Source organism: Arachis ipaensis, chromosome B2 (genome assembly GCF_059453495.1).
Source record: "Arachis ipaensis isolate K30076 ecotype BB chromosome B2, ASM5945349v1, whole genome shotgun sequence".
Classification (NCBI taxonomy): Eukaryota; Viridiplantae; Streptophyta; class Magnoliopsida; order Fabales; family Fabaceae; genus Arachis; species Arachis ipaensis.
The window spans coordinates 101104061-101176149 of NC_142437.1; the positions used below are offsets into that span (position 1 = coordinate 101104061).

Consider the following 72089-nt stretch of genomic DNA (forward strand, 5'->3'; position numbering starts at 1 on the left):
TAGGAGGGATTTCAGTGATCCTTTTACTCAGCTGGCCCACTTGTGCCTCCAAATTTCTAATGGAGGACTTTGTTTCATTCATGAAACTTACAGTGGCCTTAGATAGATCAGAGACTAAGTTTGCTAAATTAGAGGTATTTTGTTCAGAGTTCTCTGTCTGTTGCTGAGTGGATGATGGAAAAGGCTTACTATTGTTAAACCTATTTCTTCCACCATTATTAAAGTCTTGTTGAGGCCTTTGATCCTTCCATGAGAGATTTGGATGATTTCTCCATGAGGGGTTATAGGTGTTTCCATAAGGTTCACCCATATAATTCACCTCTGCTATTGCAGGGTTTTCAGGATCATAAGCTTCTTCTTCAGAAGATGCCTCTTGAGTACTGTTGGATGCAGCTTGCATTCCATTCAGACTCTGAGAAATCATATTGACTTGCTGAGTCAATATTTTATTCTGAGCCAATATGGCATTCAGAGTATCAATTTCAAGAACTCCCTTCTTCATAGGCGTCCCATTACTCACAGGATTTCTCTCAGAAGTGTACATGAACTGGTTATTAGCAACCATATCAATGAGTTCTTGAGCTTCTGTAGGCATTTTCTTTAGGTGAATGGATCCACCTGCAGAAGTATCCAATGACATTTTAGCCAATTCAGATAGACCATCATAGAATATATCCAGGATGGTCCATTCTGAAAGCATGTCAGAAGGATACTTTTTGGTCAGTCCTTTGTATCTCTCCCAAGCTTCATAGAGGGATTCACCTTCTTTCTGTCTGAAGGTCCGAACATCCACTCTAAGCTTACTCAGCTTTTGAGGAGGAAAGAACTTGGCTAAGAAAGCCTTGACCAGCTTATCCCAAGAGTTCAGGCTATCTTTGGGTTGAGAGTCAAACCATATTCTAGCTCTGTCTCTCACAACAAAAGGGAAAAGCATGAGCCTGTAGATTTCAGGATCTACTCCATTAGTCTTAACAGTATCACATATCTGCAAGAATTCAGTTAAGAACTGAAAAGGATCTTCAGATGGAAGTCCATGAAACTTGCAGTTCTGCTGCATCAGAGAAACTAATTGAGGTTTAAGCTCAAAATTGTTTGCTCCAATGGCAGGAATGGAGATGCTTCTTCCATGTAAATTGGAATTAGGTGCAGTAAAGTCACCAAGCATCCTCCTTGCATTATTATTATTTTCGGCTGCCATCTCCTCTTCTTGTTCGAAAATTTCTGAAAGGTGCTTGCTGGATTGTTGTAATTTAGCTTCTCTTAGTTTCCTCTTCAGAGTCTTTTCAGGTTCTGGATCTGCTTCAACAAGAATATTCTTGTCCTTGCTCCTGCTCATATGAAAAAGAGGGACAGAAAAATAATAATAATAGGGGTCCTTTTTACCACAGTATAAAGGTCCCTGTGTAAGTAGAAGAAAAGAAAAAAAAATTCGAACACAGATGGAAGAGGGGGTTCGAATTTGGGTGAGATGAAGTGTTAGTAGATGAATAAATAAATAGAAGGAGATAAGAGAGAGAGAGAATTTTCGAAAATAATTTTTGAAAAAGAGTTAGTGATTGTCGAAAATAGTTTTTGAAAAAGGTTAGTAATTTTTCGAAAATTAAAATAAAAAATTAAAATAATTAGTTAATTAAAAAGAAATTTTGAAAAAGAGGGAAGATATTTTCGAAAATTAGAGAGAGAGAGTTAGTTAGGTAGTTTTGAAAAAGATAAGAAACAAACAAAAAGTTAGTTAGTTAGTTGAAACAAATTTGAAAATCAATTTTGAAAAGATAAGAAGATAAGAAGTTAGAAAAGATATTTTGAAATCAAATTTTGAAAAAGATAAGATAAAGAGATATTTTTGAAAAGATATGATTGAAATTAGTTTTGAAAAAGATTTGATTTTTAAAATCACAATTAATGACTTGACTCACAAGAAATCACAAAATATGATTCTAGAAATTAAAGTTTGAATCTTTCTTAACAAGTAAGTAACAAACTTGAAATTTTTGAATCAAAACATTAATTGATGATGTTATTTTTGAAAATTATGTGATAAAGATAAGAAAAATATTTTTGAAAAATAATTTTAAAATTTTCGAAAATAACTAAGAAAAATGAAAAAGATTTGGTTTTTGAAAAAGATTTTGAAAAAGATAAGATTTTTAAATTGAAAATTTGATTTGACTCATAAGAAACAATTGAATTTTAAAAATTTTTAAAAAAGTCAACTCAAATTTTCGAAATTTATGAGAGAAAAAAGGAAAGATATTTTTTTTGATTTTTGAATTTTTAAAGATGAGAGAGAAAAACATGAAAAATGATGCAATGCATGAAAAATTATGGATCAAAACAATGAATGCATGCAAGAATGCTATGAATGTCAAGATGAACACCAAGAACACTTTGAAGATCATGATGAACATCAAGAACATATTTTTGAAAAATTTTTAATGCAAAGAAAACATGCAAGACACCAAACTTAAAAATTTTTCATGTATAGCCACTATGAATGCAAGAATGCATATGAAAAATAAGAAAAGACACAAAACATGAAAACATCAAGATCAAACAAGAAGACTTACCAAGAACAACTTGAAGATCATGAAGAACACTATGAATGCATGAATTTTTCGAAAAATGCAAGATGAATATGCAATTGACACCAAACTTTCAACTTGACTCAAGACTCAAACAAGAAACACAAAATATTTTTGATTTTTATGATTTTATTAAATCTTTTTGGATTTTTCGAAAATTAATGTGAAAAAGAAAAATAAGGATTCCAAAATTTTTAATATGAATTCCAGGAATCTTGTGCTCTTTAGTCTAAAGCTCCAATCTGAGGGTTAGGCATGGCTTAATAGCCAGCCAAGCTTTAGTATGCTATTACATGCATTGAAGTGATTAGTTGAATCCTCAGTCCAAAGGAATTTGGACATGGCTTCACAGCCAGCCAGGATTCAACAAATCATCATGAAACACTAGAATTCATTCTTAAAAATTCTGAAGAAAAAAAAATATATTTTTTTGAAAACATTTTTTTTAAATTTTTTTTCGAAAACAAAGGAGAAAACTTTTGAAAGATTTTTGAAAATTTTTTGAAAAAAAAAAAAGAAAATTACCTAATCTGAGCAGCAAGATGAACCGTCAGTTGTCCAAACTCGAACAATCCCCGGCAACGGCGCCAAAAACTTGGTGCACAAAATTGTGATCTCAGGCAACGGTGCCAAAAACTTTGTACGCACGTCTTAATAAATTATTTTTCATCCACAACTTCGATACAACTAACCAGCAAGTGCACTGGGTCGTCCAAGTAATAAACCTTACGTGAGTAAGGGTCGATCCCACGGAGATTGTTGGTATGAAGCAAGCTATGGTCACCTTGTAGATCTCAGTCAGGCGGATATAAAATAGTTATGGAGTTTTCAAAAATATATAATAAAATAAGGATAGAAATACTTATGTAAATCATTGGTGAGAATTTCAGATAAGCGCATAGAGATGCTTTCGTTCCTTTGAACCTCTGCTTTCCTGCTGTCGTCATCCAATCAATCCTACTCCTTTCCATGGCTGGCTTTATGTAAGGACATCACCGTTGTCAATGGCTACTTTTAATCCTCTCTGGAAAATGGTCTGATGCGCTGTCACTGCATGGCTAATCGTCTGGAGGCATCACCTTTGCCAATGGCTGCATCCTATCCTCTTGTGAAAATGGTCCAAATGCTCTGTCACAGCACGGCTAATCATCTGAGGTTCTCGATCATACTGGAATAGGATTCACCCTCCTTTTGCGTCTGTCACTACGCCCAGCACTCGCGAGTTTGAAGTTCGTCACAGTCATTCAATCCCAGAGTCCTACTCGGAATACCACAGACAAGGTTTAGACTTTCCGGACTCTCATGAATGCCGCCATCAATCTAGCTTATACCACGAAGATTCTGATTAAGAGATCCAAGAGATACTCATTCAATCTAAGGTAGAACGGAAGTGGTTGTCAGGCACGCGTTCATAGGGAATGATGATGATTGTCACGTTCATCACATTCAGGTTGAAGTGCGAATGAATATCTTAGAAGCGGAATAAGTTGAATTGAATAGAAAAACAGTAGTACTTTGCATTAATCTTTGAGGAACAGCAGAGCTCCACACCTTAATCTATGGAGTGCAGAAACTCTACCGTTTGAAGATACATAAGTGAAAGGTTCAGGCATGGCCGAATGGCCAGCCCCCAAAACGTGATCACAGGATCAAAAATACAATCCAGGATGTCAAATACAATAGTAAAAAGTCCTATTTATACTAAACTAGTTACTAGGGTTTACAGAAGTAAGTAATTGATGCATAAATCCAATTCCGGGGCCCACTTGGTGTGTGCTTGGGATGAGTTTGAATGTTACACGTGTAGAGGTCAATCTTGGAGTTGAACGCTAGTTTGTAACGTATTTCTGGCGTTCAACTCTGGCTTGTGACGTGTTTCTGGCGTTTAACTCCAGATAGCAGCGTAGAACTGGCGTTCAACGCCCTTTTACGTCATCTAAACTCGGCCAAAGTATGGACTAATATATATTGCTGGAAAGCCCTGGATGTCTACTTTCCAACGCAATTGGAAGCGCACCATTTTGAGTTCTGTAGCTCCAGAAAATCTACTTTGAGTGCAGGGAGGTCAGAATCCAACAGCATCAGCAGTCCTTCTTCAACCTCTGAATCTGATTTTTGCTCAAGTCCCTCAATTTCAGCCAGAAAATACCTGAAATCATAGAAAAACACACAAACTCATAGTGAAGTCCAGAAATGTGAATTTAACACAAAAACTAATGAAAATATCCCTAAAAGTAACTAGATTCTACTAAAAATATACTAAAAACAATGCCAAAAAGCGTATAAATTATCCGCTCATTACAATTGCATTCCATTCAATTCGATTAAAAAAATAATCCAAACCTCGTCTGCTTGATTTGTTTCGGAAGAATAATCCAAATCGCTCTCATTCAACTGATTTGAAGTTGAATCATTCATTGTTTCGATTCAGAAGATAAATGCTATGTGTAGATCGAAGAAGAAAATGAAGAAGAATGGGAAGAAGATAAATGAAACGTAAGTAGATCGAAGAAGAAAGCGAAGAAGATGGACGCGAGTAGAGAAGAACGACGAAGTTTATTACGTTCAATGCAATGCAAATCGATAAAGAAGAACGTGAGCAGAGAAGAACTAGGAGAGCAGCAGAAAGTTTATGTTGAGCAGAAGGTTTAGGTTGCAGGAGAGAAGCTTTACGTTAATATGTAGCGCGTGTATCACAAACAAGTGGGGGGGGGGGTAGGGGAGGCGCATCTAGCAAAAAATGCTTGGATAACTTGAATGTATTTTTTGCATGGATGTGGAGCATCTTCCTCTATATAATAGGAAGACAGTTTATGATTCATTGGTTGACAAGTGGTGATGTTCTTTGATAGACATGTGTTTCTTTACAAAACAACCAAATAATTTTAAATTTGAAAAAAAATGAAAGTGCACATGATCCGGTTATCTTAATTTTTAATATATAAAGGCAAAATATACCAAACCTAATTATTTTCATTTGACATCCTACAAAAAAGAGTTGAGTTGCAAAGCCAAAAAAAAAAAAAAAGAAAAAGAAACACACACACTAGACATGTCTGAGAGCTTCGACAACTTGCATGATTTGAATCCAAGGAAGCTTGCCTAGAACTTCTAGGTATACACCATAAGGGTTTGGGAAGAGCCTAGTAGGTTTAACGAGAAAGAGCTTGCTAGCATTGACTTGATTATTCAAGATAGTCAGGTAAATATATTTACTTATTTTGAATCTCCTTATGGGTTATTGATAATTTGTTTTTGTCAATGAAGTTTATCTTTTATTACTATCATGTTGGATTATACAAAGGGTACCAGGATGCATGCCTCAATACCCAAACCCTTGGCTCAAAAGTGCAGCGGAAAAAATTGTTCAGTTTCAATTGTACAACATGTACAACTTCATTGTCCATGATAAAAAAAATGCATCGCGGGTAATACCCGGTAGATGGACTTTGATATTTTCTCAAAGGACAATTGTGAATCCATTTCAAAATCCTACCTTTCCACTGGAAGCTTTTTGTTTTAGAACCATACCGGACATTATCAACGCAGAGAGGTTGGACGGCACTGAGCTTTTTGGTAAGTTTATTGCATTTACCTGGTAGCCTTATCCTTTATGCTTTTACATTAAAAAAGTTGAACCAAAACTAAAGAGTGGTAGTATTCAACACCATTTTGTAAATATACAGACCTGATAGCTAAAAGTTGTTGGAAAAGAAGATCCTAGGGATTTGGTTACAAGCAAAGGAAAAGAGACAAAATGATTGGTTGTTGTCCTAGAGGATTTAGAGTGCGTGTTCTATCATATTTTGTGTAGTTTTACAAAAACTCCAGTGTTTCTTTCAACTAATAAGTTTCTATTATGGTTTGCTAACACAGCAACAACCGAATCGGGTGCGCAATGTTTGACCACATGGTTGATCAAATCCTACCACATCTTGAGGAGGATAGAGTCGAACCACTTATAGTCGTGTTACAATTAATAAAAGCAACAAGGTGGAACGGAAAGTCATCGGTGCAGAGTCGTTTCAATGTTTCCCAATTGCATGTCGACCCTGGATTGAAAGAGATAGTTGGGTTTAGAAACATGTTAGTTATTTTGATGTAATACACTCGAAACATAGAATAATAATTGGAAATTTGGGAAAAATAGTAAGATTGTATTTTCACTTAATAATTGGAAATTTCAACAATAATGGAATGTATTGCAGTTGATAATGTCTATTTTAACTTTTAACTAATTTAACTATTTTACCCTGGAAGGTTTCTCGGAGGTGCAACATCATCCTTTGTGAGGATAAGTCAGGTTTCATCACATGGTCCATGGTCAGGCGTTGAAGAGCTAACACAAGGTAATGCTTCAGTGAAAACAATAGAGGACATCCTGAATCAAAAAGAGGTAATTAGAAATTTAGTCATCGACTTAAAAATAAATTCAATAATTACCAAAAGACTCTTTTAGAGTTCAAATTTATTTGGGAATATATGATCATAGAGGAAGGTCCCACTTGGATGGTTGGAACTATTATTTCAATCAATGTAAGCAAGAATGATTGGTTTTACAAGTCGTGCAGGAAGTGTCCAAAAAAAGTTGATACTCGTGTTGGCAATAGATATGAATGTGGAAAGTGCGGTCACACACACGGATGTGCTGCACTAAGGTATATTGTATAAGTCCATTTGACAAAACTCATGCATTCTTATATAGTTTTGTTGTTATCATTCTTATATTAAATTGATGAAGGGTTTATGTATGTATCCTGAATATGTGTGTTCTGTGTGCATTCAGTTCAAAATTCAAGGTGGAGGTGATGGTTTTTGATGGCACTTGTAAAACCTGGTCAAACCGTAATTAATTAAATAATAAATTAAATAGGAGTGAATATGGTTAGAAAATTTGACAATCAGAATTTGATAATTTAAATGTGATATTTGGATTTAGTGAATTTTTTGGAGTCGGAAAACATAGTTTTCTGCGTAAAAACGCGCACTGGAATTTTGACCGGTAGTACCAGTTGAGATCTATCTGGTACTGTAGCTGAGAAAAGTGATTATAAGTGATAAACCCATATTTTATGATATATTTTGTACTTAATCTGAGTGATTTATTCAATCCTTCACCCACTTATTCATATTAATTGCATGGTTTTACTTTCCCTTCCTTATTATGTGATGTATGTGAAAAACATGTTTCCTATGCTTTAAAATTAATTATTTTAATTACCTTTATTTCCATTCGATGCCGTGATTAGTGTGTTGAGTAGTTTCAGATCTTCTAAGGCAGGAATGACTCAAAGGATGGAAAGGAAACATGCAAAAATGGAAGGAAAGCATAAAACGGAGTTTGTGAAGAAACTGGCAGCCACGCGATCGCATGGACGACGCGGCCGCATGCCAAGCGCGAAGAAGTAGCGACGCGGCCGCATGACTGACGCGACCGCGCGCCTTAAGCAGAACACATATGACGTGGTCGCATGACTGACGCGACCGCGTGATAAGGAAAACTCCGAATGACGCGACCGCGTGACCCACGCGGACGCGTGACAGAGGCCACGCACCAGAAATTGCAGAAAATGCTCCTAGCGAATTCTGAAGCCCTTTTTGGCCCAAATCCAAGTCCAGAAGTCATAGACCAGAGGTTATGAAGTGGGGGAATGCATCCATTCAAGGGGAGTCTCCACTTTAGTTAGTTTTCATGATTTAGATTCAATTTTGAGAGAGGTTCTCTCCTCTCTCTTAGGATTAGGATTTAGGATTTCTCTTAGTTTTAGGAGTGACTCTCGATCCCAGGTTCAATGTTCCTTTACTTTAAGCTTCCCTTTCACTTTTTATTCATTCCATTACTTTAGTTAGTTATTTGATGTTGCAATTTAATTTATGAATTCTTCCATGTTACAGATTACTCTTTTGAATTAATGTTATTTGAGGTATTTCAGTTTATCATTGCTTTTCTTTTATTTACATTATTGTTATTCCCATCTGAAGGCATTTTTATTCCAGTAGATTTACTTTTCTCCTTTTGGTCTTGGTTAAGAAATCAGTAACTCAGGAGTTATCAAACTCAAACATGAATGATAATTGTTATCTTTGCTAATTAAATTGAACTTCAATAATCCCAATCTTTTCTTAGGAAATAAATAGGATTTGAAGATCAAACCAATTAATCCCTTGACCTTCCTTTATCTTAGTAAAGGTTAACAAAGTGGAATTAAGATTCAATTCTCATCATCATTGATAAGGATAACTAGGATAGGACCTCTAATTTCTCATACCTTGCCAGAAGTTTATTTTCAGTCATTTATTTACTTTACTTGCCATTTAAATTACTTGTTCTTCATTTACTTTAATTTCTGATTAAATCATTCCCTCCTCATTCTCAAAACCCCAATTTATAATCTCCATAACCAATAATAAGAACATACTTCCCTGCAGTTCCTTGAGAAGACGACCCGAGGTTTGAATACTTCGGTTATCAATTTATTTAGGGGTTTGTTACTTGTGACAACCAAAACGTTTGTATGAAAGGACTTTTGAAGGTTTAGAAACTATACTTGCAACGAGGATTTATCTGCAAATTTCTAGACCACGCAAAAGTTCCTCTCATCAAAATGGCGCCGTTGCCGGGGAAGTGCAATCGTGTGCCTTATTATTGGTTATTGTAAATATTTTTATTTTACTTCTTTATTTGTCTTTATTTTTCCTCTCTTTATTTATTTTTGCTACTATGAATTCTCACCCCTTTCGCTTTGAGTTTGGTTCTAATGTTATTGAAAGGAATGGAAGTTATAACAGGAACATGCATCAAGGTCAGAGCAACCAAAGATGGATGGAGCCAAGAGGATCTGATCAACCCTTTAGGCAACAACACCCTCTAAGATATCATGGACAAAGACCATTCTACAATGCATACCAAGCAAATTGACATGGTGGACAACCTTGTAATTACCAACAAGCCCCACCCTGTGCTTATAGACCATCCTCTCAACGTAACTTCGAACCACCACACTCACAAGCTCCTTTTCACCATTCACCACCGTATGATCCTCATTTACCCCAGTTCCAATCCAATCACTCCCAAACACCACCACTTCCCCCTGTGCCATACCCAAATCTATCACCCTGAGAATCAGAGGTTCGCCTCAAGGAAATAGTAAATCGACTTCAAACAACTCTTCATCAACTGGAACAAGTAGTAAGTCAATTATCTTCTAGACATTCGAACATTCAAGGACCTCCCACAGCCCCATGTGGACAATCTAACGAAGAGCGTAGTATGAAGGAGATACTAGAAACTCCAGTGGACAAGACAGAGCATAGCTTCGTACTGGAACAAGTAGAGGAAGCTGTCATTATTGAAGAAGAAGAGTTGGTTGAAGACTTAGGAGACGCTGAACCTCCATGGGAATCCAAAGTTGTGGAGCATTCTGTCAAGGATGTTACAATTGATGCTAAGGAGGATTGTGCGCAATCCCCGAGGCAGATATTTTATGAAGAACTAGACAGAATAATCCAAGAAGCAAGTTTCCTTGATGACAATAATCTCAAGACAAGTTCTTCTAGTAATGAGCTTGCATCCGCAAGTGAATTCTCTGAGATTGAAGAATCTTCCCCAAGTAAATACGAAGATGATACGGAGGTAGATTTCTCTCAACCTCCAGTCTATGACTTAAGTGATGAGGAAGACATAGATGGCTTTGATCAGGACATAGATACATTTGAAGAATCTTGCAAGGAAGTGGAGAATTTCACAGAAGAATACAAGGGAGTAGAACTCACAGAACCACTGGAACCACCTATCCCAAGGCCATTACCACCCAATACAAGTTTTAAGTGGGTACAATCCTTAACCTTTAACTGTATTTTTCCACTTGAATATGGTTTGCTTGAAACAGATGGCCAGCTTAGAGCTCTCTGCGGCTTTAAGAGTAAAAGGGAAATGGCTCATACTCAGAGCTGGTGCACAAGGTTCAATAAGGTTCCACACTTCAACTCGAAGTGCACGGATTGGCATCATGATCAATCAGATGGATCTCGGAAAACGTTTGGTTATCCTGGTGAGAATCTAATTTCTAAACCGCCCATATGGAAAAGTATAGATCAAGACGAAGGTGGATTTAAAAGCAAAGTTTGGGATCTTGGAATCTATGCTAACATTCGTCACCCCGGGAGCCTAACAATTTGTTTGAAGCTGCTCAGAAGCTTCACATGCCTAGTTTGGGACCCCGGAGGCTATTGGCATTTCAAGCATTGGTGGAGATTTCTGTATGAATTTAAGCATAAGCCGCCATAACAGGAAGCTCATCCAATGTCCAACTTAAGGACTTTAACTAAAAGTGCTAGGTGGGAGACAACCCACCATGGTATGATCGTCCCTTTTTCAAATTTTATTTAGTTTTATTTGTTTTCAAGTTTTATTTTATTTTATTATATTGAACCTGGAAGTTTTGCATCGCATTCATATTAATCATTGCATTCTGCATACTGCAAAAAAAAAGGGTGCGCGACGCGACCGCATCATTCATGCGATCGCGTGACCTGGAGATCGGCGTAAAGATCCAACGTCCAGAAAGTTAGGCTGGAATCGTGCGGTCATTGTGCGTTTAGCACAAAATGCCCACGCGATCGCGTCACTTGCACAACCTCAATCCCACGCGACAGCGTGAGCGACGCGATCGCGTCGCATAGGATTGCACAACACCCCAAAAGGAGACAGAGAGTTGCGCTGAAACGACGTTGGATTCGTGCGTTTAGCACAATTTTCAGTGACGCGATCGCATGCCCCAGGCGATCACGTCATTCACTATTTTCCCATTCCATGCGATCGCGTGTCCCACGCGATCGCGTCAACCACTATTTCAGCCCAGCCACGCCCCTAGTCACGCGAACCCTATCAGTCGCGCCCCCCCAAACCCCTCTTCTCCCTCTCTTCTTCTCCAATAACACCACCACCACCCAGCCACCACCACGCCACCACCACGCCACCGCCAGATGCCACCGACCACCCAGACCCCGCCGCCACCCACACCCCTTCCTCCTTCCCCCTTCTCTCTTCTTCTTTCTTCTTCTTCCCCTCTAACCGCCGCTGCCTCCTCCGCAACCACCACCCAACGCCGCCGCCCTGTCACCACTGCCCAGTGCCACCCACGCCCCCTTCCTTCCCCTATTACCCCCTACCCCTATTACCCCTACCTTTCCCTCCCTTCCTCCAAACAGCAGCCACCGCCGCCGCGCCACCCTCTTCCGCCGTGCCGGACGCCACCGCCGTCATCCCCAGCCACCTCTCTGTCCCACTCTCTTTCTTATGCCTACTAGGATGTCTGCCAGCCAGAGAAAAGGAAAAGGAAAGGCTACTACTGGCAAACGGAAAAGAGGAGAATCCTCGATGTCCATTATGGATATTATGCACGATGACTCCTTGCGGGAGAAAAATTCTACCCCGCAGGAGAAGGCCGACCAGCTAATCCCTGCTACTGATCCAATAAAGTTTGCAAACCGATACCGTGAGCTGAGGTATCCGGTGTTTGCAACCTCCAGGAACCTATACCTGGAGAGAACTTTGAAGATCCCAGAAGAACTCCAGCAATACACCTCTGACCAGATCAAACAAAGAGGCTGGTTCTTCCTGGAGAGAAACCTGACTGAGGTCAATGCATCTTGGGTTAGGGAATTCTACTGCAATTACTTCAAAACCTCCCTAGATGCAGTGAACCTTAGAGGAAAGCAGATTCTGGTCACTGAAGAGGCCATTGAAGATGTTCTGAAGCTTCTGCCAAAAACTGATCAGCTGGATGGTTATGAGAAAGCTGAGGAAGATATGCGCTTCATGAAGTTTGATTGGGATGCAGTCAAGGCCCGAATAGCCCTTGACCCAACCGTTCCTTGGATTATGGGTCAGAACACCACCATGCCAAAGGGAATCAAGCAGATTTACCTGAATGATGAGGCTCGGCTATGGCATCAGATACTTAGCAACTTCATTATGCCGAGTACTCACGAGACTGAGATACCAGCTGCTATGATCACCCTTCTTTGGTGTGTGATGGAGGGTAAGGACCTGTACCTGCCACGCTTTATTCGGTACCACATGGCCAGGGTCCACGTCCGAGGCACTCTTCCCTTTCCTTATCTGGTTACACAGCTAGGCCGTCGAGCTGACGTGCCTTGGGAAGATGCTGATGAGAAGCCACTTGCTGCAGAATACAAGAAGATTATCCCTCACAGCAGGAACTTTCTGGCTTTGGGCTACAGACCTCCATTCCTCACTGCTACTACTGACACAGCCACACCATCTTCCGGCCCCTCTTCTTCCACAGCTACCCCTGCCGTCACCACTGCACCTCCACCTGCCCCAGAGCCCATCTATCATCTAGTGCACCGCCTGTTTCGACGGCTTGACCAGATGGAGCATCGCAACAAGCGACGCTATGAGCACCTGAAGCTGATGATACGATCTGGTGACATCTCCTCCGAGCCTGACACACCATCCGAGGCATCTGAGGAGGAGGCGGATGATCACGAGGCAGAGACTCATCCACAGCAGGAGGCAGAGTAGGCAGCCACCCAGCAGGCAGCATCACATCAGGAGGCTCCGCCTCATATTCAGGCTGTAGACCCCGAGATCCCTATCCAGTCAGCACCTCCTCTACAGCAACCAGATCCTCAGATCACCACCACAGAGACTCCAGCTACCCGTCCTTCCAGTGATGACACCCCTTCACACCCTGCTTGAGTGGGCATCGGGGACGATGCTACATTTTAAGTGGGGAGGTCGCCATCTCTGGCGTTCTTTTTTTTGGTGAACCACTATATACTCTTTTTATTTATTTTGCTACTTTTCTGTATTTCTCTTTTTATTTTTATTTTTATTTTCTCAGTACTTATATATATTGCTATTTTTATGTATTTATTCTATGTTGCACTTTAGTTCATATTTTAGCCATTTAGTTTTAGTTACAATTCTAACTTATTAGTTATAGAAATTGTGGATTAATTAGTATAGTTTACCCTTTTTAGCATAAGATAGCTTAGTTTAAATTGAAAAATATAAAAAGGAAGTAAACTAGGAACTTGAACATAATAGAAACAATCCACACAACTTGTATATATAGCATTACATGTTAGTTAGTTAACAACATTTCATCAAGGAGAAACACTAGAACTTTAAAGCCATTCAATATAAGTTTTACATTGAGAATAATGGGAATTTTTAACTAAACCTGCATGACATACATAACTGATAAATGATTTTTGAGCTAGAGAACACACAACCTGTGAGTTTTGAGCTTAATTGTATGGTTACATTCAAACCATAATATTTTATTCCTGTGTGTTCCTCCCTTCTTTTTTTATTCTGATGTTCTTTACTTTGTTTTAATCTATATGTCCAATTATAGAATAGAAATACATACCAAGAGAGTGATTGAGGCCATTATTTGATTTTAGCTCACTTATCCCAAAATAGCTTACCTTTTACATCACCCTTGTTAGCCCCCTTGAGCCTTTAAATTCCTTTTTTTTTCTATAAACCACATTACTAGCCTTAAGCAGAAAAACAAAATAAAATCCCAAGTTGAATCCTTGGTTAGCTTAAGATAAGAAGTATGTATGGTTTAAATGTGGAAAAACCTATTGGGAACATGGATGATAAAAACAAAAGGTAAAAAAGTTGAAAAGAATAAAATAATTCAAAATAAAAGTTTTGGGAAGCATGCTCATGTGAAATCAAAATAATTGAATTACCATGTGCATTAAAAAAATAAAAATATATATATATATATATATATATATATATATATTCTTCAGTATTTAAATAAAGGGGACACAAAAGAATTCCCCAATTGAGAAATAAAGCAATGCACATGGGATAAAAATAATAAACATTAAAACATGAGCACGTGACATCCAAAGTGGGAAAATATGGGAAAATAGGTAAAGAAGCTTTGCTTTAGAAAGTATGTATGTTAGGTGAGATCTTAGACTAATTAAGGATTCACTTATTAGCTCACTTAGCTTTATACATATACCTTTACCTTTACTTTGGCCCCATTACAACCTTAACTAAATACCTCATGATTTTTGGTATGTCTATATTCTATAATTGTTGATTGGTTAGATGAAGAACAAAGTTATAGAAAGTAAGGATAAAAAGAAGAATAGAGTGATTAACCCAATAAACACTGAGTGACTAGAGAGTAAACACAAAATCCAGTGAGGGTTCAATAGCTCATTAACATATATCTCTGTTGAAATTATTAATTGTCTTGCAAGTTTATAAAATATTTTTCTCTCCCATCTCAATTGTAAAGGCACTTTATCAACTATCTAAGGTTGCTATATATATATATATATATATGACTCCTTGAAAATGTGAATTAATTCAACTACATGCAAGCTTTATATACAAGTGAATAAAAACTAGAATTGCATGATGCATCATTCATTTAGGTAGTTGCATTTAGATTAGATTGCATTGCATGACATTCCACCACTTTAACCTTACCTTACTCTTTGTCTTGGACTTAGCATGAGGACATGCTATTGTTTAAGTGTGGGGAGGTTGATAAACTCATATTTTATGATATATTTTGTGCTTAATCTTAGTGATTTATTCAATCCTTCACCCACTTATTCATATTAATTGCATGGTTTTACTTTCCCTTCCTTATTATGTGATGTATGTGAAAAACATGTTTCCTATGCTTTAAAATTAATTATTTTAATTACCTTTATTTCCATTCGATACCGTGATTAGTGTGTTGAGTAGTTTCAGATCTTCTAAGGCAGGAATGACTCAAAGGATGGAAAGGAAACATACAAAAATGGAAGGAAAGCATAAAACGGAGTTTGTGAAGAAACTGGCAGCCACGCGATCGCATGGACGACGCGGCCGCATGCCAAGCGCGAAGAAGTAGCGACGCGGCCGCATGACTGACGCGACCGCGCGCCTTAAGCAGAACACATATGACGCGGTCGCATGACTGACGCGACCGCGTGATAAGGAAAACTCCGAATGACGCGACCGCGTGACTCACGCGGACGCGTGACAGAGGCCACGCACCAGAAATTGCAGAAAATGCTCCCAGCGAATTCTGAAGCCCTTTTTGGCCCAAATCCAAGTCCAGAAGGCATAGACCATAGGTTATGAAGTGGGGGAATGCATCCATTCAAGGGGAGTCTCCACTTTAGTTAGTTTTCATGATTTAGATTCAGTTTTGAGAGAGGTTCTCTCCTCTCTCTTAGGATTAGGATTTAGGATTTCTCTTAGTTTTAGGAGTGACTCTCGATCCCAGGTTCAATGTTCCTTTACTTTAAGCTTCCCTTTCACTTTTTATTCATTCCATTACTTTAGTTGGTTATTTGATGTTGCAATTTAATTTATGAATTCTTCCATGTTACAGATTACTCTTTTGAATTAATGTTATTTGAGGTATTTCAGTTTATTATTGCTTTTCTTTTATTTACATTATTGTTATTCCCATCTGAAGGCATTTTTATTCCAGTAGATTTACTTTTCTTCTTTTGGTATTGGTTAAGAAAATCAGTAACTCAGGAGTTATCAAACTCAAACATGAACAATAATTGTTATCTTTGCTAATTAAATTGAACTTCAATAATCCCAATCTTTTCTTAGGAAATAAATAGGATTTGAAGATCAAGCCAATTAATCCCTTGACCTTCATTTATCTTAGTAAAGGTTAACAAAGTGGAATTAAGGTTCAATTCTCATCATCATTGATAAGGATAACTAGGATAGGACCTCTAATTTCTCATACCTTACCAGAAGTTTATTTTCAGTCATTTATTTACTTTACTTGCCATTTAAATTACTTGTTCTTCATTTACTTTAATTGCTGATTAAATCGTTCCCTTTTCATTCTCAAAACCCCAATTTACAATCTCCATAACCAATAATAAGAACATACTTCCCTGCAGTTCCTTAAGAAGATGACCCGAGGTTTGAATACTTCGGTTATCAATTTATTTAGGGGTTTGTTACTTGTGACAACCAAAACATTTGTATGAAAGGACTTTTGAAGGTTTAGAAACTATACTTGCAACGAGGATTTATCTGCAAATTTCTAGACCACACAAAAGTTCCTCTCATCAATAAGTAAATAAGGTTAATAAATTAGGATTTATAATTAGGGAAGGTAGAAATATTTAAAATACGATTTAAAGCACTAATCTTAATGGTTTTGGCTCAAAGTTAGGCCAACGGACTAAACCAAGTGAATTGGGCCCAAGTGGATCCAAGCCTAGCATATATAAGGCTTAAATTAAAGTCATTCAGCCACCACAACCCTCATTTAGTGTGGTTGTTGCTGACATGAAAAGAGAGGGATGAGAAGAGAGAAACCATAACTCTCTTTGATCTTCAAATCACCATAACTTTCTCTCCGAAATTCCGATTGATGAGTCGTTTGCGGCCACGCATCGCACTTCTCATTCTCTACAATTTTATCTAAGTTTTATGGTGAGTAATCCACTCTCCTCTGCCCAGTTTCATTTTTTCCCTTGTATTTTGAATTTGGCTTGGGTTTTGAGGAAATCTTGTGATTTTGGTTGTTTAAGGGTACTCTAGTATGAGCCATTGGTGATATTCATCACAAAATTTTGTTGGTTAAGGTAAGGAACCCTCTAACCCTTGTGATTTATCAATTTCATGAATCCTAGGTTGATTATAAGTGTGAAAATTGATTATGTTAGAGTATTGGGTGATTTTGGTGCACAATTAGAAGATTAATATTACTTGTGGGGCCTTGGTGAGGCTTGGAGCTAAGGGTTAGTGGAGACTTCCAAGAAAGAGCTCAATTATTTTGGCTACAAGAGGTACGATTTAATTTTCATTTAAGTACCGTGTGGTGTGATGAGAATTCCTATGCTAGATGCCCCTAGGATTAAGCTTGGATTGTGTAAATGGTTGGTACTAATATGCATAGTTGATATGTAATGTAAATTAATGATTGGATTGAGAATTGTGTGAATTGTATGTTTGGTGTGTTGAGAATTTGATGAATTGGATAATGAATATTGGTTTGTGAAATATGCATTTAAATTGTGAATTTGGGCCGGAGGCCGTGAATTTTAGGCCGGAGGCTAGAAAGAGGTAAGGAAAGTAAGTTGATTTGTGTATTGTGTGATGATATAAGAGATTGGATGGATTTTAGATATTGAATGTGCAAATAATTGGTGTGATTATTGAATAATAAGGTTTGAGGAATTGAGGTGTGGAATTTGATAGTTTTGGGTGAAATTGTATAGATGAGGTAGGTTTGGTTTTAGTTGAGTGTAATTATGTGAATGTGGTTGGGTTGTGGCCATTTGGATAAGTGGAAATGAATTTGGCTTGTGAACATTGGAAAAATTGATGATTTCTATTTTTGGGTAAAAACTTATTTTTGACCAACTTTGGCGGTTTGTAACTTGGTCCACGAAGTTTAGAATTCTTCAAAGTTGATTTTTTATGAAAGTTTATTCAACAATCTTTCCAACGGTTTAGAAATGGTTGAAAAAAGAATTTTGTAGAAGAATTTATGTGTGTTGGAAGTTTGGGGTTCGAAAATGTAATTCTGCAGCTTTTTAACTTAGTAAAATTTTTGGTAAAACGTACTCCTACGCGCACGCGTCACTCACGATTTTTACCCTCTCACGCATACGCCTGGCCGACACGTACGCGTTGATGTATTGATGCAAGTGCCCAGTAGAAATTCTAGAGAGTTGCATTGGTATTGTGCTGGTTTTGTGCGAGGAGCACAAAACGCACCCACGCGTACGCGTCACTGACACGCACGCGTTGCGCTACCTTTCTGCTTCCCATGCATATGCATGGACGACGCGCACACGTCACTATAACTTTCCTGCTTTCCACACGTGTGCATGGGCGATGCACACGCGTGACCCCATTTTCACCCCAAAGCTGATTTTGAGTTTTCAAGCCAATTTTCAGACTCCTAAGTCTCCATCCTCACCCTTTATGTCCTCAATACTTATAGTATGCCTAGCAATGGGAACAGGCTAGGAGATGTAGTAACTTGTGGACGAAGTAAGGAGAGAATTAATGATGAATTATGATTTATGATGACTGTATGAGTTGCTGAGGGTGATGATGGAAGTGCGGTGCATGCCTTGAGCCAAAAGGCTATATTTAATAATGATTATTGGCTGGTTATGGGTTATGTCAGGAACCGGATGGATATGATAAATATTGATTTATGGCTGGAAATGAAAATATGGCTTTGAATGATTGTTTTATCTAGAGCTCTCTTTCTCGGAAGTGCGACCCTAGAAAGATGAAGAAAGGTGAGGATCCCCTTCCTTGTTCTTCCTGGTATTGTAAAATCGCCCCCAGCGAGATGGTGGGAGGTTAGGATCCCCTCCTTGGTTCCTCCTGGGCATATGAGAACGTACCTCCTGGGTAGATGCAAGGGTTGTGGTTGCGCCCCACTTGCTCCAGGTTGGTTAGTATAGAGGCTCCCCGGGTGGATGCAAGGGTTGTGGTTCCGTCCCATTTGTCCCGAGTTATGATGAGTGATGCATAAATGTGCAATCATGTGATGTATAAATGATGATATGGTCATGATGAATGATTATGGAATGTTATGAATGAATGTGGAAAGATTATCTGAGATACGAGTTTCCCTGGATGAAAGCAGTGATTAGCCACCACATGCTCCAGGTTGAGACTCGATACTCTACTGACCCTATGTCGTAAGTGTGGCCGGACACTGTGAAAGTTCCGGATGAGCTCGCCCCTGTGGATAAACACCAGTGTGGGTATTGTATGATTATGATTATGATCATGATTATGATTGAGAATTAACTCGAGTTGGGGATGCACGATAGTGGGACAGTCTAATGGTTAGCTACCAAGATTTGTCGGGTTGGCTATATAACTGACAGATGATATCATCAGCCATAGGGTAGGCATTCATCATTTGCATATGTTTGAATTGTTTGGGTTTGCCTATTTGTTTTGGATTGCTATATCATATATGCTATGTTACCTGATTATATGCTACTTGTTCTACTTGTATTTTAATTGTGTATTACTTGCCTGTATTGCTTGTGTTTGTACAACTGAGAGGTCCCTCATGCTGGTGTCGGTGGACGCTGAGGGCTGTTCTTGATGAGATGAATTGATGATGTGATTGAATAATGATGATGATTATTGAATGAGATAATTTGAGCTCCCTGGGTATACGCAGTGAAGTGATTTCACTTGCTCCAGGTGAGGATATGATGTATTGATATAGAATTGCTGAGACAGAATAATTGGTGATGGTTTTGTTTACGTTTCTAATTCGTTGGAGAGTTAGAGAGAGTTGAGAAGCATGAAGAATAAGAATTAGACTTATCATTCCCTTATGACAGTTGCCTATTTATGGATTAGCGAGAACATAGGGTGAATGTTTGGTGAAAGAAAGTTTAGTATGCTTAGCGAGTTTTTATTACAATGCATTATATTTATTTGGCACTTTTACCGTACTGGGAACCCATGGGTCGGGGGTTCTCATTCCGTATATACCTCTTATTTTTCAGATATAGGTCCAGGTGCTCAGAAGTGAGCTGTGGTTCATCTGAGAGACGGCGAAGATCTTTATATTCTCTGCTTTATATTTTGCTTAGAATCTCTCCACCTTTATTTTGAAAAGCTTATATTATGTATTGAACTCTTTTGAACTTGCCTATAGAGGCTCTTATGTTTCTTTTGGGAGAGATTAGGAGATACTGTTGTCAACTACTTTCATACTGTACCCTAGTCGGCCTAGACTTCGCGGGTCACGACTAGTGGCTATTTACTTATGTTATATATATATATATACTGTCCTTCTTTTATTCTACTTTATGCCTTTATCTGTATATCGCTTTCGGCCTCATGCTTTAACTTTTAGTTGTCGATACGTGAGTGATACGACTTCGCGATTTTATTTTTACTCTTTTCAGGCTTCTCGATTTAATACTCTTTTCAATTATACTTATAATTATGTATTAAAAATCTACCTGAGAGTCGTACCACCGTAATATCATTGACTTATGACTCGAGCATAAGGATTTGAATATTAGGGTGTTACAGCACTGGAAGCATCAGGTTGCTTCTGTGGGACAAGGAAACAATGATGTTGTGTGGCAAGCGCGGTGAACAAGTTATGGAGGAGAATGTGAGTTCAATATTAGGGGATATTAGAAGTTGTTGTTGTATAAAATAAAGTTGGTAAAACCTTAACGTGGACATTATTCCCATTATCCACCAAAATGTAGGTCTCTACAGAAGATGACTATCCACCTACTTTTGACAATATGATGGATAAGAGAGTGTTCTTCAAGCTAAATGTTAAGTTCAGTAATATTAGTCAGTATGATCCAGTGTATACAGTCATGAGGGTATGCGATGATGAAGATATAATTGAAAAGAATACTCCTAAAGAAGTGTCCACTACTCCTACCATTAATAACACTATATCTAGTCCTGTTCAAAGTATATATATCATGATCTGGTAGAGTATTTTACCTATTTTTTTTACTATAAAATCTGAATAGAAAAATGGTATTTCTATTTTGTTTTATAGGAAAGTGGTTGCAACAACTCTATTGATATGCCGAGCAATGTTGTCAACCTTAATACTGATTCTGATATGCAACCTTCTTTGGTATGTTGTAATAATTTATTTGGAGAAATTTCGGTTATGTTTCATTTACTAACTACCGCTTAGAGAATGAAAATTATGATTTTATAACTTCAGGACGCTCCTCAGGAGTATATATCATCACTAAAGTGCAAGACTCCAGCAAAAAGGTCCAACAATGGAGGAAAGGGTGGCTCACCATCTGTGAATGAAATTGAGGAGGAAAGGCAGCTATCAACTAACCGTTTCAGCAGGAAGTCGGGCAAAAGGTGTAAGATCCAAATCATTGAAGAGGATAATTGATAGTATTATTAGTATGTTGAATATGGGGATTTTAATACAAGTTATGTTCAGATGCATAAATCATTTGGAAATTCAACAAGAGACTGATAATTAGAAATGTGACTAGATCATTATCATGTTAATTACCTTAATGTTGTTAACCTCAATAGATGGTGGCTATTATGTTGCATGAGTCATTTGTATTAATTGCGAACCTGATTATGATACATTAACTAATGTCCTCAGTCAAACTCTATAAACTAAAATAGTTTTTAGGATTGGGATAATGTGCGGATTTGAGATTTTATATCTGAAAATGCACCAAAAGTTTTGCATAAGCTTTGAGTAATTTTGGTGAAAAGTAACTTGAATATGCCCATGAAATTAGGTTAGTATTTCCTGGCTCATGGATGCCTAAAGTAGTCTGAATTGTAGCTTATACCTTAGTTTAAACTATATCAATAATTTATCAAATCAAATATTGTAGCTCGAATTATATTTCCTAACTTAACAAATATGACCCCAAATTAAAACCTCCAATAAACTATTGTTTCTTTGACCGTAGTATACTTACAATATCGAATTATATCATAGAAATATCTTTAGTATTGAAAAATAGATTGATTATTTTATAGATATTATACAGATATGATAACTCATCGTTTATAATATCCAAAAGAGACAAACAAGTCAGATTCAGTAGTAATTTGTAATTCATATCATAAAAATAATAGATTTAAATAATACTAACTATATAATTGAATAGGCTACGAAATACATTGATTTATTAGTGAGGTTTAAAAATTAGAACATGTATGCTGCTATAGTTACCACTTGTTGCTATATGTCTAAATGGATGCCATATTTCATGATAAAGGGTTTATTTATAGCTAATGAGTTTATTCATATATAGCTAAAGGTTTATTTTTAAGTTTACAAAGCTTAATTGTGGTATCTATCTTCTATCTCTAAAATATTGAGAATTATTAGGATATGTATGCTGCTATAGTTTATGCTTTATGCATATATAGCTAAAGATTTTTTTTTTGCACGATCAAATTACAACTTATTAAGTTTATTATTTGTATAGATACAGGTAATTCTAAATTATTTGCTTCTATTTTGCACAGTTCTTTTGTATTAGGTATTAGAAAGGTCTAAGCACATTTTAGAGATATGTTCTTTGCATAGAAAAAATCATAAATAAGTTTGCACAGAGAAAATTATAGATAAGTGCTTGAACTTTATATGCCCGAGAGAAGTAGCAGAAAAACATTTGTTGGTATAACTGTAACATCAGGATTGTTTTAATCTCTGTTTTGGAAATATTATCTGCAAATTGATATCCTCACAAGAAATCATATAAGTTGGAGATGGAATGAAGTGACCAATTGAATAAAAACTATATTGGCCTCTGAACATTCAAAAGATATATAAAGACCGAGTCGGTTGACATATTTATCAACTATCACACTCTTCCTATTATCCTATATATATATAGTAGAAATAAGTAAACCAATGAACTAATGAAGTGACCAATTGAATAAAAACTATATTGACTTTTTTTATACTAGATAGATAAAGACTGAGTCGGTTGACATATTTATCCACTATCACACTCTTCCTGTATATATATAGTAGAAATAAGGGAACCAATGAAGATTAACATATTAAAAGTATCTGAAAATTTAGGTCCTTATAAAATCGGTGGTACACATTCTTAGTTTAGGTCAAAACATAGATAATCGTGATTAATATTCATGGTTCATCGACATGACAATAGCAGGCTTATGTCTTCATCGCAAGAAACCATATAAGCCGTATAAGGAATGAAGTGTCAATTAGGACAAAAACCATTTTGAATTTTACTATGTAAGAGAGAAATATGGTCTGATTTACTTGACAAAACCTTAGATGCATATTGACACACCTCCTAGATATAGTGCATGCATAGATGAATCACCAAAAATTAGCATATTTTAAGTATATAATAAAGAAAGCTTAGGTTGTCATTAAAATGTCATAAGACTGAGAAAGGCAGAAAGAAAACTGGTCATACATTAGCAAATAGAAAAAGAGGTTTTCAAATATCGAAGACACAATGCAGTATTTGACTAACCATAAAAATCATTTGTAAAAAAAAAAAGATATGCATATATTTACTTTTATGATTATGCTATTGACTGACGAGGCTGCAGTGAATCAGGACCAGAACAAAAAATGAAAAAATTAAAATATCAACCTCATTGCGCTTGCAGATAAATATAATATTTGTGACATTGGGAGGGAAATGGGTCAAACATTAAAGTCTAAGCAAGGTTAGGAGCATACTTTATTTGTGAAAGAACAGCATCTGATTAATGCAACCTACGCAAATTCACCAATTGGGCTTTTATGTTTCATTATGCTAAAGTTCTTTACAGTCCACATACAAATAATATTTAGATAATAACCAAAAGTTGTGCAAGTTTTCGGGAATTTGCTTATTTGTTTTGACGAATTTCAAACTGTAAGACTATTGGGTAGCATAAGTACCTTATGTGTCTAATAGAACTTTAGGAAAATATTTTAAAGGGTACAACGGATATTATTACATAAATAATTAATGTAAATATTTTGTAGTACGCAAATAAATAATTATATAGATAACATTAAAAAATAAGTTCAATTTATTTGTCAAAAGTCAGAGTATGAAAATATATATTATATAAGTCATAAGTGAAGAAGAATTATGTGTTTTTTTGGATTATTTAGCATATAAACACAAATAATTATATGTATTATTTATATACAAAAATTAAATTTAGTACAAAATATATGTGCTATATTAGTGATGTTTAAAAACAGGACATGTATACTACTACAGTTATGAATATTTGCTAGCTTTTTAAATGAAAATTTTCAGTATTAAATTGACCAATAAAAATAATTTCATGTTTTTTTTACATGTTTAATTTATTTATAGCTTTTTAAATGGTTTATTCATAAGCTTAAAAAGCTAATCTTCTATATAAGTACATGTTTGTAACTATAATATATTAAGCTTATAATAAAGTAAACATATATTTTAGGGTTAGTAAGAGATTAAAGAAATATTAATTAGATGATTGGCCAATAAAAAACAATTGATTTAGCATCTTTTTGCTAAAAGGTTTATTTATAAGCTTAAAAAGCTAAAGTTTCTACATAAATATATGTTCTTAACTGAGTATGAATTAACCTTATAAATAAATTAAACATGTGTTTTAGAGGTTAGTAAGAGATTAAAGAAATATTAATTATATAATTAACCAGTATTTTACAATTTCTATATGGATACATGTTCGTCAGATTAAGCTTATAAATAAGTTAAACATGCACTTTAAGAGTAAATAATAGATTAAAAAAATATTAATTATATATTTGATGAGTAAAAAACATGTTCATGCTTATACTCTAAAGATTAATTATATAATTAACCAGTAAAAAATAATTTTTGCAATACTCTAAAAAGTTTATTTATAAGCTTATAAAGATAAAATTTCTATATAAATACATGTTTATACAGAAACAGAATTCATCGTATAAATATTATAGATTAAGCTTAAAAATAAATTAAACATGTGCTTTAGGAGTTGGTAATAAAAGCCAAAATTATTAATTATAATATTGAAAAATAAAAAACAATACAGTATTTTTTCACACAAGAGTTTATTGAGAAGCTTAAAAATACATGTTCGTAACTGTAATGGATTAAGCTTATAAATAATTATACATGTAATTTAGTTGTTAGTAATAGATTAAAATAAATATTAAATATATAATTGACCAGTAAAAATAATTTGGTATCTTTTAATCTATTGTTTATCTGTCTAAAAAAGCTAACATTTCTATATAAATACACTTAAGTGGTATAGATCAGGACAACGCAAGTTTTTCATGCTTAAAAACCCTCAATTATTTCCTTTATAACCTTAGTTACCTCTTCCTGTTTTCAACCTAAGATGAGTGATATTTTACCTAAGAGAGTACCCCTTCCATATCTCGACGACGACTTGGTGTGGATGATCTTTGTCAGGGCCGATTCCAAAACAGTAGGGAGAGCTCGATGCTGCAACAAGAAATGGAATGGTAAGCTATCAGCTCCATTTTTTGTCAGGAAGAACTTTATGCACAACAAAAACAAGAACAAGAGTGCGTTGATTGGCGTCGGTCATCCTCCTGTGGATGATAACTCAAGGTGGTTTATAAGAGCTGATGTTGAGAGCGGTATACAGCTAGATTTCAACATACCAATAGATATCAACAACTTTGGCTTTTATTCCTTAGTTAGGTTTGATCACGGTAATTTGTGCATCAGATTTTCACAAGGTGGAATGAACTCTAGCCTTCTTATCTGAAATCCTCTAACACATCAGAAGATTTTTGTTTCTGATGAGGCAAAGAGGCATTGCTGCCATGCTGTCTCACTCTATACATTTGGATACTCAGCTAACCATATTGAGTATTGCATAGTGCATGTATACAAGAGGCACTATACTGACCGAAATCTTTTGTGGAGCTTATACAACTCATTTGAGGCTGATTGGAATCATTCTGGTGTTTACACCAATAATGTGAAAAAATTGGGTCCTAAGTCAGTTGTTGACGAAAGGGTGGTATATTGGCTAGGGTGGGGAGGTGTGGACAATGTGGAACCAATATCCATTGTCACATTCAATTTACAAAAGAAAGTTTTTTATGAAGCATTAGTACCTGATGGTGTAGATCAACCTATCATACTCTTACTCATTTTAATGATAGTGTTGGTTTTATATCACCAAAAAATGTTGATTTCACCAGGCACATTATAATATGGCAACTGATCAGACATGGTCATGATGAGTTTGAATGGGTCAAAATGCTTCAGATATCTGGCATTAGCATACCTTACAACCCTTCTTTATTTGATGGTAGGGATATAATTTCAGTTATTGATGCTAAGAGCAATTATGGAGGGGCAAATGATTCTGAGATAATTGATATTCTTATTTCTAGGTTAAGATATAAGACAGCTAGAAGGGAATATCTCATCTACTGTACATGGCATGAAAATGTTTATGTTAAATCAGTCACCATGCACCTGCAAGGATTATATCCAGTTTAAAATAGAAACGCTACTAAGTCCATCACTATGGTCTACACTGAAGCACTTCCTTATTATCTTTTGTTCTTTTGAATTTAATGTTATGTTAGATGTAGTTACTCTTTACTGTGCCCTATAATGTACCCATGTTATAGTAGATTATTATGAAGTATCTACTTTAAGATCGTAGTGTAATTAGTTATTTAAGAAGTTATGTATTTTGTAATCCATCATATATTGGGCTTATCAGTGTGATGAACTAAACAAATTATGGAAGTTATTTTTATATCAATAGTACTTTGCATTGATTGCAATTCAATTACTATAAAAGAATTCAAGTAGGATAGAGTACAAGTTAACTAGGAAAAGGTGCAATTAAATTGAGCAACACATTCACATAGTAATTAAATAAAACCAAATTATTTCTCTGAGGAACAATAACAAGGTGGCTAACTTTGTACAACAATTAATATTTGGGATCATATAATTCTTTAATATAAGTTGAATAATTAGTTGAAGGAATAGCTAAGTTGGTAATCTAGGGGTTATTTTGAAAATATTATATAATTGTAGTAAATAAATAAATTTGTATTGCAAAACACAAAATTGTACCCTTACCATAACACCCTTCACATACATTCTGATCGATAAGGATTTTAATATATTATGAAATTTTAAAGATAGTTTCAAACTTTTAAGTGTTTACTATGAAAATAAATAGGAGTAACAAATATGCAAAAAATACGAACGGGCCAAAATAAAAAAAGGGTCATAATGAAAATATTAACTAATTACTTAGAAAAAAAAGCAAAGACTTAATTATATAACAAATTAAATTGTTAGAGATTTTTTGAATGAGTCCACATACATTGTTACATTAGATGATTATTATAATTAATTTCTACCATTTTCTTAGCTTCCCCTGCCTTTCAGTAATAATATAGTAATAAAAGTGTTGGTGCTACTTTTTGGTAGTATTCATTAACTATATCAATCTACTAAAAGTTTTATTTTATATAAATTCATGTCTAGACTAAAGTAATTATTATATTATGAAATTTTAAAGATAATTTCAATCTTTAAACCCCGTATAATAAGGTAGTACTAACCTTTATTATAGTTTTATATTGGATTAGTTCTTTAAGTTTATCTAATTTTAAAAGGGGGTAAAGTTATCTAATTTTTTATTCAATAAATATTTCGTATGAAGTCTGACACACGAAGACAAAATATACCTACATTCTATTGAAGGGTGTTGTATTTGCATCGGGATGCACATAGTAAACAAAGAAGAAATACAATAACATTAAATGCTAGAAAAATAAAAGGGAAAATCAAATGCCACACAAAGAACTAACACTCTAAAAGACTGTGCATCTGTCAACCAGAGACTACCAAGTTTTAATATATGTGAATACTCAACCACACTTTGGAGTTAGCCGTTTAGGTTATTGTCTCTCAAGGTATGTCAAAATCTTTGTGAACATATAGCTATATGCCATGATTGTTAGATTTCTTACATATGTTGATTAATAACAATATAGGCACCAATGGAGAAGACCAACCCTGTTTTAGCAAGAATCCAAAGAAGAAATATTATCGATGCAAAGAGGAAGAAACACAATACATCAGAACAATCTGAACAGCGCACTCAAGGCAACCTCTTCGGCAGATATGGTTAAACTCATGCACAACACCCACAGGCATTAAATTTTTCTGTTAAGATACCCTTGAGTCCAGCTGGAAATATTCATAAGTTAGAGGTTGAAAGTCTACAACTGATTCATCTTCCATAGAGGAGAGGTAATCTTTGGTGTAGGTGTATTGGAAAGATTTAGTTGAAACTCAAATTGTATCATAGAAAGATTTTAACATATCCATTTTGCACAGTCTATATGTAGAAGCTGAATGATTTGAAAATTAATTGCATATGATAAAAATATATTGAGTAATGTGGATCACAATGTGACAGGTTCAAAAAATAAAAGAAAGATGGATGTGTATTGCAGAAACAATGCATCCGCATCAGAAGAAACAAATTTCTGCGTCCAAACACCAAATCCAAATCAAGAACAAAGATTGATTGATACTACACAGACCACAGGTACATGTATGCATTAATCCATGATAAAACTTCCTTTGAATCCCATAATGTTGATCCCATAACAGTAATTTCTATTAAAAATTAATGAAACAGGGTACAGTACACCATCAAAGAGATCCTTCAAAAGAAAAGAAAACATCCCAGTTTCACCCAACAATGACTCAATCTCTTATGGTTAGTTGTTGTGTTATTGCATCTTAAATAAAAACAAGTAAGCAAGGTCATTAATGTAGGTACATTTAGGATAAGGTTTATATGTCGGCTTTTTATTTGTCCTTAGTGGATTCTATGTTGATTAGATACTTTAAACAAAGATGGCAATTAACCATATTAAAAGTGTATAAATGCATACCTAATGCTTTAAGTCCTCTTAGGATAGAGTTTGTCAAAGGTCAACAACTTAAAACTTGAATAAAGAATGATTAAGGGTCAACTACCTCAGGCATGTTTATTTCAAGGTAATTTCTAACCAAACCTCTCTTAGTTAACATGTAATTTACCCTCTATGATATATTAACTTATGATTGATTGATTATTTAATTTGATTAACTACACTTCTAAATTGCCAAAATTTAGAAATAATTAGTATTTCAACTATGATAGAGTCACTAAGTAAATTTGTTTAATGTTGTCTTATGTAATTTTTTTAAAAATATTAGCTCAATTTTGATTTTTCAAACAATTCTTCTTTTCTACATCATTTCTTGAAAAAAATTACACGAAAACATATTGATTAGACGGAGCCATAATATTAAGATAGAAATACAATTTTGGTTACGATAATGAATTGATGCAAAAAACTTCCATCACTTGAGTGTTATTATTCAAAAATATAAATAGTATGCCTATATCTCTATCACTCTACTTTTCTTTCTTTTATTTTCCCTATAGATAACATAGAAAGAAAAAAGTTTTAAAAATATTAAATCAGACAAATGTTTTTAAAAAATTAAACAAGAATTTAACATAAAGTTACAAACCATAGTTAAAATATTAATTTGGGTCAAATTTAAGCAATTTAAATTAACAGTGTAATTAATAACAAAAAAATATTAATCAATAAAAAATTAACATGTCACAGAGAATAAAGTATCTGTTAATTAAGAGAGAATTAGTTATTTGAAAAATTTATTTTATCACGGTTTAGAAATTTAGTTTAATTAACTTAATCTTAGAGCAGTAATGATTAATATTAATCATAATAAATAAAATTTATTTCTCCAATAATAATTGAATAAATTAGAGAAGGAAATCAACTCCCTATTTATGAGGGAATTGGGTAGAAAACACCTTATTGCAATTATTTATTGTTTGGTTGTTGTGTATATAGAATTAAAGTAATTTCATATTGAACTCTCAAACATTTACAGAACAAAGCAGGGAAGCACAAAGATCAAGGATACTGAAAATTCAAGACAAGAAAAAAATCATGCATAACAGCAATGAAAAAGGTATTAATTGATAATTAGCTCTAAAGGTCACATATCAGTTGTCTTTGTAATGATGAGTTCAGATGCGTGCTTTCATCATCTGACTATTTTAAATTTGATTTACGATAAATCTCATTCACAAATGAAGCTACTGAGAAATAATGGGGACATTACTTCTAACAAGACAGCGACATCTTTTGATACAAATACATCAAACTTACCCAATAAAACAGGAGAAGTCAGTTCACATAACATGATAAATGACACTGGAACTATGGCACGTGGGGTAACACAACCAAGTTTAAGCTCTCTCCATACGGGTGAGATTTTATTATAATACGATGTTGAAAGAGGATACGGATAAACTATTTGTAGACATTTTAGCCACTGCAATCATTGACTTATGAGGTTGTTATGTTTATACTCAGGATCAGCATGCAGTCAAAATGTGCCGTTAACACCGCTAAAACATAAGGATGAAACAGGTGATTTTTTGCTTATTTGCTTATACCAATAGTGAAGTGTGCTTTATACTAAACACACACAAGCTTACTTGGTACAACCTTTCAGCTAATTCGTACCTGCACATGGGTGATGCAATGTATGCGTGTGAACATTGTCATGCACTGTTTTGGTATGAGGAAAGAACAAGGAAGCACTACAACTCCACCGACCCAAAATTTTGTTGCAGAGGCGGTCATGTCGAAATACCCCACTTACAAGGTGCTCCTAAGGAACTATATGAGTTGTTGTATGGAGTAACAAACAAAAGCAAGCACTTTCTTGAGAATATTAGAACATATAATAATATGTTCCAATTCACATCAATGGGTGCAAAGATTGACAGAACAATAAATAAAACAAGAGGCCCACCAACATTTATTCTATGTGGTGAGAATTGTCATCTGATGGGTAGTCTTCTACCTACAGAAGGCAATCCAGCTAAATTTACACAGTTGTATGTGTTTGACACACAAAATGAAGGGTCAGAGATTCATTTGTCTTTTATCTCATGCAGGGCACCTTTTCTTTATACTAAGTAGTAAGCATAGTTTTTCCCCGAGTAATGCATGACCCATTCAATCTACGGATATCTATCTAATGCGACATGTTGCGATTCGTCTTTTTTGAAGAAATGGGCACAAAGCCGGACATTTAGTAATGGGATAGATATAGAACTAGAATTAGCTGCCAAAAGGACCCCATTTGTGGTTTAAGGCTAAGTTCATTCTTTGATATATCTCACTTGAGATGTAAGTTTACTAGTCTTCTAGTTGAGTTTCCCCTACCCCTGCATCTATCTCATTCGCTGAGATAGGTTTCATTCGAAGAGAGCGCGACCCGTTTTAGCTTCTTCTAATAAAGAAGTGAATACAGTTGTCTTGGAGAATGCTCTTTAAAATATAATATACATATCACCTTCTATTTAAAAGGAAATTCTACATGTTTTTGCTAGAATGGTACAAAATGAAATCCAAAATGATATTGGTGTTGAAAATTTTTGTTTGATTGTTGATAAAATTAAAGATGAATCTAAAAAAAAACAAATGACGCTTGTCGTAAGATTTGTTGATAAGCATAGATTTGTTAAAAAAATGCTAATAGAAGTTGTTCATGTCAAAAATACTACTTATGTTACTCTTAAACAAGAGATTTGTTTTGTATTATCTCGTCACAACCACAATATTGAAAATGTTCGAGGTCAAGGGAATGATGAAGTTAGTAATATGCATGGAGAGTGGAAGGGTGATGAGCGGATAATTTATACGCTTTTTGACATTGTTTTTAGTAGAATCTAGTTACTTTTAGGGATGTTTTCATTAGTTTTTATGTTAAATTCACATTTCTGGACTTTACTATGAGTTTGTGTGTTTTTCTGTGATTTCAGGTATTTTCTGGCTGAAATTGAGGGACTTGAGCAAAAATCAGATTCAGAGGTTGAAGAAGGACTGCTGATGCTGTTGGATTCTGACCTCCCTGCACTCAAAGTGGATTTTCTGGAGCTAAAGAACTCGAAATGGCGCGCTTCCAATTGCGTTGGAAAGTAGACATACAGGGCTTTCCAGAAATGTATAATAGTCCATACTTTGCCCAATTTTAGATGACGCAAACTGGCGTTTAACGCCAGCTCTCTACCCAATTCTGGCGTCCAGCGCCAGAAACAAGCTGCAAAGTGGAGTTCAACGCCCAAACTGGCACCAAAACTGGCGTTCAACTCCAGGAATGACCTCTACACGTGTAACACTCAATCTCAGCCCAAGCACACACCAAGTGGGCCCCGGAAGTGGATTTACGCATCAATTACTTACCTCTGTAAACCCTAGTAGCTAGTTTATTATAAATAGAACTTTTTATCATTGTATTCAGAGTCTTGGTTACTCCGGTTCCCCTCTGGGGCCGAGACCAATGAACTCCATTATCACTTATGTATTTTCAATGGTAGAGTCTCTACACTCCATAGATTAAGGTGTGGAGCTCTGTTGTTCCTCAAAGATTAATGCAAAGTACTACTGTTTTCTATTCAATTCATCTTATTTCGCTTCTAAGATATTCATTTGCACTTCAACCTGAATGTGATGAACGTGACAATCATCATCATTCCCTATGGACGCGTGCCACATTAGAATTGAATGAATATCTCTTAGATCTCTTAATCGGAATCTTCGTGGTGTAAGCTAGAATGATGGCGGCATTCAAGAGAATCCGGAAAGTCTAAACCTTGTCTGTGGTATTCCGAGTAGGATTCAATGATTGAATGACTGTGACGAGCTTCAAACTCGCGATTGCTGGGCGTAGTGACAGACGCAGAAGGATAGTAAATCCTATTCCAGCAGGATAGAGAACTGACAGATGAATAGCCGTGCCGTGACAGGGTGCGTTGACCATTTTCACTGAGAGGATAAGATGAAACCATTGACAAGGGTGATGCCTCCAGACGATTAGCCGTGCCGTGACAGGGCATTTGGATCATTTTCCCGAGAGAAGACCGAAAGTAGCCATTGACAATGGTGATGTATCACATAAAGCCAGCCATAGAAAGGAGTAAGACTGATTGGATGAAGGCAGCAGGAAAGCAAAGGTTCAGAGGAACGAAAGCATCTCTATTCGCTTATCTGAAATTCTCACCAATGATTTACATAAGTATTTCTATCCCTATTTTATTAATTATTTTCGAAAACCCCATTACTATTTTATATCTGCCTGACTGAGATTTACAAGGTGACCATAGCTTGCTTCATACTAACAATCTCCGTGGGATTCGACCCTTACTCACGTAAGGTATTACTTGGACGACCCAGTGCACTTGCTGGTTAGTTGTGCGAAGTTGTGAACCATGGTATTGGCATCATGTGTTTGGCGCCATTACCAGGGAAAGAAAGAGCGATGAATTTTACAGAATCAAAGTGTAATCACAATTTCTGCGCACCAAGTTTTTGGCGTCGTTGCCGGGGATTGTTCGAGTTTGGACAACTGACAGTTCATCTTGTTGCTCAGGTTAGGTAATTTTCTTTTTATTTTGTTTTCAAAAATTTTTCAAAAATCTTTCAAAAATTTCTCATCTGTTTTCGAAAAAAAATATAAAAATCTTTTCAAAAATATATTTTTCTTCGGAATTTTTAAGAATGAATTCTAGTGTTTCATGATGATTTGTTGAATCCTGGCTGGCTGTAAGCCATGTCTAATCTTTTGGACTGGGGTTTCAGCTTACCATCACAAAAGAAGAGATTCTCACACACTTAGTTGCTCTATACATGAAAAGTATCCATATCTGCTGAAGCTTGGTTGGCCATTGGCCATGTCTAGTGTTTTGGACTGGAGCTTTCATTGAAAGCTTGGCTGGCTAGTGAGCCATGTCTAATTCCTGGACTGAAGCTTTAGACTAACATGGCAAGATTCCTGGAATTCATATTAAAAATTTTGGAATCCTTATTTCTCTTTTTCACATTAATTTTCGAAAATTAAAAGAAAATACAAAAAAATTAGAAAATCATAAAAATCAAAAATATTTTTCTGTTTCTTGTTTGAGTCATGTGTCAAGTTATAAGTGTGGTGTCAATTGCATATGCATCTTGCATTTTTTCGAAAATTCATGCATTCATAGTGTTCTTCATGATCTTCAAGTTGTTCTTGGTAAGTCTTCTTGTTTGATCTTGATGTTTTCTTGTTTTGTGTTGTATGGTGTTTTTCATATGCATTTTTCGTTTGTTAGAGTCTACACATGAAAGATTTCTAAGTTTGGTGTCTTACATATTTTCTTTGCATATAAAAATTTTTCAAAAATGTGTTCTTGATGTTCGTCATGACCTTCAAAGTGTTCTTGGTGTTCATCTTGACATTCATAGCATTCTTGCATGCATTCATTGTTTTGATCCAAAATTTTCATGCATTGCATCATTTTCATGTTTTTCATAAAAATTCAAAAAATCAAAAAATATATCTTTCCCTTTTTCTCCTCATCAAATTCGAAAATTTGAATTGACTTTTTCAAAATTTTTTAAAATCAAGTTGTTTCTTATGAGTCAAATCAAATTTTCAATTTGAAAATCTTATGTTTCTCAAAATCTTTTTCAAAAATCAAATCTTTTTCATTTTTCTTAGTTATTTTCAAAAATTTTAAAAATATTTTTCAAAAATCTTTTTCTTATCTTTATCACATAATTTTCGAAAATAACAATAACAATTAATTTTTTGATTCAAAAATTTCAAGTTTGTTACTTACTTGTTAAGAAAGATTCAAACTTTGAGTTCTAGAATCATATTTTGTGATTTCTTGTGAATCAAGTCATTAATTGTGATTTTAAAAATCAAATCTTTTTCAAAACTAATTTCAATCATATCTTTTCAAAAATATCTTTTTATCTTATCTTTTTCAAAATCATATCTTTTTCAAAAATTTGATTTTAAAAATATCTTTTCTAACTTCTTATCTTCTTATCTTTTCAAAATTGATTTTCAAATTTGTTTCAACTAACTAACTAACTTTTTGTTTGTTTCTTATCTTTTTCAAAACCACCTAACTAACTCTCTCTGTCCAATTTTCGAAAAGATCTCCCTCTTTTTTTCAAAAATTTCTTTTTTTTACTAATTATTTTATTTTTTTATTTTTAATTTTCGAAAATTACTAACCTTTTTCAAAAACTATTTTTGAAAATCACTAACTCTTTTTCAAAAAAATTAATTTTCGAAAATTCTCCTTCTCTCTCATCTCCTTCTATTTTATTTATTCATCTACTAACACTTCTTTTCATCTCACATCTCTGCTCCTATCATCACCTTTGTGTTTGGATTATCCATTCTTTTCTTCCACTCACCTAAGGGGATCTCTATACTGTGGTATAAAGGATCCCTATTATTATTATTATTATTATTATTATTATTTTTCTGTGCCCTCTTCTTTGTCATATGAGCAGGAGCAAGGACAAGAATATTCTGGTTGAAGCAGATCCTGAACCTGAAAGGACTCTGAAGAGAAAACTGAGAGAAGCTGAATTACAACAAACCAGCAAGCACCTGTCAGAAATTTTAGAATAGGAAGAGGAGATGGCAGTCGAAAATAATAATAATGCAAGGAGAATGCTTGGTGGCTTTACTGCACCTAATTCCAATTTACATGGAAGAAGCATCTCCATTCCTACCATTGGAGCAAACAATTTTGAGCTGAAACCTCAGCTAGTTTCTCTGATGCAGCAGAACTGCAAGTTTCATGGACTTCCATCTGAAGATCCTTTTCAGTTCTTAACTGAATTCTTGCAGATCTGTGATACTGTTAAGACTAATAGAGTAGATTCTGAAGTCTACAGGCTCATGCTTTTCCCATTTGCTATAAGAGACAGAGCTAGAATCTGGTTGGACTCTCAACCCAGAGACAGCCTGAACTCTTGGGATAAGCTGGTCACGACTTTCTTAGCCAAGTTCTTTCCTCCTCAAAAGCTGAGCAAGCTTAGAGTGGATGTTCAAACCTTCAAACAAAAAGATGGTGAATCCCTCTATGAAGCTTGGGAAAGATACAAACAGTTGACCAAAAAGTGTCCTTCTGACATGCTTTCAGAATGGACCATCCTGGATATATTCTATGATGGTTTATCTGAGTTATCAAAGATGTCATTGGATACTTTTGCAGGTGGATCCATTCACCTAAAGAAAACGCCTGCAGAAGCTCAAGAACTCATTGACATAATTGCTAATAACCAGTTCATGTACACTTCTGAGAGGAATCCTGTGAGTAATGGGACGCCTATGAAGAAGGGAGTTCTTGAAGTTGATACTCTGAATGCCATATTGGCTCAGAACAAAATATTGACTCAGCAAGTCAATATGATTCTCAGAGTCTGAATGGAATGCAAGCTGCATCCAACAGTACTCAAGAGGCTTCTTATGCAGAAGAAGCTTATGATCCTGAAAACCCTGCAATAGCAGAAGTGAATTACTTAGGTGAACCTTATGGAAACACCTATAACTCATCATGGAGAAATCATCCAAATTTCTCATGGAAGGATCAAAGGCCTCAACAAGGCTTTAATAATGGTGGAAGAAACAGGTTTAGCAATAGCAAGCCTTTTCCATCATCCACTCAGCAACAGACAGAGAATTCTGAGCAGAATCCATCTAGCTTAGCAAACTTAGTCTCTGATCTATCCAAGGCCACTGTAAGTTTCATGAATGAAACAAGGTCTTCCATTAGAAATTTGGAAGCACAAGTGGGCCAGCTGAGTAAAAGGATCACTGAAATCCCTCCTAGTACTCTCCCAAGCAATACAGAAGAGAATCCAAAAGGAGAGTGCAAGGCCATTGACATAAGCACCATGGCCGAACCTGTAAGGGAAGGAGAGGACATGAATCCCAAGGGGGAAGACCTCCTGGGACGTCCAGTGATCAATAAGGAGTTTCCCTCTGAGGAACCAAAGGAATCTGAGACTCATCTAGAGACCATAGAGATTCCATTGAACCTCCTTATGCCATTCATGAGCTCTGATGAGTATTCCTCTTCTGAAGAAAATGAGGATGTTACTGAAGAGCAAACTGCCAAGTTTCTTGGTGCAATCATGAAGCTGAATGCCAAATTATTTGGTATTGAGGCTTGGGAAGATGAACCTCCCTTGTTCACCAATGAACTAAGTGATCTGGATCAACTGACATTGCCTCAGAAGAGACAGGATCCTGGAAAGTTCATAATACCTTGTACCATAGGCACCATGATCTTTAAGGCTCTGTGTGACCTTGGTTCAGGGATAAACCTCATGCCCCTCTCTGTAATAGAGAAACTGGGAATCTATGGGGTGCAAGCTGCTAGAATCTCATTAGAGATGTCAGATAATTCAAGAAAACAGGCTTATGGATAAGTAGAGGACGTATTAGTAAAGGTTGAAGGCCTTTACATCCCTGCTGATTTCATAGTCCTGGATACTGGAAAGAAAGAGGATGAATCCATCATCCTAGGAAGACCTTTCCTAGCCACAGCAAGAGCTGTGATTGATGTGGACAGAGGAGAATTGATCCTTCAATTAAATAAGGACAACCTTGTGTTTACTACTCAAGGATCTCTCTCTGCATCCATGGAGAGGAAGCAGAAAAAGCTTCTCTCAAAGCAGAGTCAACCAAAGCCCCCACAGTCAGACTCTAAGTTTGGTGTTGGGAGGCCACAACCAAACTCTAAGTTTGGTGTTGAACTCCCATATCCAAACTCTAAGTTTGGTGTTGGGGGAGTCTCAATAATGCTCTGAACATCTGTGAGGCTCCATGAGAGCCCACTGTCAAGCTATTGACATTAAAGAAGCGCTTGTTGGGAGGCAGCCCAATTTTTATTTATCTAACTATATTTTTCTTAGTTATATGTCTTTATAGGTTCATGATCATGTGGAGTCACAAAATAAATATAAAAATTGAAAACGGAATAAAAAACAACAGAAGAAAAATCACACCCTGGAGGAAGCATCTGTCTGGCGTTCAACGCCAGAACAGAGCATGGTTCTGGCGCTGAACGCCCAAAATGGGCAGTGTCTGGGCGCTGAACGCCCAAAATGGGCATCATCTGGGCGCTGAACGCCAGAATGGCACCGTGGAGAAAAGCTGGCACTGAACTCCCAGAACAAGCATGGTTCTGGCGTTCAACGCCAGAAATGGCCAGTAAATGGGCGTTGAACGCCCAAAATGGGCACCAACCTGGCGCTGAACGCCCAGAGTTGCGTGCAAAAGCATTTTGCATGCCTAATTTGGTTAAAGGGTGTAAATCCTTGAACACCTCAGGATCTGTGGACCCCACAGGATCCCCACCTACCTCCACTCACTTCTTCTCATCCCTCACCACTCTCTTTCACACAATCCCATAAACACTCTTCCCCAAAAACCCTTCACCAATCACCTCAATCTCTCTTCCCCATCACCTCTTCACCACTCACATCCATCCACTCTTCCCCACAAACCTACTGATGAGCGGATAATTTATACGCTTTTTGACATTGTTTTTAGTATGTTTTTAGTAGGATCTAGTTACTTTTAGGGATGTTTTCATTAGTTTTTATGTTAAATTCACATTTCTCGACTTTACTATAAGTTTGTGTGTTTTTCTGTGATTTCAGGTATTTTCTGGCTGAAATTGAGGGACTTGAGCAAAAATCAGATTCAGAGGTTGAAGAAGGACTGCTGATGCTGTTGGATTCTGACCTCCCTGCACTCAAAGTGGATTTTCTGGAGCTACAGAACTCGAAATGACGTGCTTCCAATTGCGTTGGAAAGTAGACATCCAGGGCTTTCCATCAATATATAATAGTCCATACTGTGCGCGAGTTTAGACGATGCAAACTGGCGTTCAACGCCAGCTCTCTGCCCAATTCTGGCGTCCAGCGCCAGAAACAAGTTGCAAAGTGGAGTTCAACGCCCAAACTGGCACCAAAACTGGCGTTCAACTCCAGGAATGACCTCTACACGTGTAACACTCAAGCTCAGCCCAAGCACACACCAAGTGGGCCCCGGAAGTGGATTTATGCATCAATTACTTACTTTTGTAAACCCTAGTGACTAGTTTATTATAAATAGAACTTTTTATCATTGTATTCAGAGTCTTGGTTACTCCGGTTCCCCTCTGGGGCCGAGACCAATGAACTCCATTATCACTTATGTATTTTCAACGGTAGAGTTTCTACACTCCATAGATTAAGGTGTGGAGCTCTGCTGTTCCTCAAAGATTAATGCAAAGTACTACTGTTTTCTATTCAATTCATCTTATTTCGCTTCTAAGATATTCATTCGCACTTCAACCTGAATGTGATGAACGTGACAATCATCATCATTCCCTATGGACGCGTGCCTGACAACCACTTTCGTTCTACATTAAATTGAATGAGTATCTCTTAGATCTCTTAATCGGAATCTTCGTGGTGTAAGCTAGAATGATGGAGGCATTCAAGAGAATCCGGAAGGTCTAAACCTTGTCTGTGGTATTCCGAGTAGGATTCAATGATTGAATGACTGTGACGAGCTTCAAACTCGTGATTGCTGGGCGTAGTGACAGACGCAAAAGGATAGTAAATTCTATTCCAGTATGATCGAGAACCGACAGATTAATAGCCGTGCCGTGACAGGGTGCGTTGACCATTTTCACTGAGAGGATATGATGTAACCATTGACAAGGGTGATGCCTCCAGACGATTAGCCGTGCCGTGACAGGGCATTTGGATCATTTTCCCGAGAGAAGACCGAAAGTAGCCATTGACAATGGTGATGCATTACATAAAGCCAGCCATGGAAAGGAGTAAGACTGATTGGATGAAGGCAGCAGGAAAGCAAGGGTTCAGAGAAACGAAAGCATCTCTATTCGCTTATCTGAAATTCTCACCAATGATTTACATAAGTATTTCTATCCCTATATTATTAATTATATTTGAAAACCCTATTACTATTTTATATCCGCCTGACTGAGATTTACAAGGTGACCATAGCTTGCTTCATACCAACAATCTCCGTGGGATTCGACCCTTACTCACGTAAGGTATTACTTGGACGACCCAGTGCACTTGCTGGTTAGTTGTGCGAAGTTGTGAACCATGGTATTGGCATCATGTGTTTGGCGCCATTACCAGGGAAAGAAAGAGTGATGAATTTTACATAATCAAAGTGTAATCACAATTTCTGCGCACCAAGTTTTTGGCACCGTTGCCGGGGATTGTTCGAGTTTGGACAACTGACGGTTCATCTTGTTGCTCAGATTAGGTAATTTTCTTTTTATTTTATTTTCAAAAATTTTTCTTTGTTTTCGTTTTTCTTCAAATAAATTTTCGAAAAAAATTTTAAAAATAAATGTTTTCAAAAATATATTTTTCTTCAGAATTTTTAAGAATGAATTCTAGTGTTTCATGAAACATGTTGAATCCTATCTGGCTGTAAAGCCATACCCAAACTGCTTTGGGATTGGTCTTCAACTAATCACTTCAATGCATGTAATGGCATACTAATGCTTGGTTGGCTATTAAGCCATGCTTGACCCTTTGATTGGAGCTTTAGACTAAAGAGCATAAGATTCCTGGAATTCATATTAAAAATTTTGGAATCCTTATTTTTGTTTTTTCAAATAATTTTCGAAAAAAATACAAAAAAATTTAGAAAATCATAAAAACCAAAAATATTTTTTGTGTTCTTGTTTGAGTCTTGAGTCATGTTATAAGTTTGGTGTCAATTGCATGTGCATCTTGCATTTTTCGAAATTCTCATGCATTCATAGTGTTCTTCATGATCTTCAAGTTGTTCTTGGGAAGTCTTGTTTGATCTTTACATTTGCATGTTTTGTGTCTTTTCTTGTTTTTCATATGCATTCTGGAATTCTTAGTGTCTAAGCATTAAAGAATTCTAAGTTTGGTGTCTTGCATGTTTTCTTTGCATTAAAAATTTTTCAAAAATATGTTCTTGATGTTCATCATGATCTTCATAGTGTTCTTGGTGTTCATCTTGACATTCATAGCATTCTTGCATGCATTCATTGTTTTGATCCATAACTTTCATGCATTGCATCATTTTTCTTGTTTTTCTCTCTCATCATAAAAATTCAAAAATCAAAAAAATATCTTTCCCTTTTTCTTCTCATAAATTTTGAAAATTAGATTTGACTTTTTCAAAAATTTTTAAAATCTAGTTGTTTTTATGAGTCAAATCAAATTTTCAATTTAAAATCTTATCTTCTTCAAAATCTTTTTCAAAAATCAAATCTTTTTCATTTTTCTTAGTTATTTTCGAAAATTTCAAAAATCTTTTTCAAAAATATTTTCCTTATCTTTATCACATGATTTTCGAAAATAACATCACCAATTAATGTTTTGATTCAAAAAATTTCAAGTTTGTTACTTGCTTGTTAAGAAAGATTCAAACTTTAAGTTATAGAATCATATCTTGTGATTTCTTATGAATCAAGTCATTAATTGTGATTTTAAAAATAAAATATTTTTCAAAACTAATTTCAAATCATATCTTTTCAAAAATATCTTCTTATCTTACCTTTTTCAAAAATTTGATTTAAAATATCCTTTCTAACTTCTTATCTTCTTATCTTTTCAAAATTTGTTTTAACTAACTAACTAACTTTTTGTTTGTTTCTTATCTTTTTCAAAATCACCTAACTAACTCTCTCTCTCTCTCATTTTCGAAAATATCTTCCCTCTTTTTCAAAATTTCTTTTTAATGAACTAATTATTTTAATCTTTGATTTTAAAAAAAAAATTCGAAAATTACTAACATTTTTCAAAAACCATTTTCGAAAATCACTAACTCTTTTTAAAATATGATTTTCGAAAATTCTCCCTCTCCCATCTTATTCTATTATTTATTTATCTACTAACATCTCTTCCTCACATCACCAAAAATCCGAACCCTCTCTCTCTCTGAGTTCAGATTTTCTTCTTCTTTTCTTCTACTAACACAAGGACCTCTATACTGTGGTATAAAGGATCCCTATTATTATTATTATTATTATTATTATTATTATTATTATTATTATTATTATTATTATTATTATTATTATTATTTCTGTGCCCTCTTCTTTGTCATATGAGCAGGAGCAAGGACAAGAATATTCTTGTTGAAGCAGATCCAAAACCTGAAAGGACTCTGAAAAGGAAACAAAAGAGAAGCTAAATTACAACAATCCAGAGATAACCTTTCAGAAATTTTTGAACAGGAAGAGGAGATGGCAGCCGAAAATAATAATAATAATGCAAGGAGGATGCTTGGTGACTTTACTGCACCTAATTCCAATTTACATGGAAGAAGCATCTCCATTCCTGCCATTGGAGCAAACAACTTTGAGCTGAAACCTCAGCTAGTTTCTCTGATGCAGCAGAACTGCAAGTTTCATGGACTTCCATCTGAAGATCCTTTTCAGTTCTTAACTGAATTCTTGCAGATATGTGATACTGTTAAGACTAATGGAGTAGATCCTGAAGTCTACAGGCTCATGCTTTTCCCTTTTGCTGTAAGAGACAGAGCTAGAATATGGTTGGACTCTCAACCCAGAGATAGCCTGAACTCTTGGGATAAGCTGGTCACGGCTTTCTTAGCCAAGTTCTTTCCTCCTCAAAAGCTGAGCAAGCTTAGAGCTGATGTTCAAACCTTCAGACAGAAAGAAGGTGAATCCCTCTATGAAGCTTGGAAAAGATACAAGCAGCTGACCAAAAAGTGTCCTTCTGATATGCTTTCAGAATGGACCATCCTGGATATATTCTATGATGGTTTATCTGAGCTATCAAAGATGTCATTGGATACTTCTACAGGTGGATCCATTCACCTAAAGAAAACGCCTGCAGAAGCTCAAGAACTCATTGACATGGTTGCTAATAACTAGTTTATGTACACTTCTGAGAGGAATCCTGTGAGTAATGAAACGCCCCTGAATGCCATATTGGCTCAGAATAAAATATTGACTCAGCAAGTCAATATGATTTCCCAGAGTCTGAATGGAATACAAGCTGCATCCAACAGTACTCAAGAGGCATCTTCTGAAGAAGAAGCTTATGATCCTGAGAACCCTGCAATAGCAGAGGTGAATTACTTAGGTGAACCTTATGGAAACACCTATAACTCATCATGGAGAAATCATCCAAATTTCTCATGGAAGGATCAAAAGCCTCAACAAGGCTTTAATAATGGTGGATGAAACAGGTTTAGCAATAGCAAGCCTTTTCCATCATCCACTCAGCAACAGACAGAGAATTCTGAGCAGAATCTATCTAGCTTAGCAAATTTAGTCTCTGATCTATCTAAGGCCACTGTGAGTTTCATGAATGAAACAAGGTCTTCCATTAGAAATTTGGAAGCACAAGTGGGCCAGCTGAGTAAAAGGATCACTGAAATCCCTCCTAGTACTCTCCCAAGCAATACAGAAGAGAATCCAAAAGGAGAGTGCAAGGCCATTGACATAAGCACCATGGACGAACCTGTAAGGGAAGGAGAGGACGTGAATCCCAAGGAGGAAGACCTCCTGGGACGTCCAGTGATCAATAAGGAGTTTCCCTCTGAGGAACCAAAGGAATCTGAGGCTCATCTAGAGACCATAGAGATTCCATTGAACCTCCTTATGTCCTTTATGAGCTCTGATGAGTATTCCTCTTCTGAAGAGAATGAGGATATTACTGAAGAGCAAACTGCCAAGTTTCTTGGTGCAATCATGAAGCTGAATGCCAAATTATTTGGTATTGAAACTTGGGAAGATGAACCTCCCTTGTTCACCAATGAACTAAGTGATCTGGATCAACTGACATTACCTCAGAAGAGACAGGATCCTGGAAAGTTCATAATACCTTGTACCATAGGCACCATGATCTTTAAGGCTCTGTGTGACCTTGGTTCAGGAATAAACCTCATGCCCCTCTCTGTAATAGAGAAACTGGGAATCTATGGGGTGTAAGCTGCTAGAATCTTATTAGAGATGGCAGATAATTCAAGAAAACAGGCTTATGGACAAGTAGAGGACGTATTAGTAAAGGTTGAAGGCCTTTACATCCCTGCTGATTTCATAGTCCTGGATACTGGAAAGGAAGAGGATGAATCCATCATCCTAGGAAGACCTTTCCTAGCCACAGCAAGAGCTGTGATTGATGTGGACAGAGGAGAATTGATCCTTCAATTAAATAAGGACAACCTTGTGTTTACAACTCAAGGATCTCTCTCTGCATCCATGGAGAGGAAGCAGAAAAAGCTTCTCTCAAAGCAGAGTCAACCAAAGCCCCCACAGTCAGACTCTAAGTTTGGTGTTTGGAGGCCACAACCAAACTCTAAGTTTGGTGTTGAACTCCCATATCCAAACTCTAAGTTTGGTGTTGGGGGAGTCTCAACAATGCTCTGAACATCTGTGAGGCTCCATGAGAGCCCACTATCAAGCTATTGACATTAAAGAAGCACTTGTTGGGAGGCAACCCAATTTCTATTTATCTAACTATATTTTTCTTAGTTATATGTCTTTATAGGTTCATGATCATGAGGAGTCACAAAATAAATATAAAAACTGAAAACGGAATCAAAAACAGCAGAAGAAAAATCACACCCTGGAGGAAGCATCTGCCTGGCGTTCAACGCCAGAACAGAGCATGGTTCTGGCGCTGAACGCCCAAAATGGGCATCATCTGGGCGCTGAACGCCAGAATTGCACCCTGGAGAGGAGCTGGCGCTGAACGCCCTGAACAAGCATGGTTCTGGCGTTCAACGCCAGAAATGGGCAACAAATGGGCGTTGAACGCCCAAAATGGGCACCAACCTGGCGCTGAACGCCCAGAGTTGTGTGCAAGGGCATTTTGCATGCCTAATTTGGTGCAAGAGTGTAAATCCTTGAACACCTCAGGATCTGTGGACCCCACAGGATCCCTACCTACCTCACCCTCTCTCTCTCTATTCATGATCATCCCTTCTGTTTTCCATTTACCACTCACACCCATACACCCACCTACCTTCAAATCTCAATATCTCTTTCCCACCCAATCCCTCCCATATGGCCGAATACACACATCCCTCCATCTCCTCCGTATCTTCTTCTTCTTCTTCTATTCTTTCTTCTTTTGCTCGAGGGCGAGCAACATTCTAAGTTTGGTGTGGTAAAAGCATAGCTTTTTTGTTTTTCCATAACCATTAATGGCACCTAAGGCCAGAGAAACCTCAAGAAAGAGAAAAGGGAAGGCAATTGCTTCCACCTCTGAGCCATGGGAGATGGAAAGATTCATCTCACAAGCCCATCACTAAGAAAAGGATGGAGCAAACAAGAGAGCACATTCATGGATCTCAACAGGCACATGAAGAAGCTCATCATCAAGAAACTCCTGAGATACCTCAAGGGATGCACTGTCCTCCACAGAATTTTTGGGAGCAAATCAACACCTCCCTAGGAGAATTAAGTTCCAACATGGGACAATTAAGGGTGGAACATCAAGAGCACTCCATCATCCTTCATGAAATAAGAGAAGATCAAAAAGCAATGAAGGAGGAGCAACAAAGACAAGGAAGAGACATAGAAGAGCTCAAGGACATCATTGGTTCCTCAAGAAGGAAACGCCACCATCACTAAGGTGGATTCATTCCTTGTTCTTATTTCTTCTGTTTTTCGTTTTCTATGTTATGTGCTTATCTATGTTTGTGTCTTCATTACATGATCATTAATAGTTAGTAACTATGTCTTAAAGTTATGAATGTCCTATGAATCCATCATCTCTCTTAATTGAAAAATGTTTTAATTCAAAAGAACAAGAAGTACATGAGTTACGAATTTATCCTTGAAATTAGCTTAATTATATTGATGTGGTGACAATGCTTCTTGTTCTCTGAATGTATGCTTGAACAGTGTATATGTCTTTTGAAGTTGTTGTTTAAGAATGTTAAATATGTTGGCTCTTGAAAGAATGATGACAAGGCGACATGTTATTTGATAATCTAAAAAATCATAAAAATGATTCTTGAAGCAAGAAAAAGCAGCAAAGAACAAAGCTTGCAGAAAAAAAAAATAGGCGAAAAAAAATAGAAAGAAAAAGAAAAAGCAAGCAGAAAAAAGCCAATAACCCTTAAAACCAAAAGGCAAGGGCAAATAAAAAGGATCCCAAGGCTTTGAGCATCAGTGGATAGGAGGGCCTAAAGGAATAAAATCCTGGTCTAAGCGGCTAAACCAAGCTGTCCCTAACCATGTGCTTGTGGCGTGTAGGTGTCAAGTGAAAACTTGAGACTGAGCGGTTAAAGTCAAGGTCCAAAGCAAAAGAAGAGTGTGCTTAAGAACCCTGGACACCTCTAATTGGGGACTTTAGCAAAGCTGAGTCACAATCTGAAAAGGTTCACCCAATTATGTGTCTGTGGCATTTATGTATCCGGTGGTAATACTGGAAAACAAAGTGCTTAGGGCCACGGCCAAGACTCATAAAGAAGCTGTGTTCAAGAATCATCATACTGAACTAGGAGAATCAATAACACTATCTGAACTCTGAGTTCCTATAGATGCCAATCATTCTGAACCTCAATGGATAAAGTGAGATGCCAAAACAATTCAAGAGGCAAAAAGCTACAAGTCCCGCTCATCTGATTAGAGCTATGTTTCATTGATAGTTTTGAATTTATAGTATATTCTCTTCTTTTTATCCTATTTGATTTTCAGTTGCTTGGGGACAAGCAACAATTTAAGTTTGGTGTTGTGATGAGCGGATAATTTATACGCTTTTTGACATTGTTTTTAGTATGTTTTTAGTAGGATCTAGTTACTTTTAGGGATATTTTCATTAGTTTTTATGTTAAATTCACATTTCTGGACTTTATTATGAGTTTGTATGTTTTTCTGTGATTTCAGGTATTTTCTGGCTGAAATTGAGGGACTTGAGCAAAAATCAGATTCAGAGGTTGAAGAAGGACTGCTGATGCTGTTGGATTCTGACCTCCCTGCACTCAAAGTGGATTTTCTGGAGCTACAGAACTCGAAATGGCATGCTTCCAATTGCGTTGGAAAGTAGACATCCAGAGCTTTCCCGCAATATATAATAGTCTATACTTTGCCCGAGTTTAGATGACGCAAACTGGCGTTCAACGCCAGCTCTCTGCCCAATTCTGGCGTCCAGCGCCAGAAACAAGTTGCAAAGTGGAGTTCAACGCCCAAACTGGCACCAAAACTGGCGTTCAACTCCAGGAATGACCTCTACACGTGTAACACTCAAGCTCAGCCCAAGCACACACCAAGTGGGTCCTGGAAGTGGATTTATGCATCAATTACTTACTTCTGTAAACCCTAGTGACTAGTTTATTATAAATAGAACTTTTTATCATTGTATTCAGAGTCTTGGTTACTCCGGTTCCCCTCTGGGGCCGAGACCAATGAACTCCATTATCACTTATGTATTTTCAACGGTAGAGTTTCTACACTCCATAGATTAAGGTGTGGAGCTCTGCTGTTCCTCAAAGATTAATGCAAAGTACTACTGTTTTCTATTCAATTCATCTTATTTCGCTTCTAAGATATTCATTCGCACTTCAACCTGAATGTGATGAACGTGACAATCATCATCATTCCCTATGGACGCGTGCCTGACAACCACTTCCGTTCTACATTAGATTGAATGAGTATCTCTTAGATCTCTTAATCGGAATCTTCGTGGTGTAAGCTAGAATGATGGCGGCATTCAAGAGAATCCGGAAGGTCTAAACCTTGTCTGTGGTATTCCGAGTATGATTCAATGATTGAATGACTGTGACGAGCTTCAAACTCGCGATTGCTGGGCGTAGTGACAGACGCAAAAGGATAGTAAATCCTATTCCAGTATGATCGAGAACCGACAGATGAATAGTCGTGCCGTGACAGGGTGCGTTGACCATTTTCACTGAGAGGATAGGATGTAACCATTGACAAGGGTGATGCCTCCAGACGATTAGCCGTGCCGTGACAGGGCATTTGGATCATTTTCCCGAGAGAAGACCGAAAGTAGCCATTGACAATGGTGATGCATTACATAAAGCCAGCCATGGAAAGGAGTAAGACTGATTGGATGAAGGCAGCAGGAAAGCAAGGGTTCAGAGGAACGAAAGCATCTCTATTCGCTTATCTGAAATTCTCACCAATGATTTACATAAGTATTTCTATCCCTATATTATTAATTATTTTCGAAAACCTTATTACTATTTTATATCTGCCTGACTGAGATTTACAAGGTGACCATAGCTTGCTTTATACCAACAATCTCCGTGGGATTCGACCCTTACTCACGTAAGGTATTACTTGGACGACCCAGTGCACTTGCTGGTTAGTTGTGCGAAGTTGTGAACCATGGTATTGGCATCATGTGTTTGGCGCCATTACCAGGGAAAGAAAGAGCGATGAATTTTACAGAATCAAAGTGTAATCACAATTTCTGCGCACCAAAGGGGTTACAAACTTTAATTATTCAAGAGTGCCCTTGTGCATATTTTGTTCAATACGTTGCTCATCAATTACAGTTAGCTCTTGCTACGACTAAAAAAGTTGTTAATATTCATGGATTTTTTTCAAAGTTTGACTAATATTGTCAGTGTTGTGTGTTCTTTTTGCAAATAAATTACAATCTGCTTATGCAACTAAAATTGTCCACTTAGTTACAACTAATCAAATTGAAGCATGAAGAAAAACTAATTAAATTGACACATTAAAAAGGTCTGGAAATATTAGATAGAGCTCTCACTTCAACTTAATTTGTAGACTTTTGCATATGTTCGGAGCAACAACTATAATTTTTAAAGATTTGACTACTAGCGGATCTACATATTTTCAACGTGGTAATGTTATTTATGCTCTTAACTCTTTATTATTATTTGATCTTATTTTCATTTTGCATATGATAAAAGAAATAATTGGAGTCACTAATTGACTTTGTCAACCATTGCAACAAAAAATCCATGACATTAAATGCTATGAATCTGATTTCTAACACAAAGTCATTGATTCAACAATCAAGAGATGGTAATTGGGAGTACTTTTGGAGAAAATTTTTCTACAATAATCAAGTACTTTTTTAGTGACATAAATTGATCTCGTCGTAAAAAAGATATTGTCACTATTGAACACCATTATCATGTTGACGTTTTTACTAGTGTGATAAAATTTTAATTGAAAGAGCTAAATAATAGATTTAATGAGAAAGCAATCGAGCTCTTCATATTAAGTATTAAGGGTGTTCAAGATCCGGCTTGGCCCAAAATTTGACTCGGACCAGAGATATATTTTGTTGGGTTTAGGTTTGCTATTTTTACCAGATACTATTTTTGGATCGGGTTCATATCATGCTTCAAATCACCTAAATTGCCCGGAGTCGTGTTTTGTTATTAAAATATATATTTTTATGCTTTAATTAATATTTTTTTATATTTTATAGTATCGTTTTAGCTTTAAGATAATTTATTTTGTTATAAATATAATGTAACATTTGTTAAATTCAATTTTAAAAGTCAAATTTTATTAATTTTTTATATAAAATTTATATTTTGTATAAACTAATTTTATATTGGATTGATCCAATTTAACCTAGTTTATTTCGAGTCAATTTAGGGTCGGGTCAAAATAGACCCTGTGAGATATTAAGACCAGGTTCGAATCTAACTAAACTCAGTTCTATAACACCCATACTATCAGAATGTCATGCTCCCGGCTGCACCACTCTGATAGTGAGAAGTATTACGACGACTTCATATATTTAATAATAAAATATAGAAACCTTTGACTCGAAAGCATATCGCTGTTTTCTTTTTAATAAACAGGAAATACTTTTCAACTAAAAAATAAATAAGCATATACATATATACAAAACTTATTGCATTAGTAGCTTATAAAGATAATATACATATAAAATATACAACTCCTATTCCTCTTACAAAATTATAATAACAAAGGCAAGGGAAGAAAAACTATCTAACTAAAACAACATCGTATAAACAAAACACAATAAAACTCTTCATAATGCTCCTTCATCCGATTCCTGAAAAGGTAAAGCTCTAGGGGGTGAGAACCCAACTACATGGTTTCACCTCGGATTTCCAGAATTGTCATAAGAGGACACGTATAAAAAAAAGAATATAATTTAAAAACAGTGATTTTCATTCGTCTTATGAATCTTTTCAAATATCACAACATTTATTTATCCAAACTTAACATTTACACCATACTTATAAGAATTCCAAATAAATTACTTTACCATATCATTTCAAAGCATATCCAGGGATAACCTAATCAAACTTACCAAATCATGGCCTCTGGCCCAAATCAAATGAACTCGGCCTCCGGCCCAATTCAAGTAAACTCGGCCTCCGGCCCAAATTAAATCAATCATCATCAAACTCAAAATAGGAATCAATCACAAGTACAAACAAAATACAAGGCAAACACATTTAAAGAACAGCTACAGCAAGTAGCTTAGATAGCGGTTAATAACAGTTAAGCAATTAGGCAAACCAAAACAAATTCAAACTCAAACAAATCATACAAATGCATATGATGAATGTCTGTCCTATGGCTGATGAGCTCATCTATTAGTTATACAACCAACCTGACATGTCCTGGTAGCTAACCATTGGACAGTCCCTCTGTACGCGTATCCCCAAGCTCAATAATATCCATGAAAAAAATTCCAAGCTCATCCATGGGGGAGACAAATCCCAAGTTCAAATTCATATATATATGCATGCCCATGAGGGAACCCGAGGAGTTAAAGTGTCCATTCATATCTTACGTACAAAAGGTCAACAATTTGTCTCAATTTTGCAAGTCTCATATACTTTTAATTCATTATCATCATCAATTCCTTCTTTTCTAAATAGTTCACTTCAATCGAAGCCTCCAATTTTTATAAAAATTTTGGCAGCATCCCTTCTAAATCTCGGACTCTGCCACCCTTCTCGGGTCCCATCAAAACATTCCTCAAACCCTTCTCAATCATTTCCAAATAGAAAATCATTTTCAATAATCAAATTGTTTCCAAACATCAAATCCTTTTCCAATTTCTTTTAAACCAATTTTCGATATCAAATTAGGTTCACTATCAATCCAAATTTCAATATTAAATCTCTTTCGAACCAAACTAATTCCGATATTAAATCTTTTCTAAAATCAACTCATTTTTTATAACAAAATATTTCCAAAACCTCAACAAAACCAATTCGGCAACCGCCAATTTAACAAAATCAATAACTCAAAATATACAACCTTTTCAAACAGTCAATAATTTCACCAGACAAACAATTACAATCATCTATAGCAACTCAATTCAGTCCATAAGACGTACGAAATCATAAAAAATATACTTTTCATATAATTATCGACATGTAACAACTTTTGAAAGTAAAATAAGTTTAAGAAAAGCGCTCTTTCCTCGAATAATCGAAACCCATAAACCAAATGCGTCAAAGAAATTTTTCTCTCGGCCCGCAATGGCGGCGGCTGCACCCACAGCTCCGCTTACTTCTGCAACAACAGAAACAACTTTTATTTCAACGTACAACCTTGATAACTCAATCCTAAAATATCAATGTCACGAAATTCTTAATAATATATAATGAAATACTAACGGTGAGGGTTTTCAAGAAAGAAAACTTAGTGCAACAAAGGATCGAAGCAGCAGCAACCTCTAAACTGATCAGATGGCAACTCCGGCAGCTACCTCTAGTGATGGCGGCTACCAGAAGCTTCGGTGGTGAATTTCCGATGACCCGAGATGCAACAATGAGGCTGTAACGGAAATCAATGATAACAATATTCCCGAAAATTGAAGGAAATGGGAATTGGAGGGAAGAACGCCTTTACCGGCAGTGAAACTCGACGAGGCAGCGCGGTTTTCTGACAACAGAGGCGCGGTGACGTGGCTGGTTTCTCTTCCAGCAGTAGCGGCTTCCCCTTGACTTCGCAGGTGGTGACGGCAACGAGCTTGGTTTTGACGACGGCAGAAGCGGCAACGACGAGCTCCTCTTCCTCGCACGTCAGTGATGGTAGATCTGAAGACAACGACAACGCGGTGTTGCATCGGTGTTTCAGCATCAGCGGTGACAACATCTTCTTTCTCTGGTCCATCGTGCGGCAGTTCGGCGGCTTGAACGGCGACGATGGTGGTTAGGCACGACGACGACTCCTCTGACAACGAGCTCATGGCAGGCGCAACGCTCTCTCTCTCCTTGGCTCTTGCTTGATGGCGCCCTCTCTCCTCTGGGTGTGATATGACAGTGCAGCGGCAGTGATGCCCGCCGGCGCCGTCCTTACCTCCTTCCCCCTCTCCTTCTCTTCTTCTCCTTCCTTTCTTCCGTTTTCCTCTCTTTTCTTTTCTTTTCTTTCCTTTGTTTGCTGAAGTTGTTGTGTTATGTTTTCTTAGGAAGGAGGAGTGGCGGTTGGGAGGGTTTAGGGTAAGGGTGAGTGGCGGTGAGTGAGTGTGGGTAAGGATTAGGGTAAAATTAGTGTTAGGATTTTTAATTTGGGAATTAGAATTTTTGATTTGGGAATTTAGGGTTAATAGATTAGAGTAATTTTAATAAAATTATGGTATTATGTATAAATTTAAAATATAATTAATCCCTTAAAATTACTTAAAAAATATTACTTAATTATCAATTTGTTAATTGGTTTTTAATTCTAATTTAAAATTAGAGATAATATAATTTATTTTTTTAAAATTAAAGTATTAAATTCTAAAATCTCAATTATTAAACTAAATCATATAAAATTCTTATTCTTTTATAACTGTCAAGCTTTACAATTTAAATATAGAGAATTATTCAATAATTATAATATTAGATAAAAATTCTAATTTAAATAATCCAAACCTCATTATTTTTAAATTTCTAAAACTTTGAATTGAAAATAGAAAAAATACTCAATAATTATAAAGTTAGATAAAAACCTTAATTTATTTCAAATTCAATTTACCAAAAATTACTTTAACTATCTTTTAATAAAATAATTTCTATAAATAAAATCTTTAATGAATAAATAAATTAAAATTAGTACATAATAAGATTTTCCGAAAATTCTGGATCTTACAAGTTCGATCCGATCATGTGCACCCCTATTGAGCATATATCTTTGGATACTAAAAGTACTTTTAAGGCATTTAGTGTTTACAACATATGCAATTTTGCAAAGAATTTTTATTCTTTAGATTTTTTTTTAAGGAAGAAAAGATCCAATTGGATTACGAGTTATAACATTATGAACTTAATGTGGTTAAAAATCCAAAATTTTCAGAATTTGTGTACAATTGCTTAATTGCGTAAAAAATTGATAGCAATGGAAAAATTATGTAACACCCTAACTATTAAAATGTCACTCTTATAATATTTAATACTAAAATATGAGCCTGTTTAAATCTTAAACCGAATAATTAAAAAAAACATACGTTCACACTTACAATATAAAGTATAGTACTCAGGAAATATATATATATATATATATATATATATATTTCACAAGCATCTCATATCAAAATCATATCCCTCTTACAAAACTTGCAAAGTTAATGGCGAGGGAAACATAAATACTAAAACAATACAAAATATCGTCTAACAGAAAGAAATAATCTCTTCTGAACTTCGTTGTCCGTAACCTGAAAAAGAAAAGACCTATAGGGGAGTGAGAACATCATCCTCGAAAGGGTTCTCACTATAGGGTTGCAGAATTACTATAATAGGATACGCGAGATAAGATCGTTACAGTGATTAATAACCGCCTTATGCATCTTTTCAAAAGCAAAGGTTTACTATAACAGAAAAATCTGAAATCTTTTCTAAAAGAGGAACTGCTCATTTCTTAAAAATTCAAAAGCCTTTCAAAAGGTTTATCTATGCTGAACAAAATTAGTTTCTCATACTTTTTCAAACCAAAAACATCAACTAGACATGGCCTTCGGCCCACCTCATGATCAACCACGGCTCTAGGCCCAAACAACCTAAACAACAACCAATCACCACAGTCCAATAGAGTCTCAGTCGCAAACACAAGTAGAAAAGTTCAAGCACAAACAAACAGTTACTGCAAGTAGAACCATTAGCAGTTAATCACAAGTAATCACAAAGGCAAACCAAGTGCAATATGCACACCCAAACAATGTCACATAGATGCATATGATGAATGCATGTCCTAGTGGCTGATGATATCATCTGTCGGTTATAAAGCCAACCCGACAAGTCCTGGTAGCTAACCATTGGCCTGTCCCTCTGTCGTGCATCCCCAATTCGAGTTATTCACAATCATAATTATAATTCACATCCAACACCCTCACTGGTGTATATTCACGGGAGCGGGCTCATCCGAAATTTTCACAGTGTCTGGCCACACTTACGACATAGGGTCAGCAGAGTATCGAGTCTCCACCTGGAGCACGTGATGGCTAGCCACTGCTTTCACCCAGGGAAACTCGTATCTCAGATAGATGAACTACAACAATCACAATATCAATAACTCAGCATATATGCATTTATTCTCAGCCATAAATCAACATTCATCTCAGCCATCCGACTTAAATTCATGATTCATAGTCAGCCATCCGACTCATAACATATTCCGCAATCAGCCATAATTCATTATCATACACAGCCATTCCGGCTCATAACATAATAGCACTTCCACCATCCAACGTCATCAAATTCATAAAATCACCATTCAAGCCATAAATCACTTTTTCTTAATTCACTTCACTTTGAAATCCACAAATCAATTTTTTTTTCAGCATTGGCTTTAAAATTCTCATTCCTCAAATCAATTCAGGCTCATAGGCCACTTTTACTCAAAGTATGTTCCCTTTTCAAAACAAAGCCACTATCAGCATCGTCTTTCCAAAACTTCCAAAACCATGGCAAATTAAAGATCTCATCTGAAATATTCAAAATCATCCATCCAAAAACAGGATTTTGTAACAAAAGTTCCTCGGTAGAGTCTCAAGTCTTTAGGGGAGAATAACATAACTCATTTTCTCAAGTTCGCTTAAAATCTTTAAAACCTTGGCTTCCTGATTTGAGTAATAAAAATAGAATCTAAGCCAAACCAAGTCGTGTAATCGATTACTCCTTTCAAAACAATTTCCTTTACTTAAACAAAACTAGCTTCAATTCCATGATTAAATCTAAAGCGTTTCAAACTGCCCAAAAATTGTTTATCTTGCAAAAATTCAGAGTTCAAAGAGTACTTAAAACTTTTTCCCAAAACATTGTAAAATGAGACTTGTCAATAGACATTCAGATTCTTTCAAAGTCACTAAAACTCCTCCAATTGAAACCCTCAAGTCAAATTCAAAGACATAAACCCTTTTCACATTGAAAACAGCATTAAAACATAAGTTTCATCTAAATAACTTGCTCCCAAAAGAGATACAATACTTTTCTTAAGAAACAAGACTAAATCATAATTTCTTTCTTTTAATAATTCATTTCAAAAGCATAAGTCATCTCTTCTTAAATAATCCAAATAAAATAGTAGAAGTCTTCAACTCATAATTTTCCAAATAACATTTCAATAGTCTCAGATTCTATTGGAATTTCGGCAGTACCTCCCCTAAAACATGGACTCTGCCACCCTTTCCAGGTCCCATCCAAACCATTCCACAACCCTCTTTAAAGGGCCCAAAACCAAATCAGCTCAAAATCCAACTGAATCCAAAGATACATTCCATTTTCATATTTCAAGAAAACCAAATCAAACTCAAGTCAATTTCTAACGAAGTAAACTTGATTTCAAAGCTTTAAAGAAGCGACTTTAAAGAAACACTTCAAAATCGTCCGTTTCACAAAACCAAATAATAATCAAATCAACCAAGCATTCATGTTTGTCCAAAACAACCAACATCACATAAGACTTATACAATCACTCAAGTATACATTTTTACCACATAATATCAGTATATAATAATTCCAATTCATAAAATATATTTTTCTGAAAAGGCTCCTACCTCGATTGTCGAAACTCGAAAACTCAAAAACGCGCCACAAACTCATTCTCCCTCGGCCCGCATCGGCGGCAGCCTCAACCTCAGCTCCAAACCGCTTTCTCAGTAACCACAATGACTCTAATCGCAACATATAATAAATGAGACTCAATCTTATAGCAATTTGCACCACAAACCTCAGCGTGAGATATCAGAACAGTAATTAAAGGCTTTCAAATCGAAAACGCTTACCGAAATGAAGAAAGAACGGATGAACTGAAACGGCGACGGTCTCCGAACCGGTTCGGCGGCAGCCACCTCAAGTGGCAGCGGTGACCTGAACAACATGCAGCGACAATGAGGTTCCCGAAAACTCAACGGAAAGGAGAACTAACTTAAAACCCTTACCGACAGAATTTTCCGGCGACGACAGCAGGGTTTCGAGAGGCAGAAACGGCAGAAACGGCCTAGGTCTCCCTTTCTCTCCTCTGCTCCCGTGCTCTCTCTCTCATTCTGTGTGACCCAACGACCTCCTTCCCGGCGGCACGGTGGCGGCAGGGACGACTGGGAGATGCGACGACAACAGCTGGCTTCACGTTGGATGGCGGCGAGCTAGTCAGCGGCGAGGATGACAATGGAGGCCCCACGTTCGGCCTCTCTTTCTCTTCGGCGCCGCTCTTGTAACACCCTAACTACCAAAGCTCACACTTCCGGCTGCGCGACTCTGAGGCTGCGTTTGTTTACAGAGACAGGACACTGAGACAGGGACACAGAGACACAAAATTGTGTTTGGCAGAGGAGACATGGACAGAGACAGTGTGTCCAGAGACACTGAATTAGTGTATTTTGTGTCCATCCTGACAGGAAGGATACGGAGACACTAACAAGGGACACAACTTATTTTTTATTTTTTCTTTCTTTATTTTTGTTAATTTTTCATAATTATATATTTTATTATTATATTTTTCATCTCAAATTTTTTGAATGAAAAAAAATGGGAATAAATTGGATTTTCATAATTTGTTCTAGTTTATCACTAAACAGAATACAAGAACATAAAATTGTGTCTCTGTCCATCAGTATCTTGTCCTGTTCTGTTCTCGAAAACAAACGCAGCCTGATAGCTCGGACATTATGATGACTCTTATACTATTTAATACTAAAATATGAGTATGTTTAAAACTTTAAACCGCAATACCGCTCCCGAAATACTTTTGTTCGGTAACGTACATTCATACATACCATACAACTTACAAAACTCACAAAGAGTATATATATATATATATATATATATATATATATATATATATATATATATATATATATATATATTACAAGCATTAACCAATACAATTCCTATCCCTCTTATAAAATGTATAAAGATAAGGGCGAGGGAACAATAAACAATAACTAAAGCAATACAAAGCATCGCGACAACAACTAGATAATCTCTTCGTGACTTCTGCGTCCAATCCTGAAAGGGGAAATTGTAGGGGGGTGAGAACATCATCCTCGAAAGGGTTCCCACCGTAGGGTTGCAGGATTACTATAATAGGATACGCGAGATAAAATCGTTACAATGATTGGTAACCGCCTTATGTATCTTTCAAAAACAACGGTTTATTATAAAAGAGAAATCTGAAATCTTTTCTGAAAGAGGAACTGTTCAATTCTTAAAAACTCAAAAGCCTTTCAAAAGGTTTATCTAAGCTGAACCAAATAGCCCTTTCATACGTTTCCAAACCAGAACACAAAATCGAAACCAACCATCGATCCATCTCATTTCAACCACACCCCTAGGCCCAAACAATCCAACCAACAACCAATCACCACGGTCCAATAGAATCCCAGTCACAAACACAAGTATGAAAGTTCAAGCACAAACAAACAGTTACTGCAAGTAGAACAATTAGCAGATAATCACAAATAATCACAAAGGCAAACCAAGTACAATATGCACACCCAAATAATGTCACATAGATACACATGATGCATGCCTGTCCTAGTGGCTGATGATATCATCTGTCGGTTATATAGCCAACCCGACAAGTCCTGGTAGCTAACCATTGGACTGTCCCTCTGTCGTGCATTCCCAACTCGAGTTATTCTTGACCATCATCGTGATCATAATCATAATCCATATCCAACACCCTCACTGGGGCGAGCTCATCCGGGACTTTCACAGTGCCCGGCCACACTTAGGACATAGGGTCAACAGAGTCTCGAGTCTCCACCTGGAGCACATGGTGGCTAGCCACTGCTTTCTTCCAGGGAAACTCGTGCCTCAGATAGTGGAAGTGCAAAATCACAATTATCAATATTTTAGCATATATGCATTCATTCTCAGCCATGAATCAACATTCATCTTAGCCATCCGGCTTAAATACATAATTCATAGTCAGCCATCCGGCTCATAACGAAATAGCACTTCCACCATTCAACATTATCAAATTCATAAAATCGGCATTTTAAGCCATAAATCACTTTTTCTCAATTCATTTCACTTTGAAATCGAATTTCAACTCTTTTCAGCCTTGGCTTTAAAGATCTCATTTCTCAAATCATCTCAGGCTCATAAGCCACTTTTACTCAAAGTAAGTTCCCCTTTTAAAAACAATGCCACTCTCGGCATCCTCTTTCCAAAACTTCCATAACCATGGCAAGTTAAAGATTTATTTTGAAATATTCAAAATCATCCATCCAACAATGGGATTTTATTACAAAAGTTTCTTGGCAGAGTCTCAAGTCTTTAGGGGAGACTAACTCAACTCGTTTCCTCAAATTCACTTAAAATCATTAAAACCTTGGCTTCCTGATTTGAGTAATAAAATAGGATCTAAGCCAAACCGAGTCATGTAATCAATTACTCCTTTCAAAGCCGTTTCCTTTACTTAAACAAAAAACCAGCTTCAACTCCATGAGAAATTCTAAAGCGTTTCAAACTGCTCAAAAATTGTTTGTCTTGCAAACATTCAGAACTCAAAGAGTACTTAAAACTTTTCCCAAAACATTTTAGAATGAAACTTGTCAATAGGCGCTCAGGTTCTTTCAAAGTCACTGAAACTTCTCTAATTGAAACCCTCAAGTCAAATTCAAAGGCATAAACCATTTTAGCATTTAAAACAGCCTTAAAACATAAGTTTCATCTAAATAACTTATTTCACAAGGGAAATATAATACTTTTCTTAAGAAACAAGACTAAATCACAATTTCCTTTTTAATAATTCATTTCAAAAGTATAAGTCATCCCTTTCCTAATAATTTAGATAAAATAGTAGAAGTCTTTAACTCATAAGTTTCCGAATAACATTTCAGTAAAGTCCCGGATTCTACCAGAATTTCGGCAGCACCTCTCCTAAAACTTGGACTCTGCCACCCTTTTCGGGTCCCATCCAAACCAATCCACAATCTTTATCAACGGTTCAAAACCCAAAACCAGTCCAAAAACAACTGAATCCAACATTCAACTCATTTTCATATTTCAAGGAACCCGTTTCAAAATCAAATTATTATCAACCGATTAACTCATTTCCAGACTTTAAGAAAACCGTTCGGCAACAATTCGTTTATCAAAACCGAATCAATTAGAGCAAACCAGGCTGAACCCAAAAGTGTATTCTATTTTTCACATTTGCAAGAAAATCAAATCAGCTCGAATCAATTCCCAATGGATTAAACTCGATCTTAAATCTTTAAAAGAATTCAACTTCAAAAACATTCCGTTTCACAAAGCCACACAACAATCCAGTCAAACAAACATTCATAATCATTCGAGACAGCCAAACAATACATAAGACTGATACAATCACCAAACATACATTGTCTCACATCAGTATCCATATGTAATAATTCCAGTATATAAAACATAGTTTTCGGAAAACAGCCCCTACCTCAAAACGCCAAAACCATAACCCAAACTCGTTAACTGACTCCTTTTTGCTCAGCCCGAAATCACCGGCAATCAAAACCTCGGCTCTGCTTGCTCTCTCAAAAGTAGAAACAGCTACAAGTAGCACAAGCAAATCGGATTCTAACTCCTAAAACCATTAACATCGCAAATACTTTATTACACAGAACAGAACACTAACGCAGGGCTTTCAAAAACCAAAATACTCACTGAATTAACAAAACGAAGCAGCCGCAGCTCCAAATCGACCCGGCAGCGGCTCCGTCAGTGGCCAGAAGCTCCAGTGGCTCAGCAACAAACCTCAATTTTTGACATGAAACCCCATAAAATTAACCTTACAACATATATTCATCCGAATCCTTAACCGCAGATAATTAGAATGATTACGGTTTGAGTTTCAGAGCGCAGGAGACTTACTGTGATGAAAAGGAATGGCAGAATGGAGTAGCAGCTCCAGCGGCGACCTCCTGTAGCAACCATATCGTTTCCCGGCAACCAGAGGCACAGCTAGGTTTCTTGGCGGCAGAAGCGGCGGTGGCTGGGCGCGGTTCTGCCTCCTCTCCTCTGTACGACCCGGTGGCTTCCCTCTCAACGGCACAGCGGCAGCATTGCAGCAATTACCCACCACTGTCGCGCTCTTCCTCTCTCTCCGCGGGTCCCTTGGCAGCGTCGTCCCCTAGCAGTGATGGCGGCTTCGCACAGCTCTAAGGGTGGCGATGACTGTAGCGGCAGTGACGAGCTCCACGGCGACTCCCTCTCTCCCAGCGTCACTCACTCACGGCTGACCAGAGAAGCAGAAACGGAGCTCCATCGTGCTTCTCGTTCAGAGCTGGCAAGGATGACGACGCGGTGACCCCGACGGCGACTGGGCGCAGCTCGCGGCTCCATGGGTGACGGCGACGCGGTGAGTTCCCCTTCTCCTCTCCTCTGCCGCATGGCTTCTCCCCCTTGCTCGGTTCTGGTCTTCCTCGTGATGGCGGCGGCGGCAAGCAGCTCGGCGGTGACAGCGCGGCCCGCCAGCGCTAGCCCGTGCCTCTCTTCCTCCTGTGCTTCCCTCTGCGTTCCCCGTTTCCTCCTAGCCCTTTTCTTTCTTTTGTTTCTTCTGGTAGCAGCTGTTGCTGCTGTGTATGTTGCGTCAATGAGAGGAGGAAAGGAAACAGATGGGGTGCGATAGCTAGGTTGGGAAGTAGGGTTTCACTATTTTGAAAATTAGGGTTAGGGTTAAGCTAGGGGTAGTTTTGTAATTTCAAATGAAATTGGGAATAATATAGTAATTGAAACCCATATTAAATCCAACACTAATTGTATATAGAAAAATACTATTTGCTCATCAATTTTACAAATTGTTTTTCAATAAAATTTCCAAATTTAATAATTAAAAAACAATATAATTAAATCCTTTATTTTTCCAAAGCAGCAGTATCAATACTTTAAAATATTAATTATTTAGTCCAAATCATATAAATCCTTATTATTTCACAACTATCAACTTTCTAATTTGAATATAGAAAATAATTTAAAAATTGTAAAATTGGATAATAATCTTAATTTATTTCAAATTCAATTAATCGAAACTTGCTTTAATATTCTTTAATAAAAAAATTTCTGAAATTAAAGCAACAGAAATACTGAATTTGAAATTAGCTCATGATAGCCCTTTTTCAAAAGTTCTGGGTCTTACAGCTCTCTCCCGGCGACCATTCTGTGTGCGATGCGGTGCGCCAAGGGCTAGTGCGGCTCCATCAGCATCGCGTCTTCTCCCTCAGAGGCATTCCTGGCTCGCGCCTCCAACGGCGGCAGACAGATCGGCGAGGGCGGCTTCAGTGGCGACGGCGACGGCGACACTGGCGGCGCTGGCTTCCCCTGGAGATGACGAAGACGGCACGGACTGCAGCGGCGGCGCGACGCGGTGAGGGCGACAGCGACGCGGTGAGCTTCCCTCCTCCTCTCCTCTGCCGCAACTCAGTCTCCCTCTCCCTTTCTGCTTCTGTTTCTTTCTCATTGCAGCATTGCTGCTACTTCTGAGTGTGTTGTGTGTTGCTGATGAGAGGAAATTGGGGTGGCGGCTGAGGGTTAACGAGAAAGGGATTAGCGTTAAGCTAGGGTAGTTTAGGTAATTTTTAATAAAATTAGAGAGTAATAGCGTAATTGAAAACAAATTTTAATTCAACAAAATTATCTTTAAAGAAAATATTATTTGATCATAAATTACAAATTAATTTCAAAAAAATGCTCTAATTCAGTAATTAGAGATAATATAATTAATTTTCTTTATTCATAAGAATTAAAGTATTAAATTCTAAAATCTCAATTATTTAAAGTAAATCATAAAATATTTATCATTTTACCATTACTAAACTTTATAATTTAAAAAAAAGAAATTATCCAATAATTATGAAATTAGATAAAAATCCAAATTTAATTATCAACACTTGATTTAATTAGCCTTAATAAAATAATTTCTGAAATTAAAAATTCTTAATGAATAAATAATTTGAAATTGACTCGTAACGAGGTTTTCTAAAACTTCTGGATTTTACAAATTAAATATCTATCCTTTAATTGTTAGATTAATTTGTACTGTTTTGACTCTTCTTGTGACAATAGCTACAATTGAACAACTTTTTTAGTTATGAATATTATTAAAACAAGGTTTTGAAACAAGATGGAAGACAGATTTTTAGCAAATTATATATTTGTATATGTTGAAAAGAAGATTGCTTTAAAATTTACTTCAGAGATAATAACTAATGATTTTGGTTCAATGAAACATCGTAGAACAAGTTTAAAAATATAAAAATTTTAAAATATATACTTGAATGGTAATTTTTATATAATATAATTATTAGTTTGACATATATGATATAAATTACATTTTGTTAATTTTTTGTTATTTTATATTTTAATTTATTTTGTGTTTAATGTGGTCTTCCTCCTATAAAATTTCTTATTCCGCTATTGGTTAGTATGCTTTTTCACACCATAATTATTACGATTTAAATCAATTGCAAAAGACGATAATGTCATCAATACTGCATTTGGTGTAATTACTAATTACAGGTCTTGAACTAGAAATTAGGCCAAAGCAACTAATTAGGAATTTATAGTTAATCTTTCAAAATTTTCAACCATATATCTAAACTTGGGATACAACTAAGTCATCCTCATATTGGGAAAATTTTACAACAGTTCAGCATTTCCTATCATAAAAGAATCATACTTCACAAAATTCGAACCGAGAACAATAACAATAAAAATCTTGTAAAAAAGTTTTTCTATTCACTTGATTCCACAAATCTTGACTTTTATAGTATACTATTTTATAATTCTGCAAAATCAGTAAATGAACAAATGAAGTCATTAACTATATCTTTGCTTTGAATTTGATTTTTTATCTAGATTTTTTCTTAATTTTTTTCTTGTTGTGAAAACTAGAACAAAAAATTTTTTCAGAATTTTGCAGTCCCATACATATGTGTTCGGCAGATCAGTTGCTGAACGGTTCGGGTTGTGATCCGGGATGATGGTAGGGGCTCGTCAAGTCGTGGACTGCCGATCAGCGGTATGCGAGGTCCCGAGTACTTCGCGTGAGAGGAGGGTGCCACCTGCAAAGACACTCCGACGCTCTTGTCAGTAAGGTGCACAGGCGGAAAGAGTGATAGAGTATGTGACGTACCTCTGGGGAAGAGTAAATCTTCCCCTTATATATTGTCAGAGGTGGGCCCTGTGAAGGCAGGCCCACTATTCCCGAGACGTTCCCTTCACAGCTATGGGTGAGCTGTCACGGACGCGTGTCCGGGTTGGTGATGGAGCGTCCTAACCCCTGACCGCTCGGGTTGGGTGGAGCTCGGGTCGGCCCAAGCCAGCGGAAAGTTTGGGCCGGGCCGTAACAGTGCCCCCACGCGCCAGTGGTAGCCGTGAGGACTATTGGTGGCGCGTTTGTCTTCTTTCTTCACACGTCATCAGATCGGCCGCCCGTGGGGGACGTGCTCCCTGCGCACGTGTCTTTTGGTTACTGAGGTAACCGCTCATCGCTTCGTTCTCCGTGCTGAGCATTGAATGCTCATAATGGGTTGAGAAACCCCGTATGCAAAGACCATTTTGCCCTCAGTCTTTCGCGCTTCCTGGGAGGCAGTTTTAAATAGTTTATCTCTCATTTTTTCTTCTTTTTTACGCTCTTGCCTCTCCCATTTCCTTGCTATCTCCTTCTTCTTCCCTCAAAAGTTCCAGAGTGTCGCTGCAATTTCTACGAACATCTTCCTCTTGTCCTTCCAGTCTTTAACAAAATCCAGGTAATCCTCAGACCTTCCTCTTCTTCGTTCTGTCATTGTATGCTTGCTGTTTGTGTGTGTTTGTTTTTGCTACCTTTTTGGGTTTTGTTGCTACATGGCTTTCTGATGATAGGTAGAGTACTAGGGGAGGGGTACCATTCCCGGGTAGGTTTTTAGGTGGCTTGCTTGGTTCATATTTGATTTTAACTGCTCAGTAGGACGAACATAGTTTCTGGGTATTTTCCGGGCTTCCGATCTCGTAGACTAACGGAATGGTACCCCGCTGTAGGTATGCCTCGTGTTGTCTCCCGGGCTTCCCCTTCCACGGCGAGCTATGATTCGTACGCTTGGGTAACCTCGGATGTAAAGGATTCGCCAAACCAAATGGATCTGACGGAGTTGACGGAGTTCCGGCAGGCCAGATACTTGTGCGGGGGAACAGACGACGAGGCCAATTATGAGACCTTCGTGCCTGCCCCCCATGAGCGGCTGTACGAGGTCAATCTTCATTCTCCCCAAATTGCCGACTGGATTTGGTTTTACAAATCCATGTTCACCCAGGTTGGGGTTCGCCTTCCATTTTCCGAATTCCAGATGTCGCTCTTAAATCGGATATCCGTGTCTCCGTCACAGCTCCATCCAAACAGTTGGGCTTCTATCCGATGTTTTGAGATGGTTTGTGAGTATCTCGAGCTGCCGGTGTCGGTGGATGTCTTCCTTTTCTTCTTCAACCTTACCAACCCTTCCAAACAAGGGAAAGCGAGGAAAGGGTTCCTTTCTTTCCGGTCTGCCCAGGGTAGGAGAATATTTGGTCTGTTTGAGGACTCCTACCATGGGTTTAAAGACAAGTTTTTCAAAGTCCGTCCCGTTAGAGGTCGCCATCCCTTTTGGTTATCCTTAGAGGGGGAGCGTCTCATCCCCACTTACTGGAGCTTTGGGGCGGGGTCGAATCCTTTTATTAAGGTAACATATAAGAGGATGTCCTCAGTAGATAAGCAAATAGCCGATGTGCTGTTCACTCTTTTTAAAAAGAACCTTGTGAATCCTCATCTCCTTATGGGTGAACGGGAGGCCACCAGGAGCTATATCCGTGAGTCATCTTGTTTTCTATTTTTGTGTTGTTTATTATTGTTTGCTTTACGCGATCTAACGGCTGATGTGTTTGTTTGTTTGCCGCAGTGGAAATGTCTGCTACAGTGACGGGTCTCGAGAACCTGATGAAGACCTTCTTCGAAGAAAGCAATGACGAGAAAGCTGAGGAGAAGGATGCTGGGAAATCAGTTGGACCTTCTGGGGAGAAGGAGGACCAGACTGAGCCTCCTCCCCAGGATACCGATATGTCCGGTGTGAACCCAGAGGGGGTGCAAGCTTCTCCTCCTCCCGAGGTCATCGTTAGCGGTCATTCGCCCTCTGCTCCTCAGGTGGATGACGATGTGGAACTCATCCACACCCCTAAGAGGCGGAGGGCGTCTTCGAGCCCGGAGGGGGCTCTTACCATCATGGAGAGGAATTTCGATGCCACAACTTTTATTGACTCGCAGCTGATCCCTGGGAGAGAGGAGCATTTCCACGGGACTGACCTAGCCGGGCAGGTGAGATGGATGTATCGGACTTTGCTCCGGGGGGCCGTGATAGCTCGAAAGGCTGAGTTCGAGTTGTCGAGAATGCAGGCCCTCCGGAGGAAGCTCGAGTCTTCTGTCCAAGCAAACAATGACTTCAAGGCACAGGTTGAGCTGCTCCAGGGTCAGCTGTCTGAGATGGGGGAGAAGCTCAAGGCATCCGAGGAAAGGACGACGTCTGCCGAGGAAAAATTGAAGGCTTCCGACGAGACGGTGGCCCGTTTGGCCGAGCGAGAGATGAACTTGGAGAGCCAGCTGAACGCCGCCCAGGGGCGTGTGGCGGCCTTGGAAAAGGAGCGGGACCAAGCCGTGTCGTCGGCTAAAGCCGCTAAAGTTGAGGTCGAGGAGCTCAGGAAGAAGCTGAAAGCGACCAAAGAGCAAGGGAAGAACGCGATCTCTATGACTGAGGACGCCCTGAAGGCTCAGGTGAAGATCGTGGCACCCGAGTTCGACACATCGGCTATTGGGGTCTTCAAAACGATCCAAGACGGCAAGATTGTTGACATGCCTAGGAAGTGACCTCTTGTAACTTAAACATTTTGATGTAGATTTGTTGAACGTTCGTTGCGTGTTTTGTAATTTGATACTTCGTAACATTTGTGTTAGGTTAGTTGTATGGCCGAGTGGCCGTTACTATCTTTCGCCTTGCTCGTCGTATTATTTTTGTTACCGCCTTTTCGTGGTGGGCTTATTGCTTGTGCCCGTTTTGTCGTTTTTACGTTGGTAACGATTCGGACCGATTTGGTCGTGTTGTCGCCGTGTTAATTATGGCTATGGTCCATTTGGCTCTCGGGGTGATCAGTCCCGGGCTGCCGTTTTAGGACGCAATCGTGTGAAACGCGTATTGGGAAGCAACAGATAAGTAGGAGAATGTTTTGACAAGTGAGAATTAATCATCAGCTAGGCAAGCTTGTTAATACGGCAAGTATTCAATAAGAGTAAATAGCTAAAAAGTGACTAAAAATTAACATGTGAACAGAGCAAGCATACATAAGTCCGTTAGGCCTCCTGGTCGGTTTACCCGAGTCAGGAGTAGAACCTTCTCAGGTTACCTGCATTCCATGTTCTAGGAATTTCTTTGCCGTCAAGTCTCTCGAGCTTGTAGGCACCCTTGCCAAGCACCTCTCTAATTCTGTAGGGACCTTCCCAATTTACCGCCAGCTTTCCTTCCCCAGGAGTCGGCAGACCGACGTCGTTGCGTCGCAGAACGAGGTCTCTTTCCCCAAAATCCCTCCTGAGGACTTTAGCGTTGTAGCGCAGGGCTATTCTTTGTTTCAATGCTGTTTTTGACAAATGGGCCATCTCCCTCGTCTCCTCGACCAGGTCCTTTTCTACCGCTTCGTCCACACCTGTGAGCAATAGCCGCAGGCTCGGTTTACCGATTTCGACGGGTATCACGGCGTCGACCCCGTACGTTAGGCGAAAAGGGGTTTCCCCCGTAGCGCTTTGCTCGGTTGTTCGGTAGGACCACAGGACCGAAGCGAGCTTGTCGGCCCATGCGCCTTTCTTGTTGTCTAGGCGTTTCTTGAGGCCAAGTAAGATGACCTTGTTTGCGGACTCTACTTGTCTGTTCGTCTGGGGGTGTTCAACTGAGGAAAATTTTTGCTTTACCCCTAGGCCGGTGAGGAACTCCGTGAATTTCTTGTCAGTGAATTGTGTTCCATTATCCGAGATGACGACCTCCGGGATGCCGAACCGGGTTATCACCTGTCTCCACATGAATTTCCTGCAATTAGAGGAAGATATGCTGGCCAGCGGCTCAGCCTCTATCCATTTGGTGTAGTAATCGATGGCCACTATGAGATATTTGACCTGTCCTGGGCCAACCAGGAAGGGTCCTAGAAGGTCGACTCCCCATTGAGCGAAAGGTCGTGTAGTCGTCAGAAGGCTCAGCTCGGAGGCCGGCGCCTTGTGGAAATTGGCATTTTGTTGACACTTTACGCACTTTCTAACGAATTCCCTGGAGTCCTTCATCATTGATGGCCAGTAGTATCCAGCTCGGATGAGCTTCCTCGCTAGGGCTTTGCCCCCGATATGGTGGCCGCAACATCCCTCGTGGACTTCTCTAAGTACGTAGTCCGTCTGGTCGGGGTGCAAGAACTTCAATAGGGGCTGGCTGAGCCCCTTACTGAACAGTTGCCCTTGTATAATTGCATATCTGGCCGCCTCCCTTCTCAATGTTTTGGCCGCCTTTTCATCGTCAGGCAACTTGTCGAGTTCCAAGAAGTTTATGATGGGGTCCAACCACGAGGGGCTTGACTCCGTCGGATGGAGGGCGACCGTTGGCTCCTTCACCATGCCCTGGATGAGAGACCGGTTACCCGCTCCTGGCTTCGTGCTCGCTAGTTTGGACAGGAGGTCCGCCCGTGTGTTCCTTTCTCTTGGGACGTGTTGGATCCTGACCTCTTGGAACTGACTTGTCATTTCTTTAACCTTTTCCAAGTATTTTTGCAGGAGGGGGTCCCGGGCTTGGTAGCTTCCGTTTACTTGCGAGGTGACGACCTGTGAGTCACTGCATACTTCGATCTTTGTTGCTCCGACTTCCCGAGCTACTATTAGTCCGCTTAGAAGAGCTTCATATTCTGCCTGATTGTTCGACACAGGGAACTCGAACTTGGTCGATTGCTCGTAGATGACTCCTGCCGGGCTTTCTAAGATGACCCCGGCTCTCCCGGACGTTTGGTTGGAGGCCCCGTCCACGTGGAGCCTCCACTGTGTGCCCGTTTCCTCGGGGGGATCACCCGTGACCTCAACCAAAAAGTCTGCCATTGTCTGGGCCTTGATTGCGTGCCGGGGCTCATATTGCAAGTCATATTGGGAGAGCTCGATGGCCCAGGTCATCATCCTACCAGCCAAATCAGGTTTTTGGAGTACTTGGCGAATTGCCTGGTCCGTCCTCACGACTATACGGTGACCCTGGAAGTATTGCCTTAACCTTCGAGAGGAAGTTAGGAGTGTCAACGCCAGTTTTTCCAGTTTGCTGTACCTCAGCTCGGCTCCTTGTAGAGCCCTACTCACGAAGTAGATCGGCTGCTGAGCTTTCCCTTCTTCTCTTACAAGCACCGCTGCAAGCGCTTCCTCTGTTACTGCCAGGTAGAGGTAGAGTGATTCTCCGGCCTTGGGCTTCCCGAGCACCGGAGGCGCTGCTAGGATCTCCTTGAAGTGGTTGAATGCCTCCTCACACGCTGGGGTCTATTCGAATGCTATTCCCTTTTTCATCAGATTGAAGAAGGGCAGGGCTTTTGCTGCCGATGCACCGAGGAAACAGGATAATGCCGTCAGTCTCCCCGCCAATCGTTGGACATCTTTGATACAACCCGGGCTCTTCATCTGGAGAATCGCTTGGCACTTCTCGGGGTTGGCTTCTACTCCTCTTTGGGTGATCATGAATCCCAGGAACTTTTCGGCCTCCATGGCAAAGGCGCATTTGAGCGGGTTAAGCCTCATGCCGTGTTGCCGGAGGGACGCAAATACGCCCCCCAGGTCGCTCAGGAGATCGTCTGGTCGTGTGGTTTTTGCGAGGATGTCGTCCTCGTAGACTTCCACTGTCTTGCCTATAAGCTCACTGAATATCTTGTTCATCAATCTCTAGTATGTGGCGCCATCATTTTTTAGACCAAATGGCATTACTTTGTAGCAATAGGTCTCTCCTGGCGTTATGAACGCCGTTTTTTCCTCGTCGGGTCGGTGCATCGGTATCTGGTTGTACCCAGAATAGGCGTCCATGAAGCTCAGATACCAGTACCCCGCCGCTGCGTCGACGAGTGCGTCAATGTTGGGCAGGGGGTAGCAGTCCTTAGGACATGCCTTATTGAGGTCAGAGTAGTCTACACACATTCTCCACCTCCCACTGTGTTTCTTCACCAAAACTACGTTCGACAGCCAGGTCGAGTAGTTCAATTCCCGGATGAACCCTGCTTCAAGGAGGCTGGCCACCTCCTCTGCCCTTTCCTGTGACATCTTTCTCTTCCTCTGGGCCACTGGCTTGGCTTCTGGTTTGACGGCCAGATGGTGTGACATGAGCTGGGGATCTATCCCTGGCATGTCGGCTGGCGTCCAAGCGAAGAGGTCGGCATTGGCTCTGATCATCTCCATCAGAGGCTCCTTTAATTCATGGGGAAGGTTTCTGTTTATGAACGTGAACTTCTCGTCCCAATCACCAACCCTAAATTTTTCCAAATCCCCTTCTGGCTCAGGTCTGGGCTTATCTTCTATCCGGGCGTCCAGGTCGGCGAGGAAAACTCCTGAAGCTTCTTTGGACTTTTTCCTGAGAGAGAGGCTGGCGTGGTCACAGGCGATCGCCGTTTCCAAGTCTCCTCTGATGGATCCTACGGATCCGTCATCAGCAACAAACTTCATCACGAGCAGCTTCGTACTAATGGCAGCCCCCAGGTCGTTGATGGTTTTCCTCCTCAAGATAATGTTGTAAGCTGTGGAATCTCGTAAGATTACAAAATCGGCCATCACAGTCCTTCGCCTTTGCCCTTGCCCCACGGAGGTCGGGAGCGAGATGATTCCATCTGGCTTAATGAAGTGGTCTCCCAATCCTACCACACCGTACTGGTGGGTTGCCAGATCGGCATCTCGTAGTCCCAGGGCATCAAAAACGTTTCGAAACATGATGTTCAAGTCTGCCCCCATATCCACCAGGATCCGCTTGACGAGGCCGGTTCCGACCCTGGCCGTGATGACCATGGGGGGACTTTCCGGCATCTCGTCGAACCATTGGTCTTCGGGGCCGAAGGAGATGGATGGGAGTCCCCGGGAACTTCTGGCAGACGAGGAGGAGACCGCGAGGACCTTGGCATATTTTTTCTGTGCCGATTTCGACCTTGGGGTGGAGTTTCTCGCTGTTACTACGTTCACCACCGTGAGACCGTGGTCGTCCCCCTCTGGTTCTCGGCGTTGTCTTGCCGCCCGGGAGCTGTCCTCGCCTTCGTGATCCCGATTGCGTCTCCTCGGCTCCCTTATAAGATGGGAGAAGTCGGCAAGTTTTCCGTTCCTGATTGCCTGCTCCAGGGCATCTTTTAGGTCGAAGCAGTCTTAGGTTTTGTGTCCGTATCCCTTATGATATTCGCAGTAGAGGCTCTTGTCTCCCCCCGTCCTGCCCTTCAGAGGTCGGGGTTTCGTCAGTATCCCCTTCTCTGCTATCTGTTGGTAGACTTCTGTGATCGGTGCCGTGAGGGGGTGTAATTGGTGAATTTCCCGACTCAGGGGAATGGCTTCGAGGCTTTGCTTGGGCCGCCGTCCCTGGCGTGTTCCCTTAGTTTTTCTCTGCCTTCGTAGTGCCAGGTTTGGTTGTAGGCGGGCTGTCGTTTATTGGCAGCCACGACCCGGCTTACTTCCTCGTCGTTGATATACTCCTTAGCCACGCACTGGATCTCCTGCATTGTCCAGACTGGCTTTGTAGTAAGGTGCTTCCTGAAGTCCTCATTCAGGAGCCCATTCGTCAAGCATAAACTCGCCACTGAGTCCGTCAAACCGTTAATTTCCAAGCATTCGTCGTTGAAACGGTCCAAGTATTTCCTGGTCGGCTCCCCGGCTCTTTGGGTCACCCCTAGCAAATTGATCGGGTGCTTGGCTTTGGCGATCCTGGTTGTGAATTGAGCCAGGAAGGCATGGCTGATGTCAGAGAATTGGCTCACCGAGCCCTGTGGGAGGTTATTGAACCACCGTATTGCAGGTTCCGCCAGAGTGACCGGGAAAGCGCAACATCTTACCTCATCTCCTACTCCTTCTAAGTTCATCCTAGCCTCGAAGGTCGTTAGGTGCTCCAGGGGGTCCTGCGTTCCATCGTACCTCATGTCCGTCGGCTTGTCAAAATGTTTTGGTAGCCGGACCTCGAGTATGGAGCGGTAGAATGGGGTGGCCCCTATTATCACGTGTCCCCGGGTGTTCGTTCTCCCATCGTCGTTCTCCCGACGAGCGTCTTCGTCCCCTCGGTTTGTGGTACGCCGTCCTTCGCACCTGGCGTAAATGACGGGGTCATGACGCCTTCTCGCGCGCCGTCTCTCCCCAGTGCTTTCTGACTCGACCTGGGGGCTAGGCATGCGCCGGGAGCGGCTCCTAGAGCGAGAGCGGGAGTGACTCTGTTCCGGGGTGCGCCGGTCGCGTTCCCTGTCTGCTAACCGGCATTCTAAGTCTTGCATTCTATGGCGTAGATCTTGCATTATTCTGGCGTGGTTGTCGCCAGTCCCCCCGAAGGGGCGTCTCTCGTGCGCTTGGGTTGTGTCCCTCGGGGGATCTCGGATGTTGTCGGGTTCCCGTCCCGGCGGTGTCGCCTCCAGGTACGGCCTCGCGGCTCGCCTCCGTTT

General features: G+C 38.2%; 2 protein-coding genes and 3 non-coding genes across 5 annotated transcripts; 2 read left to right on the plus strand and 3 right to left on the minus strand.

Moving 5' to 3' along the window:
* Positions 1-694: 694 nt before the first annotated feature.
* Positions 695-802, plus strand: LOC148575025 (small nucleolar RNA R71). Its single transcript, XR_015905631.1, has one exon. It is a non-coding gene; the product is annotated as a small nucleolar RNA R71 (small nucleolar RNA).
* Positions 803-5968: 5166 nt separating this feature from the next.
* Positions 5969-21505, plus strand: LOC107627526 (uncharacterized). The gene is made up of 9 exons (XM_016330357.2): positions 5969-6180; positions 6459-6668; positions 6843-6931; positions 7075-7240; positions 7369-7427; positions 20643-20737; positions 20838-21047; positions 21146-21226; positions 21320-21505. Exons 1-9 carry the CDS (start codon positions 5969-5971, stop codon positions 21503-21505), a joined length of 1308 nt encoding a protein of 435 aa, XP_016185843.2.
* Positions 21506-36059: 14554 nt separating this feature from the next.
* Positions 36060-36167, minus strand: LOC148575026 (small nucleolar RNA R71). Its single transcript, XR_015905517.1, has one exon. It is a non-coding gene; the product is annotated as a small nucleolar RNA R71 (small nucleolar RNA).
* A 6523-nt stretch (positions 36168-42690) lies between these two features.
* LOC148575027 (small nucleolar RNA R71) lies at positions 42691-42798 on the minus strand. Its single transcript, XR_015905877.1, has one exon. It is a non-coding gene; the product is annotated as a small nucleolar RNA R71 (small nucleolar RNA).
* A 24003-nt stretch (positions 42799-66801) lies between these two features.
* Positions 66802-71945, minus strand: LOC148575028 (uncharacterized). Its single transcript, XM_088506019.1, has 5 exons — positions 71118-71945; positions 69649-70785; positions 69052-69363; positions 68296-68967; positions 66802-67683 (listed from the first exon to the last, which is right to left on the minus strand). Exons 1-5 carry the CDS (start codon positions 71943-71945, stop codon positions 66802-66804), a joined length of 3831 nt encoding a protein of 1276 aa, XP_088362145.1.
* Positions 71946-72089: the final 144 nt, after the last annotated feature.

Excerpts from the sequence above, each read along its gene's own strand:
- LOC107627526 (XM_016330357.2), top strand. The coding sequence starts at position 5,969 with ATGTACAACTTCATTGTCCATGATAAAAAAAATGCATCGCGGGTAATA. Across the intron at positions 6,932-7,074 it reads CGTTGAAGAGCTAACACAAG|AGGAAGGTCCCACTTGGATG; the intron begins GTAATGCTTCAG and ends ATATGATCATAG. Across the intron at positions 20,738-20,837 it reads AACAAGTTATGGAGGAGAAT|GTCTCTACAGAAGATGACTA; the intron begins GTGAGTTCAATA and ends ACCAAAATGTAG.
- LOC148575028 (XM_088506019.1), bottom strand. The coding sequence starts at position 71,945 with ATGCAAGATCTACGCCATAGAATGCAAGACTTAGAATGCCGGTTAGCA. Across the intron at positions 70,786-71,117 it reads AGTATATCAACGACGAGGAA|GCAATCAGGAACGGAAAACT; the intron begins GTAAGCCGGGTC and ends GCCCTGGAGCAG. Across the intron at positions 69,364-69,648 it reads ACTCGACCTGGCTGTCGAAC|AGATTGATGAACAAGATATT; the intron begins GTAGTTTTGGTG and ends GCCACATACTAG.